The 72,089-nt window shown below is 39.3% G+C and overlaps 1 protein-coding gene and 1 long non-coding RNA gene across 6 annotated transcripts; one reads left to right on the top strand and one right to left on the bottom strand.

The window, feature by feature from the left end:
- The first annotated feature begins 32,608 nt into the window (after positions 1 to 32,608).
- LOC111273260 (uncharacterized) lies at positions 32,609 to 34,502 on the top strand. The gene is made up of 3 exons (XR_002687915.2): positions 32,609 to 33,022; positions 33,229 to 33,331; positions 33,617 to 34,502. It is a non-coding gene; the product is annotated as an uncharacterized LOC111273260 (long non-coding RNA).
- A 3,368-nt stretch (positions 34,503 to 37,870) lies between these two features.
- On the bottom strand, positions 37,871 to 66,500 carry LOC111273266 (nose resistant to fluoxetine protein 6). 5 transcript variants are annotated; one of them, XM_022854973.2, is made up of 20 exons: positions 65,924 to 66,500; positions 56,450 to 56,543; positions 51,714 to 51,831; positions 51,108 to 51,228; positions 50,632 to 50,719; positions 50,044 to 50,147; positions 49,228 to 49,354; positions 48,964 to 49,028; positions 48,548 to 48,641; positions 48,027 to 48,122; positions 47,029 to 47,111; positions 46,313 to 46,425; positions 45,558 to 45,707; positions 43,845 to 43,897; positions 43,074 to 43,254; positions 42,566 to 42,636; positions 42,068 to 42,183; positions 41,333 to 41,475; positions 40,562 to 40,723; positions 37,871 to 39,112 (listed from the first exon to the last, which is right to left on the bottom strand). In XM_022854973.2, exons 1-20 carry the CDS (start codon positions 66,492 to 66,494, stop codon positions 39,110 to 39,112), a joined length of 2,553 nt encoding a protein of 850 aa, XP_022710708.1. In that variant the 5' UTR covers positions 66,495 to 66,500; the 3' UTR covers positions 37,871 to 39,109. The 5 variants fall into 5 exon arrangements, with proteins under 5 accessions (XP_022710708.1, XP_022710705.1, XP_022710718.1 ...); XM_022854976.2 differs by lacking the exon at positions 37,871 to 39,112 and adding an exon at positions 41,611 to 41,707 and having other exon boundaries at positions 40,568 to 40,723; XM_022854970.2 differs by lacking the exon at positions 37,871 to 39,112 and having other exon boundaries at positions 40,083 to 40,723.
- Between the last annotated feature and the right edge of the window lie 5,589 nt (positions 66,501 to 72,089).

The raw sequence follows: 72,089 nt of genomic DNA, 5'->3' as shown, positions 1-72,089 counted from the left end.
ACATTGCCTTGCATTGGTTCTACTATAGACGCTGCAAGCAACCAGGTTTCCACGAGCCCAATGATACGCATAGATGGTTTAGATGCGTGGAAAATGGTAATAGATATCATATGAATCGTCACTTCTTGGTATATTTACGACGTCTGGCAAATCTCTCAAATTAGTGTTTTAATTCAAGAGTATTCGTCTAGCGTATATGATGCGAAATGTTTTTAATGGTTCTATATACTTTCCCTAAGACTGGAATATTGTGGTGTTGACCTGTATATGCGAGGTTTTTGATTGCTACCAGCAAAGGTGAATGAGTAAGACTCGATTATTTGCTACGTTTATGAGTGCTTGAACTGACAGTTATTATTTTGTATTTGGTTTCCACATTTATCGGTGGGCATGAACGTGAAGATTTTAGTGTAGGTCAACAATTCAGCCTATTCTGAATGAATTTTCAGCGAGGCTTTTTCTTTTTTTACTATCTTGCTGACAGAGCTTGTTTCACATGGTGCTTCTGTCGCCTAGCTCATTTGCATCGTGTGTTGTTCATCCGTTATTATCCAGTATGGGGGTGAGAGCGCCTTGAATGGCTGCTTGTCATAAGGTAGTAGAGACCCTTTGCCTCGAACAATCGAAGACTAAAATAGATCAGGCGGCAAAATTGGTGAATTGATTTACGTTTTTTTCACCTCTCTCTGTTAGGCGGCAATTTGACCGAAGTCGTGGTAATAAAGTCAGGTAGCGCTTAAGAAACCTGTACAAAGAAACTAGCGAAGACGGTAGCCGCCCATCAGCCTCCGATTTTCCTGAAGGAAAAAATCACGTAGCCTACAAGAGCACTGCGAAAAAGGTAGAAAAAACAAAATTTCAAGAAATACGAACTGGCAAAAAACGGATTGTGCAAAAGGTAGAAAAAGCGATTAACGGGATTAACATCGTCAAGTCAAAGGAAGACTTTCTAGCGCTATGTGGTGACATCTTCAAAGTACTTGTTTACTCGAAGCCGGAGTCCAACTTTGGTACGATTTACATATAGACTTTTCAATAGCTCGAGAACGTGGACAGCCGGCACATAGCTCGGCCAGCGTTATTAAACAGGATAGACAGGGGATTCACAGAAGACGAGTTCCTGTGAGCTTCAAGGGGTTCCCGGGTGACTGCCCTCAAGAAGCAAGCACCGAAGAAACGTGCGGAAGATGAACTTTTGGAAACTCTTATGAACATGGTTCTTTTGGTGTTCGTCAAAGTTCCACTCGGTAAAACATGTCTGGCGTGCAAAGCCCATAAAGTCTTTATACGTCCTGTAGTGGCACCCTTTTATGGTAGGTATCAAGGGCTGCGTCACATTGTTGCATTATGGAGGAGAGAAACCGCTTGCAAGGAGCGTGGCCAATCCGGCCACATCGCTGACAGTTCTAAGCCAATTGAAAGGGAGCTCGTTCAGACACTTCTTCACCTGCGATGAAATAAAGAAACGGAAAACATAGATAAGACGTAGAAGAACATGGAAGATGGATGAGATAGAGTCCTTCAGAAAATGAGATCTGAACTTCCGAATACAATTAATGTTGACACGGTTGACATACCTTCACTAGCAACCTAACTTGATGGATCGAGAGATCTGGCTGGTTCGTCTGCTTAAAGTAAGCCATATCCCGGTGCAATAAGGACCAACTTCTTTTACTTTATTTAGCATTTTTAATTATTATTTTTATATAAGCAAGTTCTTGGGATAATTTATTTTTAGGTATAGTATCTATGACATACGATACCCTAGACGGTTTAATGATTTCGCTGTGATTGCTTTTAAATCTTTTGAATCAAGGTTAGGCGGACTCAGGAAGTTACAACACTTCGTCTTCAACAGCATTCTTTGCATATAAAGCGCCTAAGTTTGAGATGGTGCCTGAGAGTGAGACGTGTGGTCGGAAAGCTTTAATCAAGCTAGATATGATATCTCTGGGCTCTGTTTTTTGCCTGTGAACGCGACTCAAAAAGACGCGATGGTAAATAAATTTGTGCACTCAAATTATAAGATATTTCTGACAGCCATAAAACACAGTAGAGAGCGGTAACGATTTAGTCGTCTTCGCTCCTCTCTGACTATTTCGTTATTGCTATGCTCAGTCCTCTACGAATTTACGAAATTCTTCGTCACTCTCAAGCTTGCCTCCTGAAAAGCCAGTTCTCACTCAGGTATATGACAGGATTTTTTGTGGACCTACTGATAATCGACTGCAGAACATTAATTTACTCCAGGTCTATGCTGCAGTCGATGTAGGTTCGGTATGACCTATATATATGACCGGTATGAGACTTATATGATGCATGCTTCGCTAAGGTTGAAATTGAACGTTCAGCTTGTGGTTTGAATAAATTTAAATTATCATCTAGTTTACCATAACTTGAGCACAATTTTGAGAAGTTACACAAATGGTACCAGAAATGAGCACTTAGTAATTTAAGGCGGCGGAAATACAGAACGGTTCTGCAGTCTACTAGAGGTACGTTTTTTGCAAGCGCCGATTAGCGATACTATAAAGCCACATTCCTAAACTATATATTGTTATTTTTATCAGAAGTCTTGCAGTAAAAGCAAGCCCAGAATAGTCCTACCAGACAAGTTCAATCTTGACTCTGACCTCAATTTCAATATTTCTAAACTGTAGTAGATGAGTTTAACAGACACTTCGCAACCACTGTTGTTACTCTTCACACTCACGCTGACATTTAAGCACATCTAACATTTATAAAATTTGGACTTTCAATGGGAAAGTGTGTTTCAGGACCATTATAGTTGCATTATGGTTTTACGGTAAGCGACGCACGATTTGCACTTGAAATCGCAGCAAGGATCCTTTAGCCCACAGAGATCAGAGACGCAAGAAGCCACTGGATGTATGAAGCAATGAAACGTAAGGAACCGAATTTTCAGATAGAAACACGGGCAGAAAGATACAGAAAAAAAGCATATATAAAACGATATTAGCAGGGAAATAAAGTACTGGATCTATAGATCTCAAAGCTTAAAATAAGCACTTAAAGAACGAAGTTTGCAAGAAAACAAGTAGACGAAGAACATGAAAAAATATAGAAAGCCAGTACGGGCGTTTATGGCAGATGAAAGTAGAGTTCGACGCACCTCAAGGGCTGCAAAATTCAGTATCAACAAATCAATGACCTGCGTTCGTCGTAACAAAGAGGTCGAAAAAATATTGGGCAGAGCACATGGGGAGAGAGGCAGAGCTAGCTTGCCTTGAAGCTTGTTAGATGTTAAAAACGGGTTCAATATAATAAAATGTGTTGAAAATAAGGTGCAATTATAAAAGACTTAAAGCGAAAGTAATATCTTTATATCTATAAGATAAAAGTCTAGAGGTTAGGGGCCTGAAAAAGAACTTTACAGTAGGAGTCCCTTCGAGGTTGGTTCTAAGACCAACCTTTTGGAACCTGGCTTAAGACCTGGATTAAGGTGCTTAATGTCCCGGATATGCCGGATAACATAAACAGCATGGCCTACAACAATCTAGCGTTAATTAGGACAGCCCGTTTTGAAGAGGCGAAAAAATAGCGAATGAAGCCTTCACAACGACGTTGGACTGGGCGAACGAACGTTCTCATCAGGTGGCCCTGCAGAAAAACGGCTGGTTAGTATACTTAGCGAGAAGGAAAAAGTAATTAGAGTTACTCTAGATGTAAAGAGCATGCAGTTTAATTGATAGGTAAAGTGCCCAGGGGTTGTCCTGGATATTAATTTGATGCACTTACCCCCTAGGCAACTCGCTTTTGGATTGGAGACCTCTTGGAAAATATAGGACACCTTCTAGAATCAATGGTAGAATTGGTAGCGCTATACGCTGCTTCGATATGAGCAACTATCGCGACCAGGAATAGCTCGCGAAATTTTGCGAATGGCAAAAAAGAGCTATGGCAATTAGAATAGCCAAAGCTATCTCCACTGACGTGGTTTTTGTACTTTCTAAGATGCTACCTTAATATCGTCTGGTGGAAGAAGGCAACGATATCTGGTCCTGTCGATAGAGAAAACAGCAAATATGTGGAAATGGCTAGAGAAATAGCCGCAACAGGAACGACAGATGGACAGGGAAGCTGGGCTAAACCCGTTATACCAGAAACGCAAATCTGGTACGATAATAACAGTGGCGATCTCACCTACTACACCATTCAAGTGTTCAGTAAACACGATCGATACCAGACCTACATGATGAAGGTAAGAAATCAGCGTATCACGTGCATCACACTGCATTTGAATCTGAAGTTTTCTAAAAATTGCGCAGAGAAGCACCGCAGGTGGCATTTTGGATCACAGTTAACGACGTTGCAGATCATATACCTGGGTATACAAAAAAAAGATGGTGAAAGAAAGACCTTTCTCAAGACTATCGACCGCCATAAAGCGCCAAAGCCAGAAGAAGAGCAAAGAGAGAAAAGAAAAACCTGCATCTCCCCTTTCCTTTCCGAGGAGTCTGAAGTGCTGTTTCAAGTCCGTTCTAGAACTCAGGGACAGTAATAAAGAATAGAGCGATTTAATGGCTGTTATTGCGTTCTACACTGGTGAAGACCTTTATCTGCAGACAGGTGGGTAGACCCCATACTCGGACTTCATCAAATTGAGTGTAAATGCAAAAAAATAACTCTGTGCGTCTGGATCTCACGTAAATCCATTAGTTCTTACCTCTATAGGAAAATATTGCTCCTCTATCCAAGAAAAAGGCAAAAGTAATCCAGCTGACATCTAGGTCCAATGTTTTTCCAATGTGCCTTTGAAAAGCTAGTGATTAGCAATCTTCGCGTACATTCTGAATTCGGTGTTCGAAACTTTCAGTCGAAGGAACTGGCGTTGGCACATCTTAGACACGAGATTACCGATGCCATTAAAAATAAATAGGGTTGCCTTGGTGTGTTTTTAGACTGTTTCTATTTGTTTATGTCACACGGTATTGCTGCTTTGCTGGAATGTCTCGGGTGCATATCAATCACTATCGATATATTCAGGGAAGATTTAATTCTCGTGCCACACCTGTTCATAATAAGCTTCATTCATTTCATTCAGCTTTGCGTCCCGACGAGTGGCAGGCGCAAAATGATCGATTATGCAGACTGCGTTTTCAAGCTTTTCCGCAAACAGCCCACTGGAATGGCCAATGGCACACAGACTACTCTAAAGCACGTAGAGAAGCTATTGACGCTTTCAAATCAGCTTGTCTAGTTGTTAATGGACTCGCACTTTTTGAGACGCCTTAAGGGGCCATCGATATACAACATGTTACAGCTGGAAAAATTTCGCTGTTACGTTAAGTTAAGGATACGTATTCAAAGGAGCGTGAAATGGCAGCCTCTACTGACCGCTGAAGCAACTAAGTGCTATGCGGCTCAGAAAGACTGATGTTTTTAGTAAAAGTGTTCTTCTTGTTTATGAGGTGCTGATGCTTCGAGGTCCTTGTTATGTACTTCCTGTATGAAAAAATGGCGTTTTGAAAACGTATTGTGGGGCTCAGGTCACCCGGAACGATGGTCTGTGGGCAATGTTTGCAAAAACTGCGATATCTGTATATGACCTTTTCGCCCTGATAAATCATAGATCGCCCTGCTCGCCTTTAATATGTGAAAAGGTGTCGTTTTGTCAGAGAGCTCTTTTCTGCCATAGTTCTCGTCGGCCGGCTTTTCCTTTATTGCCCGCTGCTTCCTTCTCCCAGTTTTGTCGTTCCTTCCTTCGCAAGCCTCAATCAGTCAGCTCAACAAAAGAATTTATAGGAGATATTCTGAAGCATGCAGATCGGACGAATATTGAAAAAAAAAAAAAAGGTTATTAGTAACCTTTTTTTTTTTCCAGATTATTAGTAATCTGGACAACAGTAATAGAGGTTTTATGCAACATGACATTTTTTCATTACTACTCTTTGCGCGAACTTATCCATTGTCAAAATTACAGTCTCGTAAACAAACCACAAGCCTAATCGAACCTCAAATCCATTTAGAGTTAAAAATTTAGGCGAAAGAGGCTCTTTCATTTATAATTTACGGCCGAGGCGTAGATAAGACGCTGTCAGTGAATAGATGACAGAGGATGTCGTGTCGTATTATAATATAAAAAGCATCAGTCATCAGATTAAAGTTATTGACTTATATTAATATTAAAAGTGGTAGTTATTATCTTTGTTACCTACCTAACACTACTAGAGGTCTATTTTCGAGATTATTTTAAAATCAATTGGATGCCTTCAAACGAAAATCAATGGAAGCCTTTTACCGTAAAGGAACTAGAAGCAAATATCTGCTAACATACTCATATAATTAACCACAAGATACTTACATAAACAAATTAAAATCTTAGATAATGGAGTTGATAATAAGACTTTAGTATTGAATGTCCGCGATGGAATCGTGTGTGTTTCATGCCCATTTAGAATCCTATGATTTCCAGATCTGTCCATATCATACCGGTAAGCGAGAAACATATGGAAACACAAAGTGGCTAAAATGAAATGCGACCAGCAGAAATACTATAACGCTAAATCTGGAGTAAAATACTTAATCTAAGAAGGCATAAGGCACCGCCAGATGCTTCTCTACTTACTATGTCGGTCGCATCAACCACTGTGCAATAGCAAAAGATCGGTGGGCTCCCTTCTCTACTGGTCCTATTAACTGTGCTTAACTGCAAGTGTATCCATTAGCAAATACATTTATTGTCTTTTTTTGTACGGTTCCACTTATGTGAAGGACATATATTAAGGTAATTCAATTTCAGTAGAGACATGCAACGGCAGCCACGAAAAACCGATTTGTCCCCTAGAGTACCGATTCCACTCAAAGCCCAAGTCCTACACTTGCTACCGTATATAAATAATATATAATCGATTGTGCGTTGCTTTCGATCTGAACATATTCTCACAGACTTTGCCCCCGACTATATGATATATTTAGTTAAAGACGGATGCAACGGCATTTAGTGCGCCGATTTTGCAGTAAGCTTTAGGTTTGAATCTAAGAGTCCCAAGCTTTTACTTGAAACCTCTAAAATGCTTTCTCTGTGTTACATTAACGCATCAAATATATTTTCATATTATTGTCATTTCGTGATATGTAAAGTGTGGCTACGCTAGCAATGCTTTACAAGCCACGGCACCCATGGCAACGAGACGTTGTACTCATGCACGTCGACGACGAGAAGGGGGCCAGAGCGTTTATATTTAAATAGCGAAAGCAACAAGAAGCAACCGCGCGGGGTCGCACTAGAGCGAGTCTAAGAAAAACCTTACTGTGAAGGTAGCATTCAAAGGGCGCAGACTGTGCTGGTGGGCAGCGATACGGCGCCAAAGTAGAAGTTCGCTACTTCGGTTGTGTTCCTCTTCTTCCGCCTTTTGGTTCCTCTCTATTCTGCGAGTTCTATGAACTTACAAAGAGCAAATGGCAAACGTCCTACTACTTTTTTCTCGATCCACTGAAATATGTTTCCCACATAAGGGTTGGCAATGGGCTCGCTAGAGGCGATAGTGCCCATCGGACTAGATACAGCTACTGGTCTGGAATAAATTTAAATGAACGCCATATTGCGCTGGTCCTACCGTACATAGGAATATACGATATTTTCGCGCCGTTGTTTACTGCTTCTAGAAATACGGGGAGCATAAGATGTCTTCCTGTACATGCAGCGTTTTGAGGGTAGCTCATTTATACATCTAGCTTTGTACATATACAATAAGCAGACTCTACTGTTGTATAAACTGCCAGACAGATCTTGCTCTACGTTTCGCACAACCCATATATTTCTCAGATCTTGGTGGTTTCTTTTGTTTGCGTTGCAGTCAACAACAATTCCGCTTCATAAAACACGTGTAACCTCATCCGTAAAATACTCGCTCCTCCCCTCCTTTTTATCTTGCAGACTTCTTTTGAACGCTATCGTTCGAGTTGCGCTTGATATGCAATCAAAGCAGCTAATGAAAAATGTGTCCATCCTCATTCGTATATTTTACTCAGAGATTTTTATTGAACCTGACGATATTCGACCTAAGTGGAAGCTAGCTCTGCCTTGAAGCTCCTGTCCCATTGAGGGAATTCTTAATAACCGGAGAGGCAGCAGTACTCAATAAACAGGCTGTTATAGAAAAACCGTACGTTTCAAGTCAGCTGCCTAATATCTGTTGAAGCTTTGTCTGATAACACCGTACCTCAATTAAATATTTTTCTTGGATGTTCTTTATTAACTTCGTATTGACGTTTTTCATTATCGAAGTAACCTATGCAGAGAATTGAACGCGTTACACGAGCCGGTGACCCAAATAAATTCAAACGTTAATATTTATAATAACGTCAAATATACGTTTGATGAAAACGATAACCAAAAGCACGGTTAGAAAATGAAAACGTATGTGGTACTCGCTGCTGGGAAGGCTAGATAAGAAGGAAAGTTCAAGCCCTGACTGTCATTAAACTCAAACTATTTTACCCTGTTTTAGCACAAATAAACAACTTTGACGGCGACGCCGATGCTGATTCTGTACCTTAGAACTGCGTAGTAGTTGTTCCTTTATAGTCTCACTGCTATAAAGTGACTCGTGAACTGCCTTCAAAGTTCGATGCGCGAAATAAGACTTCCAAGTTTGCCTTTACGATGATCGTATACGTCACAATTTTCAACGTACCTTTTCAGAGCTTCTTTGTACGTGGCAAGCAAACAACAAAACTATGGTAATCCTTAAATAACTGCTTTTTTACGTCCGCTGCCCAGGCTGTTACGCATTGCTCCAGCTAGCTGGCTCCCAGCACGTAACGAAAAGTGTCTACGTCTGGATTTGAACCTAGACAATCCTTGTAAACTGAGAGACGGAAGTTTCAAACAGTGATATGTGATGGGATGTCGTAAATAAAGAATAGGTTGCTTAAAGTTATGCTATAAGAACGATATTTGGCCCTCTTCGATTCTTTGCCTAGAATCAATAAAGGATTTAAAGTTGTCTTAGTTATATTTAATTGGTACGTTCATACCTCCGAGGCAAAGCCGAGACATTCGATGCAATATAATCTATAACTGAATGGAGTAAAGCTGGAGTATTTGTTCGAGGGAGTGACGTTACCGGATACTCGTAGAATTCGAAACAAGAGGTAAACTTAAATTGAGATGTGTAGTTTTACGATTCCAGTTAGCCTTTTGCTGACTCACAACTGATTTGCTGTATGTGTAAATTGTAAGATGTCGCAGCATTATAGCTATATATTGTTTCCAGTACCGGCTCATTTTTACACTGAAGAATAATCCACGAGCTTTGCTGAGCGCTTATTTTTCTACCTTTATAGAAGCAAATGGATAAAAATACTTGCAATAATAAGATAAAGGCCAGTTAGTAATACTGATGGACACAAAATCTAATAGCATCTTTCGAAATAAAGTCAAAGCAAAGTCTTTCTAGCAATATATGAGCTCAGCACACCTTTTCACTGCTATACGACGATCGATTGCGAAATGCTTAAATGCCAAGGGGCTACCAAAGGCGAAGTTCGATCGAAAGGGTGAGAAGACATTTTTGGTCCCTTATATATATCGAACTCGCCGAACCAAGATATTGAAGCTCTCCAGAGGTTTTAGAAACCCTGACGCTTTGCAATCATAAAATTTACAGATCGAATGAAATATCAAATGGATGCATAAAGCGGCAGCTGGATTAGCAGCTTTAATTAAACTAGCTTGTTTAACGCGTACATAATTGAGGCAAGTATTCCAGGAATATGGAGAGGTTGTGTCTTGCTGTTTATTTACGCAGACCCGAAGATATTATACACGGACCCGAAGTCTTGGAGACGGATCGTGAGGGAAGGCTGTATTTATAACCTTCTGTCAAGTATCATCGTCCGGGCGTAATCCCTTTCCTGAAGGACTGTGAAACGTCAATAAAGGAACAGCATAGGTTACAATGACCGCGTACGGGATGTTTAGAGAAGAAATAGAGGAAACACTAAGTCGTTCCAATCCACCTCTCTGCTTGATTTTTGCAGACTTCAGTATTGCAGAGAAAGCTGGCACAACTGAGCGTGCCTTTGGAAACTTTGGGTCTACTGGTGGTCACCTTTTCGAGTAACTCCGTTACTATCCATGGTGGTGTTGTAGAGAGCACAAATTCCAACAAACGAGAGGATTTTCACAAGGAGATAGGCTCACTCCGTTACTCCGCACGCTTTTCATAAAGAACCTATGTAAATGCGCCTAGAAACGGTACCCTCTCGTGAGTATAATCCTGTCCACGGACTATCTCATGTACAACATTGTAGGCATATTGCACTTGTGAAAGATACTAATAGTTCTGAGCAACTGTATCGCTGAGTTTGCTCTTCCAACTAGCACAAATAAGATGGAAATTATAGAGTCCAGAACAATGGGAAGACCTACCAACAGTGATCCGTTTAGTCTGAGTGGAACGATCCTGAAGTATCCTTTGTATATTTCTTTGCATGGTTCAACTTTAAATTAACGACTGCAGAGGGATTTTTGGTAGGTTACATAAAAGAAAAAGTTAGCAAAACAACAATAGCCACTGTCACAGTCGAAGATCCGTAAAACCTGTTAGCTGAAAGAGTGATAAAATTATTCCATTTGTGGCGTCGACTGCTATGTACAAAAGCCCAGTTCTCAGCCCAGATGTGACGAACTTGCATGCAAGCAATAACCTACAACTACCTAGTGTACCTGTTAACCGACACCTCAAGGTTCGTTGCAGACACGCAAAAATTGTTTAGCTTTCTAGACAGCGAAACGTACAAGACGCTTACACGAATACAAACGTAGAAATTGTAATAAATACATCATAATAAATAATAAATAAATAAATCATTCATTCTTCTTAACCCTATATAAAACCAATGGCAGATGAAAACGAACAAACAGAAGTAATTACCATATCATAATACAGATATCAACGTATAGGTCCCATCACCATAATTAAAGTAAATTAAATCCTTTAGTTGTACGAGTATATATTACATTTTTACTTCGCTTGCAATTTTTTTTACTTAAAATCTATCGACTGGCAGAAAAAATTGGTGCTAATAAAAATAGTATCTTCCATAGAGAAATATGCATTCTAGATTTTGGCTCTCCCTCTAAAACAAGATTTTTCTAAAGCATTTTTTAAAGCTGTCTTATCAAAATATTTGCTATACCAGCCGCTTCGACTTGTTCATCGACAACAACGAACTGGCTCAAAAAACTATTCTAGAACAATTTAATTTTCACTCAACTGCCCCATAGAAAAAATTATGACACCTGTCGTTTTTTGCCCCCTTCCTCACCGAAATACCAACCTGAGGCGTAGGAATGTATTCCATTTTTGCCTAGTGCGTCGAGATATATTAATTGCAAATAAACATTCCCCTTACATATAACATTATGTTAGGTTTCCGTTTTTAAACGATGTTCTTTACTTGAAAACGAACATTTGCGTATAGGAAAATATATAATGTCGATTCCGCTCGTCGTGGGCTTTTAACTAACATCGAGAATAATGTCCACTATGGACTTCCAAACAATCGGCCGTTATGTTATTAGAATCAGAAATTCAACGACACTTGTAGTATAATATAGTCTGTCTCAGCTCCTATAACCGACATATCCAGCGACGGTTTTGCAAATTAAGCCAATTGATATTACGCTCCTCTATGAAGGAAACTGCCTCCTGAAAAGAACTATTCAAAAACAAAGAAAAATCGAATTTTTTTCCTAAATCCTATTTTGTAGAGCTCGAAGCAAGCAACTTCCCAGTATGAACCTTTCATAGATTCTCGACGGTTGTCGAATCAATCGCAAAAAATGATTAATTTACCTAAATTAACACCAAGTTCTGTCGAAAAAAAGACAAACGTCCCAAGGAAAAATATTTATCTAATTGGCCCTATCTTACGCGCAGTTTTTCCGAGGACGACGCTTCAACGACCCACCAAAAATCAGCCCAATCCGTTCTACGGCGTCGAAGCAAACCAGCGAACAGTATTTTTTTGGAAAATAGATGAACTTAAGACTTTTGTTGCTACTTAACACATTTCACCTGACCTGTCTAAAACTAAAAGACTAATTATATCTAAAATAGGAAGTAATGTCGAATTAGTTATTTTCAGGTCTCTTTCATCATTGTGCCTAAATTTGTTTGATCTCACAGTTTTGGGGGCTTTGAAAAAGACTGTTCGGTTTGCTTTGGGTTTTGTTCTATAATGTTCTCTTGTTGAATCAGGTTATTTTTTTTTTGCTGCTAGTGCAGTAATAACGTCGTCAATCATCAAGGCTTGAGTTCCAGTCCTTCCAGTTCCAGGCCATACATATGTTAATTAACGTAGTTGCATGCATATAGGTTTATGAACAAGTGAGTCCCTATTGATTTTATTTGCGAAAGTTATCACTGGAGAAGAGGTTACGAATAAGACATTGTCAGTTTCGTTGCTTCCTTTAACGACACCCTTGACGTTTTGCTAGCTCTACATAAGGCTGTGGCAACACATAATTGACCGTGATTGGATACGGGTTTTTTGAAGGAGACGAGGACGTCTCCCACTGAATTGTCATAGCGTGATTAAATTGGAAACTGACGTCGTTGAAAAGGAATTTCGTCGTCTTCTAAAGGATTGAGAGTAATTCCTGAGAGCAATAATTATGTAGTCCTTGAATATATCGTCACCACAATAAGATTATTGTATAGACCATGAACGACCATCTTTGTACCGTTTCAAACTTTGAAAAGATTTAAGCTTCTTATGAAGACGGTGAATAAACCTTTCTTTGATTGTAGGTTATACAGCGGCCAGTTCAGATACCTCAAGGCTGTCAAAAAATATTCTAGCGGCATGTGTAGCGTCGGCTTCTTTCGTCATTTGATTAAACGAGTGATATTTCCTGAGGCTTTCGGGGAACCGCTCAATACTAGCGTTAATATTTCGGACCACTCCATTCGCAAGGACTAACGTGTTTTTTTTTTTTTTTTTTTTGGTGAAAGTGTCTATTTAATTTTCGAGTAAGGTCGATACATTGTGTGATGAACTCCCGCTTTGATACAATGTTTTCGGACGGTGTAGTTTCGCTGATGCCGTTTGTTTAGGACACATCTTCACCTACGTCCGATAAAAGGTGGAAGTATCAGTATCATTTAGTCACATGGTGGTAGCCTAATTGGCTTTCTATTTACGATTTTTTCATAAAGGCGTTTTTAATATCGGTCACTTCTGCTAGCAGTTGGCGAAAGTTGCTCGAACATACAATTAAGGTTTTTTTTCCAAGAGGTTTATTTTTACTGCAAAAGCCGACAAACAACTTCGAGGTCTTCCTGCCTTATCATGGGATATCCGTTCCAGACGGTGTGCAATCAAATGCCTTCGTACCAAGTACATCTGTCACCTTTGTTCTCCCGCTGCTGATATTGGGGGATTGACAGGCTGAAGTCTTCTAACTTGCAAGAAGAGAGACTCCTAATAAAATCATTTAACTTGACCTGAGTATATGTAACGGGCTTATCATGATGGATCTTAGCAATGAGAAGTCATGATTTTAGGCTTAAACTATCGGTCGGCGGTAATAGTCCTGAACCATTGCACACTTGTAAATGTTCTGTAGTTCTAACGGGTTGGTAACTTCTCTTGTTATAGAAATAATCAGAAATCAGTCCTGCGTTGATTGAAGCATTTGTGCTTTTTTCGCTGTTTTTCAGCCGCCTTGGAGAACGACTCCTTTATAAATGCAGGCTTCTGCATGCTGTATAGCAGCAAGAAAAAACATCTCGTTCATACATCTTTAGCTACTTAAATGAATGTAGGTTCGCGAACATGATGTCTTAAGTAGTAGGTTTCTCCACACTGTAGATTTGCTGTATTCATACGCAAAAGTATATATATTTTACAGTAAATGGGTAGATTTCAACTTTATGAACTTACTTTCATTTTGTTCCATTGACATAAAGCAAAGTTCTCATGAACTCGATGTGGTTGCAAGGAACCATGACCACCGCGAACTTTGTTGGCCTTTCTTTCTTCATTTATAACCAGCTGCACAGATGTACTCCTATGGGTCGGTTTATCTGGGTAGTGCTCATGGAGCGAGAAACGTGACATTCGAACAACATTCTAACGGCTTGCTACAGTGTTATGTATCTACCGTTCCGATATTGTTTGATTTCGTCTACTTTAACGATAGCTTTAAAATGTTTTTTTTTTTTTTTTTCGTCTTTTCGAAATGTATATTTCGTAATATACCTAATTACATATTTCGAAATTGCACGTTGAAGCGTCATTTAAAAACCGTCGGATATCCAGCATTGTATCGAATAATCCAGTGTTATCACTTATATGCGGAGTGTGAGTGCTGTTCATGGAGTGTACACTCGGGCTACGGCTCAGGTATTTGGTATTGACTATCTATCATTCGGGGTAAATTTGTAGTCCTAAAATACATAATTCGAGCTATGAATCACGTATTTTAGGACGAACCTATGAAATTCCAGATTTGCGTCTGGATTCGGGTTTACGGCCTTCATAAATGCGTTATAGTTTTATGATCAAAATTTGTTTTTTCTCAAACTACAGCAGAATATAGATAGATAGATACATGTTAGCTATCTAGGCAATAACGTTGTTGAACTTGTTTACGTAGTAATTTCAAAAATTCTGATTGCTGACCTTCACTAAGGGGCTGATAATCTTAAGTGTGCATTGCACGTCATTGCCAACAAAAGTGACCCATTTTTGTGCGTGCAAATGTATATCGCCGGGTCCTATGGATCGAGTTAAATGTAGGCGACTCAATCTCTGTAGCCATATCTCTTAGGTACTGTTTGACGGAACGGCCTGCTTGCAGTAGAGGGTTAAATTAACCCTTGCTATTTATGACGTGCATAATATCGCAGGGCGATTACTTTGTCGTTTTCTGTTGTGCGTATGTCGCAATGTTTTTTTTTTCTTTAAGAAACGATAGTACATGCCGTAGGCAGCCGAGGGATTGATGTAATTCTGAAACTATTTCCAGTTAGTTAGTCTGTTTCTTTTAGTTATTCTGCTCGCCCGAATCATCTCGTAATCGTGTAATGCGTGATATGTTGCAATGTAACACTTGAGCCTGCCGTATTTTTCTTTTTTCGTCCGATTACTCTCCCGTACGTTCGCTTGGGGTCAGTCGATCAGGATCAATGATGATACGTGACGAAAAGTCATCTTTAGAAATGGATATTTGTATTATCTAATGTAGCTGCTTACGTATTGCTTGTATACGGTACGTTCGGTTGTGTGTCATTTCCCTTATATAAAATAAAAATTTGCGATTTTCTCTTTCGAGAGGCGTGCTTCACAGTAATGGCAAGCTTTGTCCGTGTTGGGTGAGATTTTTTTTGCTTTGCTTTGCTTTGTCCTACCACGCCTATGTCTTTCAGCATCAACGCGACGTGTCCCTTTTTGTCTCTTCTAATATTTTACTTGAAAGTTTATTGTCTTTGGCGATCCGTCCTACGCTGATTATTTGTTTTTCTGCTGTTTCGATGACCTTAGAACTATTCAAAAATTGAGGATGCTCGTAGACAACGTTGTGGAAGATCAACAATATCGATTTATAAATAAACATTCAAAAAAATCTCTAAAAATATCAAATTAGAAGCTCGACATTAGCGAAGTAAGTATTGATCGCATCTTGAGACGTTTCAAATGAGGAAGTTAAATTCCAAGTATGGTACATACGGTGTCAATGAAGATGGTTCGGATACCAAAAAACAATTGCAAATTTTACTTGAAAAATGGGGTTAAGATGCATCATTTTAAGAAAGATCATTTGGAGCGTTAAAGCTACGTTCGGATTAGATCAGACGAACACTTGCTATAGCAGCGTCTATGCGGAACTGCTAATTCACACGTTACGCACTTCAAGCAAATGATGAATTAAACCTTAATTAAATCAATTAAACTTGAAACAATAGGGGGAACTTGGCTTAAAATGACGAATTCTGTTTTAAAGATGGTAGGGCATACGTTACCATAGGGATATATTGACGAATATGACGCTAGAAAACCGATGACTATGCATGACTTCAAAGCGTCCAAGATTGAGCAAGAATACGCTATAGTACTGAACGACATGTTCGAGATAATAACTTACCGCTCTAGCAGAACTGCGGTAATCTCGAACATTTGCTATTGGAAAAATTCTATGTAGACTGTTTTGCGATTTAAATTGATAGTGTGTAAATAAAAACATATGTGTATACGTTTTCTGAGGCACTCTGTATAAACGTATGTAAATATATATATACAGTCAGACGCAACATGTTCTATGCTTAAATGAATTGAGAACTATATATGAGTGAACCTGAATTAGCTTTAGAGTTTCGTTTGAGCCAAACTGAAAGACATAGTAAAACCTTTGCTAGGGTTTGACGGACGATGAAACGGTCGGCTCCGAGTGGGTGATACGTAAAAACGAGCAGTCTCATTTGCGACAAAGAATAGAATATGATTTGCGTGAAGAACGTCCGTGTGTACTAACTAAGGAGTCTGTTGCTTTCTTTTATAACTCTCAATTCGTACCCATTTCATTGGCAATCGATTATTTTTATAATTCATGTAAAAATTGACGAAAACGTGAAGTTCCGCTACACAAATCTGAACTTCGCTTTGTGGGTCAGCTAAGCATCTACCACTGACTACGGCGTTGTTCGTAAGTAACGCTGGTGCAACTCGGAAAGGTGGCGATCTGATGTGCTTTGAAAGCCTTCTCATGTGGGGAGAGCTTTTTGTGGTCACGCTTTTTTTGCTCCGGGCGCCAAACGAGGCAGGCTAGCGCATGTAAAGAGGAATCGTCAGCCAGAGACCCAAAAAAAAGTTGAGAAGCTGTCAGAATCAGAAGGGAATCTGTGCTAATCGGTTATACGTCATACAATACTTGAGGCGGAAGGCGGGCAACGCTTTTTATAGTGGCTGTGAAGCTTATTTCACTATCTCAAAATGCCATCAATCACTGCACTCTATTATATATGTAGATTCAATATAGCGACATATGAAGTCAGGCGTGAGGGCATAGATTTTAATAATAATAGTAAATCTAGTTCGAACAAGAATTTCGTATGTAGTCATTAGCTAGTGTGGAGTGGTCATAAGCGAAATTTTATTTTAAAATCCTTTCTCTTGAACCGACGTCAAGCGCTAGTTTTATAAACCATTCTCAATAAGAATCCTGTATGAAAAAAAAAAATGGCACAAAGAAGTGAATGGTTATTCCTTGTGAGCCGGACTGTATATCCTTGTCCTTGAAATGGGTTAACCCTTCTAGCCACTCATAAGTGCAGATGAAATTTTAAGCCTGAATGGCTTCTTAGGTCGACTGAATATAGACTGCATAAATATAGTAATGTAACACTGAGGCACATTTGTGAACATGAACAATAATAACAAGTATAGTCAATCTTCTATTTTTATTTCTATGTAAAGTTTTGCAAAAAAAAAAAAATTTTTAAAAGTGCCTGCTCGCCAAAGATATACCGTCTTGCATCCTAGACAATATTAGAGCGTTAACCGCCGGCTTCGGCCGCCGCCTGTTTCGGTATTAATCACACTTCCTTCTACCAAAGCTGAAAAAAATGCTAGTGGCATTTGTTAAAGGGGTAACGTAGGGTGGCGGCCAGCTGTTCTCCAATAGCTATAACCTAACAGCTTTTGCCACAACGTAGTGTATCAAGGAACACACGTTGGATCCACGCAATACAGTCTTCACGTGGATGACGTCTATCCTGACGTCCGTAAAGGGTAGGGTGACGTCGTTGTCAAATGTGAAGAACGGTACTGGTGTCTGTTGACAACCCATTAAATTCACACCGTTTTAAAGTGTGCCTTCTAGAAGGCAAAAGTATTTAGTTATCCAGGTTCAGCTTTGCGTCAGACAAAGCTGTTTTTTAGTAACTATATTAGATGGACCCGCGGGCTTTACCCCGCACCTCTTTTATCTTTGACGAATTTACATAATCTGACTCGTTCATTTAGATCGAGTACAAATAAAGAATGATCCTATTCTTATTACCCCGTCCCACCATAGCCGTTGCCTTTGTCTCTACCATAGTTCCCTAAGCCTGTTTTAATATGTTCGCCAGAGGGTTCAGTTAACTACAGATTTGTCTCGTTCGTTAAATATTGCGTTCTCGTATATTCCTACAACGTGTTTTTTCCGCGTTAAATGATCGACTTTGATTCCTACCTTCGGGGGACCTGCATGAATGAAACCGACCTTGATTAAGTTCTCATATAAGATAAGCAGATATATCAGATAAGCACATATAATGATTCAGGACATCTTAATCTTTTTAAAGTCTTTTCCAACGTTTCTTATAAAAGTACGTCACCAAAGCTTAAGGGTTTTTATAATTTCGTCTTTTTATGATCATTAATTTGAATAAAGATGTATATACATATGTTCTACTTGCTGTGTTGACTCCGTTTCCAGGATGTTATTAAAACGCCATTGAAAATTGTTTTCATTTCCATCTAGTTTATCAAGGGCTTTCAATTCAAGTTTCAAGAAATACCTCCTCCACAAAGACCACTATGTAAGGATGCCCATTCTACTATCTCACAAATACCACAATTGCTATTTGCTTTCCCATGCCGAAATGTATATATATATATTTTTAGCTACATAGAGATTTATTGCATTTATACTCAGCAACCGGATTTGTTGATTGGTTCGAGGAACTGGAGTCAACAAAATGGCACATACAGGGTAACGTACTCCCTTCGCGTAATATCAGCATCATCATATTAGCCGGTACAACCTTCGATTAACGCTTAGCAGATATTCACTTAAAGGTAGCATTTCTACATGACGAAACGGATCCCCTCACGGTTTTGTGGCTATATTAATGCTGAAATATCAATTTCAAGTTTAAAAACATTCAACTGCTGTGTCGAACCATCGCCCCTCATCATTTAAACATTTCACCGTCATTTTTGTTAGTAAAAAAAATTTACTTGCGAGCAGATTAAGCGTAGCTCCCTTTGCGACCTCCAGCATGATTCTAGACAACAAGTGTCACTACTATTTCCATTTGAAAGATTATTTTATTCCTCAATAAAAAAAATTAAAATACATTTTAGGTTCACATAGTATTTTCGGCAAAACTACTCAAGGGGGCTAGATAAAAACTAAAGTATAACGTTTACACTTCAAACAAGGTTAGATAATGGTACGGTTGTATCAGGGTAACAGGATTAGAAGTATATCCCGTATGCGCGGTCGGAGATTTCACTGTAGCCGGAGCGAAGAAAGGATATTCTAAATCTGTCTCTACAGTCTGTAGATACTTGGGACACTCCCTATTACTAAAATTCACTGCGGAAGTAATTACAGCCGACCTCTAAATACTTCAATCCTTTGAACATTCAGATATTCATTTTATCAATAGGGTGATTCTTTTATTGGCCACATTGGGATATGCGTTTCGAAACGTTACTCCGTTGAAAAACCTCATCAAATTCACGTGGTAAGCAGTAAAGCATACTTAGTCGTGTTGGCTTTGAGATAGTTTTGGATAAAACTGGAGTTTTCTTAAAGTTTGCCACATATCTGTAAAGCAGTTAGCACATTTTTCGAACTTGAACACGGTCATTACATCCATAAATTTCGTAAAATGATGCAAAATACCTATGGCTGGACAACCCGGACATTTATTTTCGTAGTGGGACCCTAGGAGTTTATTGGTATATTTCGATTACCTTAGTACGAATCATTCTAATCAGCGTATTAAAACATGGAAATAACAAACATCTAACAAAAGCATTTGTTAAATGAATACTGTTATGAAGTGTAAAGCTATATTTACTTAACAAATATTATCGTTTGTTCCGACACTGTTACAGACGTGACCCCCAGGAATTTTGGAACAAAATACTATTTATTTTCACATAAGCGTACTGGATTCTATTCATTCGAGCCTTATCAAAAACTGTTTAATATAGTCCAACTGTTCAATGCAGAAATATCCCAAAAATTTCCGTCATTGTCCTGCAATCTTTGACCGTCCATTGCACAAAACTATCCACCCTCATAAAGCACAACTGCTTACTATATTTTTGGAAAATTTCAAATCTTTTTTTAATTTCTCTATTATGCCAATTTACGTCATTTTTTCACGTATACGAAGTTTGAAAAAGGGTATAGAAGTACTCAAGTAAAACGTCGGCAGTTTCGACCGTAGCCTTTAATCGTTACCGTTGCTGTGTCGAGGATGTCTAAGCTTAACGGCCAGACCCACCCGAGGTGCTACTCCAGACACATCTTAGTCTAAAAAAGAGCACGACTAGATCTCGACGGAGACAATCTTACAGAGAACATAAAAAAATTACGCATATTTAACTCAATTGATTGATTGATTGATGTAAAATGCCTTGTTGGATCTACCCAAGAAAACATCAGGACATAAATGAAAAGAAAAGTGCCCTGTTCATCTCGAGCTTCGAAAACCTTGAAAGATTTCAAATAAAAATTGTGTAGTTTTTTAAATAGGCCGACACCGGTTGAGGAATTCTGTTGTCGACAGGTGTTTAATGCCATGGCGTGTCTCTGTAGATTAAAAAACATTATAATAATAACCTCCATTAAACTATGCTGAAGGAGAATGTGAAGACCAAAACCTATACAGGCCTCGGTTGATGGTAACCCGCCAGACCTGTCGTCATAAGCATTATCTAGAGAGATAAGATATGTATGTGTAAATACATTGTATACATTTTGGTTAAAATTTATGAATATATGAAGTGTAAGGCACAAAATAAATAACTAGCTGAGTCATAAGGAATAATTCTGAACAGCTGTTGCTCATGTGCTGATGTGCATGGGGCATGTGTTGATTGAATGAGAAATTTGGAGATCTATATGAGCAACTAAACTTCGATTAATCGTTAGTCTAATAAGAACTAAAGGGGTAAAGCGAGTTTTCTAGACGTTTGTGAGGCGTCTGTAATTTTTTTTTATTTTCACTTATTTGCATTATAGTCGCCCTACGCCTGTAAAGACTAATAGAAATGACCGATGAGAGGCCGCGTGTCTTACAGTTGACACGAGCAGTATGAACGTATGAAAGATGAAACGGTATAAATAAGAATGAGATTTTTCTACAAAAATCAGTTAACGATATTTGTATTTTGAATCAAGCCCTCATTTTGTTTCAAGCTTTCACAGCAAGCCCCTAATTTTCTTTGTATGTTTTGGTCATTTTGAGGTTAGCTTGGTATGTTATTCTCAAGCACTTACAAGTGCTGATCTTTACTATATAGGGAAAATCACAGTTATTTATCGATGGGAAGACGAATGCAATTAAGTATCATGGCTGTAAATTGTTTTTTCTAATAATCTATAGACAGTGGAATAGCCACGTCCAGATTGGCTAGCGAGCGAGTACTACGCATTCGTGGAACTTAACACTTAAATCTATCTGGTTGCTTTACGTAAACTTAACATCCAATATCTTAACACCCAGCCAGTAGCTAATATTTACTAATTGTTTTAATTCATTTATGATGGGACCCGTGATGAGTGTTCGCATATCTTTAGCACAATGCACAAAAAACGGCCGTACAGAGCTCACACTATGCTACGGATTTGCAACACGATAGCGAAAACAATCCCGCATAGAAAAAACAATGTTGAAATGCTATGTATATGATATAACACCCTTTAATTACGAAGATACTGGTGTACTTTTCAATTCTTGTAGCGTAAATGGTTTTTAATAATATCGGTAAACTAATTTTGACCCATCTAGAGCTAGCTTCCTCTAATATACACAAAGGGCGGCTTCTAAATTGGGACCGGCTTCGACGGACCTTTGCGGAAACGGAGATGCGATTACAGGTTGTTTGTGGCATAGAAGAAAGCTAGTTCCTCCTAAAATACAACGAAATATTCATCGTAAGAAAAACGATGCGTTATTTTTAAAACTCGAGCGAAGATTCACTGTTATCCAGTCTGTTCGTGTTGAACAACACCTTAATGGAACTAAAAGCTTATGTCTTTCGAAACCTATGTCCTTATAGATTTATGTAGTATGATGCATAAGTACCATTAATGAAGTTATTTGTGACTATGAAATGGCCGGTGATCAATTTGGGTCGTAGACCGAAGTTTTCATCGCGGTGGATGGTGGTGATTCGTAGTAATTATGACCATCAAGAATGACACCTATAGCGTATGTAAAACATGTGTTTGAAACATCTGTTTTTGATTTAGCTAGCGTTGAAATCAAGATGTAGAAAGTTTCAATTTAATGGTCATACACGTAAATACGTATGTTGCTCCCATTAGTTTATAGTGATATTTTCAGTTAAAAAAATTGTTTGCTTTTTCTATCTAGCGCTGAGTGAATCCTAATATAATAATAATAGTAGTAGTAGTAGTAGTAGTAGTATTAGCCCCTGAAATAAGTAAGCCGTAGACTTTTTTTGGTATTAGAAATGTATGTGCCTCGATAGGTCGTTTGATTTTTCGATATGAAATGAGCAGTATACGTTCACTTCATCTTATCGCTGACTCACGGCAAACAGATTGGTGGCTGGTGTAATTTCTTCCACATTTTTGGTATTAACGAATAGGTACAGAGGGAAAAATGCAATTACCTTGAGGTCAAAGACAAGGCACGATCGCAGTCTTGTTTGCTTTAAAGACACGTTGGTTTCGACGATGTGGCTTTGATGCTATTTCACAGATCAACTAATTCCTTTACTGCCAGTCGATGAACAGCCATTTCTCTCAGCCGAAAACTTCCGAAAACTTTGAATCTGGGTTTGATTTCTCGTAATGCCCTCTGTTATATACTTGCTAGTCTTTCTGGCCCTGGTAACGATGTTTCGCCCACTAGAGACAGCGTCGAACTTAACAGACTTTCTGCTAAGACACTACTTTTTCTCATCGCACTTTCTTCCGCTTTTGGTTACTAAGACGGACGTCCATCTGGTTAAATCATATACGAGCTATACAACGTTTTGGCCGTACATACGCGCACGGTACACGAAGCACCGTAGGTCAAGCTCACGAACAAGAACTTCTTTATCTAGTCCGTTGGGAAAGATCGACTCCTTTGTGCCCGTCGTACTATTGTCAAAATCTGCTTAACGTTAAAAAAAAACTACCAAACAAATACAGATTGGCAGCTGTCACTTCAGCTTGAGTAAGCTTCAAATTATCGCGCCGTATCTATTCAGCGAGCAAATGAAGTTCCTCATGCCAAAGGTCTTAGGGTAATAAACAAGTGAGAAAGGGAAAATGCTACCGAGAATTATACAAGAAAACTGGTTCTTATATAGAAGTGGGCAGCAAAGCGCCTGATTTAGAAGCGAGAAAGATTTATCTGTTTTATATCGGTATCATTTTCATGGTTGAAAAATAACCTCAATAGCTATGCCTGTCTATCTCTATCTGATAGTATTAGTGGAACATGAAATAGCAAGATAGTGAACCCTCAAACCTTTTCGCAAGCGTAATTGTTCTAATCTCAATCAAAGCATGCATTATTATTTATCGCCTGCCGCCATCTCTAGGGTAAAATACTTGTTTCCTAACTTGAGCGACGGAATACAAAAGCCTAACCCAAACGAAATTTTGGTATCATATTGAGATTTAAACGATTTTCCTATTTGTCAATGATAGTGGTAAATGACAACTTCCAGCTGTCGTTTCTGCGTTGTTGTCACTGCAGCTTTTTGCGACGGCGTGATCTCGAGCGTCTGTTTGAAAATACCGAGTGGCTTACTTTCGCTCACCAGTCAAAATTGTTTAATACCAAGCTTATCATTCATCATCTCCTACTGTAGTTGAGTCCAGCCATTGTCTATGGACCAAAAGCCATTAAAGTGTAGTGGATAACATCTGTGCTAAGGCATCAAACAGACATCATAAGCTCTATTGCATTTGTAGAGCTATTTCAAGGTGGTGCACCGACGGTTCAATTGCATCGAATCACTAATGCGATCGCCAGCGACCGCAATGGAAAGATCGGTCGCTCAAACTATGCGTCAATGGGTTACTGCGGTAATGGGAGAATACAACAAAGCAAGAGGCGCCAAAATTCATCCATTTTCAAATCGATCCCAGTATCTTGTCGTTCACTTCTATAGAGGACTTCCTTTATTTTCAAGCTTTTCGAAAATGTTTTCTTTTTTTTTTTTCTACAATATCTTTAAAGCCAATAATTTACTCTGCTTTTCGTAGAAGACTATCGATGTTCGTGATATTTCGATGGGCTTATTGCAACTAACCCTCTGAAGATGCAGACACCGATATCTAAGCCAATGATCTCAGATTTTGACGATTTCGAAAATGGAAAGAAATGGTCATAACTCTTCATAGAGTACGTCCTGAAATAGAGGATTAGTCTCTTCCATACTTCATATTGGACAACGTAATAATGTAAATGTTGAAGGAATCGTCTCAAACGTCGATTGTTTCTGCGGTGGTGATCTCGTGTAATTGTCTTATGGTTAAAATAAGCGGAGGACGTAAGTCAAAATACGCATTGGCGACAAAAAGGGCTGAACTGATTTTTAGACATGCTTCGCTAGAAAAAACCACCGCGTATGTCTACAGAGCAGCGTATAAATCGTAACATGATTTTTACTAAACAATACCCATTTATGAGGGGCTTTTCGTATTTGTCCAAGATTTGTTATGAGTTAGAAGGTCCGGCTCAATTCTCCATGGAAGAATTTAACAAAAAACGTTTACGTCCCAATTAGACACATCCCCTCTTGCCATCCTACATCCGCGCATTAAGTGATACGAACAACTTAACAGGCTTAGAGCTCTGTTCTCCCAACGTAGCTCTAAAATCGTCCAACGTCCGTTCGTCTTTGACTTCAGAAGCAATCACCGCTATCTTCATCTACCCAAACTAAAATAACGAAATCCGTCATTTTTGTAAATCACTGAACTTTCGTCCTGCGTCTATTCAGTAAGAAGCAAAAGATAGTACTTTTATTTTGCCACCTTAATCAGTAACGTAATCTCTACCCTAAAGGATAGGGATTATTGCAATATTAAAATATGTATGTACGCGTACCAATATAATGTCTTTACCTTGTAATATCTGTAGTTATATATGCACCTCTAATGAAAGTAGGAGCCGTATCGGTAAGTTGTTTCTGAAGAGGCTTTCTGAATCTCAGGAAGAATCTAAATTGATTTAAAGTTAAAATTGGCAACGTCGTGCTAACCTTGAGATTCTACAAAGTGTCTGATGAAAACTTTGTGCACTGAGCATCGACATGGAATGGTACATCGAATAAGAAACTGGAATTTAGATGGTTTGTGTATTTGAATGTAAACGTAATTGGGTGTTAATCACTCATAACACGTAGTGTACACTATACACAGAGCCGTCGTTAATCCTAGTCTCGTGCGCTGCTAGGGACCCGTAAGGTTTGCTGAGATCGTTCTTGGAGATAAATGCACGCAGTTTATAAGTGGCTCGAAGCCCCCCCGGCAACAACATATATAGGCTATTAGAGATCTTTTGGTAGCGTTTGCCGTTGTTCACCCGTACTAATTATCGGCTCATAATTTGTCAGCCTGTAATACAGATTGTTCTATATGTACTTTGATAACCTCCAGTAATAACTACAATATTATTTATGAAACAGGTAATGTTGTCTTACGCTATCGTGGCAGATGGGTCTGCATACAGGCATTCGCATCCTGGTTGCTTGGGCAAGTACAAGCCCAGGTCATCGGTGGTTTAGGGCATTGCACAGACTACGCTACCCTTTTATTCCATTTGACCCTACCGTTCCGCTCCTACGTTTTAGTTTTCCGCTCTTTGTTTCGGGCACTGTATCTTTTCCAAATCGTTCTGAGATAAAACAACCACCCTATAGCATCTGCTTTTCTCCATAAAAACGCAACAATATATCTGTATGTAGAATTCTATATGCGTGTAAACATATGTGGCATGGGCGTCGTGTACATCTGCACATGTGTATGCATTTTAAGTAATGAACCTGAATAAAACACGCTTCGGCGCATATCTATATGAGAAAGGAGTTTATTAGACGCAACGAGAACGTAAGCAGAAGCAACGCGGAAAGGAAGGAACTGTTCGAAATTGCCGATTGGCTACTGCTTGCCGTACTCGCTGCGTTGAGGCAGAATTCAAAAATGATCTCAACTCAAAAAATGGGATGTCTTAGGGGTACAGATTATGTACCCCCTCAGGTACCCTCTTGCATGTTCTTTTTGGCGCATTCAAATCAAAACTATTACCTCTGTTACTATGGCTACAAGAAATTACCATACCCCCTAAGGTAAATATACTTTTCAATTTAGCTATACTGAAGTGTATAGGCTGTATAAATGATCATTGAAATGAGTTTCTTTATTCACACACATTTCCTACTATATATCGTTGGCAGAGCTTGAAGTAGCGGCCCTTGAAATAGCACACATAAGAAATGAAGCAACTTGTGTTACTCGGATATTATACCCCGCAGAAACTATCAGAAAAGTCTCTTTCTTATAAAGCGGCTTTAGTGGCTTGCGGCTCGAATGCTGACCGTGCGCTGAACCTAGGATAACCGGTTAATTGAGAATATGGTTACCTAGAAAGGACGTTCTTGCCCGATGAAAACATCAGTCGACTATACTGAAGTCTTTGCGTTATCTCTGTTTTGACTTTCTCGTAGGTTCCTGCCGTTGGCCCCATGGTAGTCGAAATCAAGCCATATAAATTTTGTTTAAAACTACAAATATTTACATGAATTGGCTCCTTCCTGTATGTTATCGATGTAATAATCTGTGTTTTATTGCCGGAATAATAACATAAGTGCACTTATTATAAGCATATTTCGGTGCCATCATTATGAAGTGCAGTAACCATACGATAGCATTACACGGTGATTGTAGGATGCCCGACAAAAGATGGACATCCGATGCTCAGGCGCAGTCTGGCATTGCCGTATGTGCTTCATACCTACTTCTAAAGCCAGTAGTTAACTGTTTACGGATGCGCTCGACAAACAACCGCTGGATAACAAACAAATTATTCACCTAATCAGCCCGCTGGGTTGGCCAGAAAAAAGTCCACGTTAAACATAAATGGCATGTAACGGGTCTGCTTAATCAAACAATGGTTTAGTGGTTCAGGCCTCTCGGGCTCAGCCTTTAAGGTGTCAACATAACACTCCTATGAAAAAAAACTCTAATAATGCGCGGCTAGGTTTGTACACAGTACGCTCACCAGTGGCCAGACCAAAACGTAGAGAAGGGCCTAGCGCTGACGTGTGTTTTATCAGTTATATCTGACGATAATCTTGTTGTCCAAGGAAGTGAAAAAATTATATATAACAGCCGGGTATGTTCGACCAGTCCTGCCGAACGATTAGTAATAAAGTTTACGCAATGCTTCAATTCGTTCCTTAGCGATTCGCAAACAATGAAATGTAGGATTTAATATCGGATAGGCCAAGCAAGGCTCAAACGGAAATGCCGTCACCACCGAGAAGGAACCCATACTAGCGGCATAGGTTTGCCACTATCGACGTGTCTCCAATCAACCTGTGTACCTCCGAAGTCATACACCTGGGATCGAGAAGCCTCTCGCGCGTTAGGACCTCGTCTAGAAGTAACATGTCCGCGGCCATTCTTGTCTGTCTCGCAGGGGCCTACGCACTGTCCCGTAATGAACGGGTCTGGCAAGACTACAAAATACAGCAAGATTTTGAGAGTGTCCCAATAAACTCTTCATTCAAGGGCGATCTGATGTCCACTAGCATAGTGCCACCCTCCCAAATATTCTAAGATACGCAATTAGCAAAATCAAACCTCGTCACAACAACTCATGACTCGAAGATATATGCAGGAATACTTCGAGCCTAGATGGATGCTTACTTACTGGCCGTAATCCCCCCGGGAATTAGAATAAAGGTGCAAAGAAATCTACCGCGCGACCAAAGTCAGCATGTCAATGCAGAGAAAGCTGCTTACTTTTTCAAATCCGAGAAACATCTGTACCGATATCTGCGACGGTCTTAACCCCTTCTTTGTCCTCTAAGTATCTACGGCTCTTAATTTGGTCAGATACGCTTCCTCGAAGAGCGCTTCAAGAGAATCATTGCCATATAGTGCGGATGGAAGAAGCAGACAGGCCGGATGAAAATGGGAATAGCCGCCCACATCATGGTCAATGAGATGGCAGCAGCGCTCGAGCAACTCAAGGCCAACAAAACGGTAAGTCCAGATCAGATCAGGTACGAACACCTTAAGAAGGCAGCAGTGTTAGCCCTATACTGGGCTGCCTTTTACACCGCTTATCTATCTGACGAAAGGATAGTGGGTGACTGGCAGAAAGCACTCCTTACTGCTTGCTATCTTGATAGGCAAAGGCGACACCTATCAGCACGTCGAAGAGAACTGCTAAAAAAACTGCGGTTAGAAAGCACTTTAAGCCATACGCTTCGTGCGTCTCTCCGCTCTTCTGGATACTCCAGACATAATCCGGCATAAAACGATTTCCGTAGCGAAAGCCAAAAATGATTGTTTGCTAAATCCGACTTGCCAGGATAAGATCCGTTAGAAGTACAAGGGCCACGAGACAATTGATCTATTCGTTGATTTATGTTCATCCGCATCCAAAACAGTCTTCGACAGGCTATTGAAAGACTAAATTTCGTTCAAGGTCGTCGAGACAGGAATTTCTTAAAAACTCATCAAGATAATTGTTTCTATTCTTTTGCAAAAATTCGTTAACATACGGAACGGTTTGGTGGAACCTGACCACTTCTAACAGGCGACTGGAGAGCTCAAGACAACAACCTCCTGCCTTTTGCTGGTTGTGCCTTTCGCCCTTAAATACGTAAAGCAATTCTGCTACTTAGGTTTAAGCTTAGCTTGTTTCAGGACTTACAACAACGAGCATCCAAGACAACCCGTCAGAAAAACCTTGGTAACCAGCGCTACCATAGAGAAACCATCACTCTTTAAATACGGTGATACGCCTTTTCAATACCAAGTTCCCACCAGTGGTTTTCTACTACATCCCACCCCTCTGAAAAAAACCTCAAAGCAACCCAACCGTGTATGTCAGGCCACGAGGAAGCCATTTTTCTTGAGAAAACACTGGGCCTGTAGGATATATATTTTGCCGAACTGCTTCTTGTACCTCCTAGCGAATACGCTGCCATTTGTGGAGGATTTCCAATGCCAGCTTTCCTTACCAAAAACACCTATCTACCTGGAATTCATTTTCTACCACTGGCGCTATGCCATAAAGAAGGAACTGACACACGATAGTTCGGTACGCAACACATAGCCTTCACCATATTATATATACCAGCTAACTATATCGTAAGCCGAGCGAAAGCTACATCTATATCCGCTGCGGAGGCTCTTATGAATGATACCACACAGGCTCACCCAAAAGACTACTTGCTTGGATAGCGTCACGTAGATAAAAACAGAGCAGATGTAGTGTCCTATGTCATGTATTATACGTTAAATTTTATTTTATTTATCATTTTATAAAATTGCAGATGATTTGTATGCAAAGTAGCTGACAAATATAAAAATAAGTGATGATGAATGTATTTCTTGCGAGAATTAAAATTGTACCACCAAGCGTTACTACCAAAAAAAAAATAACGGCACGGATTTTATATCCAAAACCAGCAGTAGCATTACATGAGGCAGCGCGTTCCCGATGCCTAGCATATATACACCTCGGATATGTCCTTAAAATTGAAGGAAAAACGTAAGTAAGTGTCTCATATTTGACGTCCGGTGACAGGGCTAAGCGTACTTTCTGATGACTGGTCTTCAGCATGAGATGTCTATGCTTGGTTTTGAACCTTTGTATTTCGAGTTTCACATCCGTTATCGCTGTTAGGTATTCCATCAGACACCCGCCTCCCAAGCTAAATTAAGGTTAGTAAAGATAATTTCGTTACGACTATATTACAAGCACGATTGCACGCATGCAAACAGTTAATAAATAAACCATAATGCCTTCTATCAGCGTGAACCTTTTCACTACAGCCGATATTTTGTGCCTGTCTTTGCCAAAAGAAACAGGGCGGATTCTATTGCAGGACACCGGCAACAGAGCTTGCAGTGCAAAATGCATAAAAAATTACATCTTCTTTTTTGTTTTTTCCGGATTCCGGGATAGCGGTCTCTAAGATTTCGAATCAACAGCAATATCCCTCCAATACGCCCCCCGTAGCTGGCTGTTTGAATCACACATGTGTTGTACCCTCACCGTGTTTGGAACATTTTAAGCAGCCTCAGAAAATCGGTTCGAAAAGCTCGCTAAAAACATCCTTAAAAAATAACAAATATGTGAGAAGCCCTTACCTAGAAAGTATAATACATCTAAAAGAAGGCCTTGGGAGGCAAATAAAGGACAACAAAACAAACCGAACCAACGGCTGCAATGGATAACGCTTGAGGTGGATCTCACAGGTTCCGTAACAACATCTGAACCAGTAAAAGCTCATTAGAGAAGCCATACACTAAAGTAATGCTTACGCAGTTTCCTGTGTGTTCCCTCTTCGGGGGGCTAGGAAAAAAGTTGGCTAGTGGATATGAGCGTAATTAGCTTAAGCCTCCATACAACGTACGTTAATGTATTCTTCTGCGTCCCTGAAAAAAAGGATAATTGCTCCAATTAGTATGAATTAAATCAATTCAATTATATTTTAATCATATTGGGTCTTAAATTGATCTCCTATTTCCGACCACAAACATATTCCCCTCATATTCTCTATACCGAAGTACACTTACCATGCCTAACGTTCCTACATTTTTATCGGTAGTGAACACAGCACGATGGTCTGGGTTAATCAAATTTATAATGATAAGTGGACCGCCTGTATCTATCGAGAATTATATTGTTTATACATAGACGATGACCCTAATTAATTATGTAGTAATAATTTAGTTAGTGGTGATTGGTGATTCTTAATGTAATCGTGAAAGACATGCCTACCAAATGCTTCAAGTTATGTGTGTTCAAGTTTAATGTGATGACTAACCAGACATCGTTTTAAGGACACTGCCCATTGCCAGCTTCACTCCGCAAGCTCTGGTGGCCGCGGTTTAGTCGTGCGGTCTGACTGCCTAAGCTCCCTATGGCAATCGTACTTGTTTCCAGCGAAATCCTTATCCCCTGCCTTAAGCTTCGTTTAATACGCAATCGAACCCTCACGATTTGATTACCACTAAGCATATCCTATAGTGACAAATTGCCTTCTCTTCAGGGAATGAGGTCGGATGTTGTTTAAAAGATCATTTACAAATATTTAAGCTTGGCCGAGTATTAAAGTTGAGACTTAGTCGTACTAGCGCTATGACACTTAGACTTTGGATGTCAAACATATTCCAGAGATCCACACACAAAGCCCGATGGGATTTTTAATAAAATTTGATTTTTTTTCCAATAAAAACAGCTCGAGTATTTTTTTTGATTCGACTAAATGACTTAAACAGGATATGCATGTGTTCAGGACGTGAGGCTAGAAGTTGGATGCATGGATATTTGTGCTGAGTGGTCCGGTGCCGAGAATTTATGTTTTCGACGTCGATACTTTCTGTTTCAGTGGATTATACTGAAGTGGAGGGAACCAATCGAACTTCAGGTCGGTGCCTCACGAACTAGTCGTACTATTGATAGCGCGAATTCGCATCTTCTGAAATCTACAAAAAGACTGCTGGCTGTAAAAACAATTACCTCGGTATCACCACCAGCCTTTATCCTACTCGACCCGACTCGGGCTGAAGGAAGTTCTAGCAAACTCGATGACTACCAGTGCTTGCATAAGGAAACATAGTTGAGCGGCCGCGTTTATTTACTTAGAAGAAGAGTGTTCCCGATAACTTTTGAGAGCTTCACTCGGCTGCCTGGTGATAACCTTCCAATGCAGACTCCTTCTTTTGGAGTAAACTTGACGGATGAGGAAGTCATAGGTTAAACGCAATAAGCGGTTTCCAAGTCGCTGGTTAAACTTCAATGTGACATAATTGTGTTGGCTATCGTCATTTTCTACCACGAAAAAGAAAGCTTGCCTAAGATCAGGGATACAATTTTGTTTTGGCCATACTTTTTGGCGCTGCTATTGAAAGTATCAGGCGAAAATTAACATTGTATCTTGGTCTAATCAATGCGTGTACAAATCTATACGTATAATGAAAGACAAATTCAATGTAAGCAATAGTGATTTCCGTATTCAGTCGTGGAAATGCGTACAGGTATTACTAACATGGCAGGTAATTTTTCTCGCTGATTTAATTTCTAACAAATTGCTTTGAATCGCCCATGACCATTTGTGGCAGCATATGAGCTGGATAAACATATATTCAAAAAATATGCTACCATGCAGTAGAAATGCTCGGATATATGTTTAACATTAGAAATAACAAATTGAGAGTATGCAGTCGGTATCTCTTGCGTCGATCTGCCTTTCGATTGATAATATCATCTTCCTAAAGTTACCAAAATAAAACGTTGGTCAATATTCTTTGTTTATATATATATATATATATATATATATATATATATATATATACGGAAAGAAAGCTTCCGCGCTCGTTTATTAAGAGAGACATTTCCAAAGCACCGCACCTTTTTTGATCTAGTAAGTAATTATGTCATGTATCCTCTATAAATCCAAAGAATGTAAAATGGTTAAGGACGGTCGTGTGGCTGAAACACGTCTTTTTAGGCCATCCTTTCACGCTTAAGTAGTAGGATTCGGAGTAGACCCAGTAACAGGACAATAACGAGATGGTTGTTTCTCTTCACACTCATGGTGAGCTGTAATAATGCTCTATGCGGTCGTGCCGCATTTAGATTACCCTGTATGTAGACAATGTTCGACTAAACAAGCCAAAGTGGTACACGTAAATGACTTGTGTATGGATAAATAAACAAGTCAGATCATTTAGCTTCATATTTATGTTACATATCCGTCTAAATGCATTTGATATTTCGTTGTTTTAGAGCATTTCGACCAACTTTTATCTTCAGGTCTTCAGGTAAGTGTTCTAATTCGACCGCTCAACTCCAATGAAAGTGTTCAAGATTTGCACTTACCAACACTTTCAAACGGCCCAAACCTGTACTCGACAAAATCATTTAAACAGTAGAAGCATGGTGTTTATGAAAAGTTTACGCGCAAAAACAAATGCGTCCAAATAAAAAAGCCTGAACTGCCCGTTACCTTCGCATTTCTTTTTTACAGCTTAGTGTCGGAGGGTCTCGGAGCTTGTGTCTACATTGACTGCGGATCGTGTTATTAAATCTGACTAAAAAACACGCGCTACTCGCTCGCTAATCGTGGTCTAGTAATTTCTATCCATTTACTTGGTGCCATCCCATGCAGATAATGTCTTCGATCTAATCTAAAAAGATATAGTGATAATATATATTATTATTATAATTTTAGACGCTCTAACTGACATTGATACTTCCAGATGATATATAAGAAGACGTCTATTTGTTAGCATTCTATTGTTGTGGCATGATTGTGTGCTGCGTTGCTAGATCAGTCGACTGAGTCGCGATGTTTGTTTTCGTCTCTAAAACAGTTTGCTCTTTTCTCTGTCTGATTCCCCGGTGCATTGTTCCAGGTGAACACCTAAATGTTTGGTAAGATAGAAACGAAAGATGCCCTTTCGATCCGCGGTGAACCCGTCGAGGAGTCTGCTTGGAGGACCTTGTTCGCGAACGTTAATGGCTGCACACGCCAGCTGTGACACTACTGACTTCCCCTTGCCCCATTAGTTACGTTGGCCCAACTGACCCCGCGCGGTCGCTAGTTGCGCCATCTGCAAATGCATCAACGGATCAGGGAACGGAAAAGCTTGGCACAGCGCAGGTGACGGAGTCAAGGGGAACAGCGGAAAACGACTGGTAGAAGCAGCACAATAAACAACGGCAGGACGATACACGTCAACGCAACATCCTACAACGACGACTACTGGCTCACTGAACGACGAAAGAAAGAAGCACATACGAGATAAGCGTGAAAAATGTCCCTGTGTGTCATGTGCCCCAGCAGACAAGAAGGCCGTGCCTGTTTCGCCTGGAACTCGCAGCCGTGTGTATCTCCCGCTAAACGATAAAAGGATCCTAGTAGCGTGGGCGATGGCAGCAGCAGTAGCAGCGACTAAAGCATGAACAATCGCAGGCAACAAGCATTGTTTAGTTAATAACTGGGATCGCTGAAGTCAGAGAACAACGGCAGCGTCCGGCTTACGTTCCTGCTGGTCGCTATAGCTGTGCGCGTATTCGCACGTACCGTCGGATTTACAAGACATAAACAGTGGATCACTGTGATGCTGGTGTTGATAGTTGTGAGGCGATGAGGAAGAACAATATATGAGACAGGCATAAGACAAAAGATGAACTCCACAGGGCTATCACTTGGGGAGGGTATACGTTAAAGGGTTATGTCGATGATCGAAGATTAAATCTTCTAAAAGCTTTAACGCTATTTTGAGCTCATTGTAAAAAGCAACGCTAATCATCTTATGAACCAATATGAATTATTTACAGGTTGGCCAGACCAGATATGTGGTTCAAATTTTCTATAATTTTCGACTTAAGAAAAAATTTTTTCTTCTTGCTAACGTTTTTTGTCACTTCGGCCTCTGCTAGCTGCTACTGCGCAGATGCAGCTTTGGTAGGAAGCCTCAAATTGCTGAGATTCTATTTGACCTTTCTAGTTCGAGTCTTTTCTATACAGGTCGCGCCCGGTAGAAAAATTGTGCGAGATAGAATGTACGGTTAATTGCGATCTCGTGCATTTCTTACATGCGTTGGTGCAAAGCGTTCAGTGATGCAAGGTACCCAGCTGTTCCAGAATCGCCGATCAAGTCTTAGTAATTATATGTGTTCCTCTATTTGGCACATTTTTTCCTCAGTTGCACTTTCCATTCTACATATAGTGCACACTTTCTGCTTTTCTATTGTCGTTTCCTAAAAGGTTCATGAATATAGCTACATGGCTTCCTTTTTCGGTCCAAAATGATACAAAAGAGCGGTCCAATACAGTTAGAGTTTCGCTTCGTGGAGAGATAATGCTTTCAACAAAAGAAAATTACTGATATAGTCTGTTGACGGCTTTTGCCAATAGGGAGCGAAATTGTTTGTTGACGTTTTATCACGCTTGAAAGAAGCCCGAAAACATCATATATACGTAGGTTGTGCAGCTTGTCCTACGGCGTCGATTCGAGAGTACTCTGCAGGTAAACTGTTATAGGAAACGGATTATCAAAAATAACTTGGCCTTCGGTTTCGTAACACTTTCAACAATGACAAACGATGTTCTAAGTCTTCTTTCGGGTCGATGTTCTAAGTTTGCTTTTCAGGTAAGTTCCTGAATCGATGTTTTACCACTTTAATGTCTTCGTAATTTGTTATTAAAACGTACAATTTGTTTTTCGGCTTTTCTTCCGCAGCGCAAAAAAAGCAATTCAGCTGCTACTATATAAAAAAAACTGACAATATTCATCTATATAAGCTAGATTTATTTTCTCTGTAAAAGTTCAGCTAGCATTAGTCCGTATCGGCCGGTACGTTTCGATGATGGTTGAACTGTATTCAGCTCAGCATCGGGCCGTAGCAGTATACTAGGCCATTACTAGAATTTATGTCGTCTATGGTCCAAACTTTGACCACCTGTTCGCAGTTGCCCTTAGGCGAACGGCTTTACACGAATTTAGCAACATTAGCGATGCTGAGAACGAAGAGGGAAATGTACGATGTTTACGATTAATTCGTGTCCTTCGGTTCACTAAAAAGGTAGGAAGCGAACTTCGAGATGTGGACATATATATGGTGCTTAGAAAGAATTTTCTTTGCCTATTTTACGTCCAATTAATAATAGTTAGAAAACTTAACCTATCTGTCGAACTTTTTACGTCACTATTTTGTAATTCTGGTTTTTATGGTGTGTGTGTATATATATATATATATGTATCCTCAGTACACAACTCGATCTGCACAAAGGGTTTGTTCCTTGTCTTGTTTACAAATGTGGACTTGAAAAAATTCATTCGGAAACACTGCGCGGCAACGATTTTATTATTAATAATCTAAGTATTATCCTTAACGCTCCTTGTTGCAATCCAGGAGCTTATTCAGCACTCAGACAAAAAAACTGTTGCCCAGACCAGTATAGATAACTTTTTGCAGTGGCTCTTCTAGGCAAGGGAATATAAGGAGCGCCTCGGTTACTTCGTTCAAGTGCCTGGAAAGGCTATTTCGTGTACTAGAGCGCGAGCTACCGTATGCTTAGTCAACAGTTTAGGTCAAGACCTATTTTGTGGATAAGTTAATCACTTTTTGAAGTGATTTGAAAGGTTCATGACTTTTTGACATGCTATACAAACGTATAGTAACGGAATAAGGTGCGAGTGTAAGGTATAGTTGTAAGAAAATTACAGGTATAACAAATATAAGCCGCGATGAAAAACATTCATTTGATTTGAAAGACACGCGTCTTGTCGTTGATGTTTGTCGAAGACGATCGCATCGGTACCCTATAATAAAAGTGTTGGATTGCAAATGTAAACAAATTTCTGGAAAACTAACAATATGTGACCTAACTCGAAGTTTCGACCTTTTACTCTCATGTTCGAACACGGTTTTTCATTGGCTGGTTTTCAAATGAAGACATTCTCGCATAATCGTTGAAGCGCTGCCTTTTGTCATCTGCAGCCAACAGTGAACGTCTCTTTCAAGTGAACTCAAAGGATGGCGCGGCTGACTCTTTCGCATTCAATGTCATGCGCCGCCGTTATTGATGTTCATGAAACCTCATAGCGTGGTAAATGTAGAAAACTCAATCGCAGCTCGAGCGTATGTTATTTTCGGTGCGTTCGGAACGCAATACAAGGGTTTACTGGACGTTTTTCATGTGTGTCATAGCATTTGTGCGACCTACGCGGTCACGAGGTTAGCACTTTTGACCACTGACAAAGGATCGGCTACAGTTTCTATCTCCGCTAATTTATGCCCAACTAGCAATTTGCAACAGGTACGCTAAATGAGTTACAACAACGTTAAGGGCTTCTGTTTTTAGCTGAAGTGTGTGTATATGTCTGTTGTCCTGTGAAATAAATGAGTTGCCGCCTCTTAGGTGCCGACCATTATAAACTCTTGTTCTTCTTGATTCTTTATTGCGTTACGCGCTTGCTTAATCGCTCGAGTTTTTGTTTCGTCCGGACAGATAGTGTGTGTGCGTGTGTGCGTGCAAATTCGAAGAAATCATTGGCCTTTCCAACCGACGACCTAGGTACCTAAGCCACCGCAGAGCGAAATAACACGTAAAGTGGCTCAAGTTGACCTTTAGCATGAACTCACTGTTTAGTTTTAATCTATTTTCATGTAGTACATATATACAAGAGAACAAACGAGTTAAGTCAAATCTTGCAGATAAGTTAGAGGAAGTAGTATGCGATCTTTTCGGGTGGTTGCGCATCACTTGTTAACTTCTCTAACGACAGCGGACAAATTTGTCGCGTTTATGCTGCGTAGCAGAATGGCCATGCTTGAAAACATTTCGTACTGAATTCCTCAACCATAGCAAACTGTTACGGTTATCGATTTATGTGTTCTTTACTCAGGGAAAAGCAGAAGGGAAGCATCAGTACCTCCCTGCCGACGTTGTTGCTTGTGAGAGCAGAATAGACAGACACCAGAGGTATAATACCATATCGTGAAAGTCGACACGCTGGAAGGCGCTTCTCTATTTTGCAAAACAACTGAATTAAAGTTGTAAGTGTTAATTTTACACCGTATTATTAAATAAATATTAAGCGACCACATAATGCAATGCAATCGTTTAAGTGGGTCACACTTTATTAGCCAATCGTGCATAAAGTTATACATACATTTAGTACGCACAAACAGGCCGGGTTACGTGCGTAGTCGCAACTAATCACTGTGTAACACGTGTATAGCTTTCAAGACTGATCTAGGTGCACTTTGATGGAAGACCGATATTCTAACAGTAAACGTTCATGCATGATTCGTTCAGACTCCAGTCTTGTACACCATCTCGCTTATACCATTATCGATCAACCCTGAAAGAGGATCTAGCCTAATCCCCTAGTATCACTTATGGTATCATGGACGGCAGACCGATGAGTACCGTTTATTAATTCCTTTTATTAATACACGCCGATCCATGTATATGTGTTCGAATGCAGAGCTTTGTACCTCATCTCTTTTCAATGTGAAGTGAAAAAAGAACGGAGACGGCTAGACACATGTGTACGTAAGTACTTATAAATTGGTCTGACGGTTGCTCACATTGATGTTAATAGTAGCGGATCACCGGCGGCCTGTTTCTGCTGCCACCTTTCACCTTACCGCTCGACCACACCGCTTATGTTTTGAAAAATTTAGGTTCGGCAACTTTAATTCGCTACCACTTAATGTCTGGCAGAGAGTTTAAGGTAGTGTTATGAAGTAACTCTTTTTTTGTATGGGTTGAAACTTACTAAATGAACTACTTCATTTGAGTTTAATGAGTATCTCTTTCAAGGCTCTATATTATTGTTTCCAGGTAAAGCCATGTAGTTTCGACGCTGTGATCTTTAAAAGCGATGGTGGCCTTCATTTATTTGGTTTATAACAAGGGTGGTGCCATCTAGCTGGAATACACGAGCTTGTGAACGTTGTGATGAATCTTGCGCCTATGTTTAGCTCGCGGAACATCTTAATGGCTTCTGCACAGGCAGCCTCCGCAACCGACCTTTGCCTTCGTATTACTTCGGTATATGAAGGTGTGGGTGCGACCAACAGTGTCGCATGCCAGACAAATGGGTAGTTTTCCTAGTCCGAGGGAGTTAACATCAGAATGTCAGATCTGAGTTTCTACCGTTCTACCGTCCGTCGGCCTCAACTTGATGGCCATCTCGTTTTAAAAAGGCCTTGTACGATGTCTCTAGTCAAGTCCCGACAGCCAGCTAGCCAGCCCACCTCTCTGACATCATTTAGTGGACGGCTAAACGGGAACTAATGTCAGGTAATTTTTCTTTAGTGCACACTAAGCCGCGTCCTGCTGTGTACGTGTGTGTGTGAAGGAATACGGCTTCGTATTTCACCCCCTTTTACTGCAAGGGAGAAGGGCTGACGGTTAGGTACATAACGAAGCATTGGCTTGATAATAACGTGATAATTGTTTATTTTAAAACACACAAGCCGATCTAAACCTGAACCTTACGGAAACGCATGAGTACCGTATGCAAAAACAAGGGCTTTGTGAAAATTCAGCATCTCGTGTCACAATGGAAACGTATCGCACGTGTGATGTCCTATTATGTAGTCGTTTATAAAGTGACAGGAAATAAAGTAAAACCAAGAATACTTCATGTGTGGCGTATTAACAACGCAAGACTACAAAAAAAAAAACATATTTCTTGACAGACACGTAACTTTATACTTAAATTCAAAATAAAAAAATTCAAGGGTCATTATTTGTGGGCGATTATCGTCAAACCCTGATTAGATCTTTCTGAAGACAAGTTTCGGTGAACTGTTTTTGCCACAGCGTAAACGTATCACGGGCAATGATCCCCAAGGAAACTTTACGTTTATACCACTTTAAGAATTGATTTAAACACATTTATATTGGAATTAATTTTTCACTTTTATAGTGTACCATAATAAGCTATTGATTTCATGTGGATATTTAATAGAACAAATTGAAAATATTCGATAAGAATGCCCCTGCAAACGCTTGCGATTCCATTGTACCTGCATGACGTGACTACTCTACTCTGCATCCTTTGCTGTCCTTTGTTTTTTTAATCATTCCTGGGACTAAATTTCGTGAACTGCCATACGGCATTTATGTCAAGAAAATATCCTCAATAAAGATTCTAGTTCACTAAAAAAATAACAATAGATACCGCGTATATCGCTTTATTAATTTTTTTTTCTATCTTTTAACTGCGATCTACGCGGAAACAGTTGTTGATATTAGACATATATATATATATATATATATGTATATATATATATATATATATATATACACATATATAACCATTTATACATTGTATTAAATTAAAAGCGACGCGATTCACGCTGTACATCTACATATATTTCCGGGTTTCTATGACTGACAGGAATAAGTCAACTATACATACATATTACATTCAATCTACAGTTTTCCTAAAGATGGAACAATTAAGACGAAAACGTACTAAAATTTTACATAAACATCGCACGACTAAGAAAATCAAAGTATTTGGAAAAATATAAACATAAAAATAAAAAGAAAGACAGTAATGAGGAATGAAACAAGCGTATTGTCATAAATTTACACGTTATAAATAAGATCGTTTAGACAAACAGACGCTTCTTCTAAATATAAAATACGCTTTGTTTTTAAAGAATTGCAAATTTTAACCATCCTTTATGGTACCAGTCGTTCACACACACTCAGTGTGTCTCGTTGCATGACACGATTTAATGGTGTTGACTGGTAGTGATTGTGCTGTCTATCTATCTAATTTATCTAAAATTTTACAATGTCTTTAACAGTATTATAGACGTACACCCTCTACACGGCTGCCCCCATCTGGTTGTCGCGTTCTCTGTGGTTTTCGTCGCCCCTCAAATGCGAGCTTTTCTAGTCGGGCTACAGGAGCTTCACATACGAGGTACATTAGAAACGCCAAAAGGTATGCCATTGTAACACAGCCGAAAAACTCCATCACCTAAAAAGGTAAGTAGTGAAATCATAATACTATTAAATAACATTATCTTACGATCATCATAAGCCTTTGAATCACATACTAGACTTATGGGCCTTGCTCCCCTTTCGTTTCGTTGTTGCTTTAAAAAATCTGGTTCGGTGACGCCCCATTCAATTTAACATAAACTGTACCTCAAATATAGGTCAACAGTGCCCTGTCGCAGTTTTTTCAGTGCAGTTGCTTGCAACAATTTCATTACTCTCCTTTAGAAATCTTTGAATAGAAAAATCCCGCCATTGATTCCTCAATTTGTTTGATCCATGCTGTACCTAGTCTAACCTGAAGCGCACACTTACACAGTCGGAATTTTACCTCTAAAGTGGGTCCCTCCCGAGTGGCAGTTATCTCATTACACTAGTCGGTGTTATCTTGGTGCCCTCCATGTGTATGTTTACTGTGTAATTACCCTAATGATACTTTAAATCGCAATGAACCTAATATATAATGAGTGTAGACTTTCTACGGCATATTTCACCGAGAAATTAGCATTGCAAACAACAAAAAAAATTAGAATCAGAATTTCATCTTCTAATGACAAACGAATGGTACATTCATTCAATTGATACTTACTAGATGGTAGTGTTGGATTGAAAAACGTTCCCTGAGGATGCCGGCCCGAACGAGATAAAGCGGAGAGTGAATCAGGTACGCTCCATAGGTAAGTCGACTGAGAGGAACTAAAGGACGCCATGAAAGAAACGCGTTCACTGGGCCTTTGCGCAAGAAGAACGAGATAAGGACATTCATTAGCTTTTCAGTTACATAGGAATGAGGCGGGTAACCTACTTCGTATCTATCACAAACTTAAGTGAAAGATTAATTTTATCAGGCCTATCATAAACAGCGACCTTATTATTAACGCAGTAGCAAAAGTTTCAGTCTCAAGAATCCTCCATGCGACTGGGTTTGGTACCAATTTTAAGCTCGAACATCCACTGGGGTCTCCTAAAATGCCCAGATTGAAAAACGTCGGACAAATTCTAAGTATAACTGTAAACCTAAAACAGCTTAAAGACTTGAATGGAGTCTTTCCTAACAACGAGGTAATGGGACGTTGACCAATCTTAAATACATATACATACATTTATGTTAAAAGAATTCAGTTCCCAGCACTAGAACGTAAATAGCAAGTGCAATGCAGAAAGCATCGTATCGTGATTAAATTTTTTTTACATAGGTAAAAAAGGTTTTTTACCGAATATCTATAACATCATAAAGCTTGATTGAAACAAATAGCAAAAATCAGGTGGTTATGAGGCAAAAAAGCTTTTGTAGAATTTACCAATTTATTGATGACATGCGTACCTCCATATCCATTAGCACAAACAAGCGTCAACCAGCACAGCATGACTGACCACATAAACTTTGAATAGCCTGCGTACAAGGCCGAGTCCAGCCCATCCCATGGAGCGCCACTGAACCTATTATACGAAATTTAATTATACGCAACATCTATTTTTTTGCCATAACAAATATATTTTGACAATCAATAGGCTGATAATCAATCGATGATTTTTTTTTTTTTTTTCTTTTATAAATGCCCAAAATGGGGATTAGTTCAGTTGATCGTAGGCTAGTAAATTAGTAAACGAGTAAGTACAAATGAATCTATCATATAAAACGGAACAATTCAATTGAACTACCCAAAAGCAAGAGAAGCACAGGAGTTATGGGGTATATGTGGGTATATCAATAATTGATTGAAGCATTGAGATACCTGTAACAAAGTGACAACTAAAGCTTTATAAAAGCTAATTTCTTTCCGTTAGCTCAGGGACAAAACTATATTTACTAAGAACTTACCATTTGTATGGGACAAATACGACGGCAAGAGCCACTCCGGTAGACGTCACCCATCCGAAGTAGCGCACCGACTAAAACAGATATTTAGACGATATTACAAAGTTAAATATACTATTATAAAGGAAAAATAATAATACTAATACTTGATTTGTGTTATGTGATGTTTGTCAAAATATGTACAAATGTTGATTTAAATGGAAACCGACTAGGAATCAACCACAAATTAATTTGACTTAATAGAAATTATACTGTCTAGTTCAGCATCACTCTAAACTGTATTAGGATTATGTGCGTTAGCAGTATAGTTCGCGTAGACACATAGTCACACTGAGCTTGTGATTGTCGAAGATTACTTTTTTGTTGACTTTGGAATAACTTGCCTAAATCAAATCAACCTTTTACATGATAACGGAGAAGAACAATTTCACGCTAGTCAATGTTATCTTCACTGATACCTTTTTGGCCGGGCCATATGCCCCGCCTAGGAGTCCTCGGAGTTCGGACCCACCTTCTTAATGCTTGTAGTTCTGTAAACCTTGGCGGATTTATGCATTGCCGTTTGAGTCGTTCCGCAACCAGCGAGCTGTTCCTTTACAAAAAGGTAGTATCCCATAAGGACGCCGACTACATATGAGGCAACGTGTGCGTGCGGCTTGTAGTAGATCGCTTTCATCATTGCCATAGTTGCCCTGATGATTTCAGATAAAAAAGGATGTAACGATTTTCGTCCAATCTTTGCTTGCGGTATTCGTGTGATGAACGTCAACAGAGATACTAGAGGATGAAATTAAATACGGTCATGTATCAGCTGTGTAAATCAGGTCATCCGTCTCAGTGCTCTGACCCATACAACGTTAGAGATTAATAAACTAGCAAAGGTCGATTTTGGAGAGCGCATCAAAAAGCTTTTAGGATGCTTTTCTGACGCACCTATTAGTTCTTCGGAGCTGAAATTAGTTTACTTCAAGAGAAACAAATCAGACCTATATACTCAAATACCAACTTTGTCCTATTGCATTAGCTAGCAAAAATATGGAAATCCGGTAATTTTTGACGCTGCAGACGCGCGCATTACTTTCCACAGACCCACGTCGAACCATAAAAAACAGCAAAAGCTAGCTTAGTTATATTGTATAAAGGCCACTAGCAGAATAGGGGGTTTCGTGAGGAACATTTCGAACGGCCGCATCGTGAGCCGAAGACCACTGAAAAAATTCTAAAGATTAACCAACTTAAGATAAAAAAGAAACCTCAAGAAACGTTTTTGTTGCACACTTACGAGATCTGAGGCTGTGTATAAAGTGACACCGGCTGGTAGGAATTCACGTAGGCCTGCAATCAAGATTTTCTGTTTGTCGCAATTCATATCGGTGGGCATGTAAGAGTAAAATTAGAATATATACACAATTTCAAAAACAAAATACAAAGTCTCAAAAAATACAAAACGCATAGGGCACGGTAGGGATTTATCACAAAGAATATATAATAAGCGAAGTGAAGGCGCTAAACAGAGATATGAAGTTAATTACATTTCGTCGTTGCAGATGATTAATGTATGTTTTTAAATGAATAGCAGTTGCCGCCATGAACATAGCGAATAAAGTTAAATTAGACCTATTGAAACACCTGATACTAAGATTAAAAGAGCTGTAATAATCATTTTTAACCATTTAATAAACATTTACCGAGTACCATGTTGGTGCAATGCTTTTTTTTTTTGTTTGGTGCATTACCCATTTTGACTAACTTCAGTTCTTCACGATCCAGCTTGGGATGATTAGCTGTAGTCTTCAAAAAATAGACAGCCTTGTCACTAAACGATTACTTCCTATACGGAAGTAATGTATTAAATTGAGAACATAGATAATGACGTTTTTTCACATGACAAAAACGCAAACCCTCCATTTGAAGTCTAAAAGTTTTGAAGTCTAAAAGTGAATGAATTTATTATGTCTTTGCCATTGCTCTTTGTGAGCTTCTCTTATCAGTCAATCAATTTAGTTAGCTCGTCTTGCCAGAAATTTTCAGGTGTCGTCTTCATGGATTCATCTGTCCAATTTTTGAGACCCTATGTAACGTCAAATGCACTGCTTTGCCAGTTCGAAGCCCATTTGCCAGTAACCAGAATGAGAAAAGAGCCTTCCACTCAAGCTCTTGTAGGGCGCGCTTGACGACTCTGGCCATCTCTACCGAGCCCCAGTCACTACTGATATACATATCAATGCAACTTAGCTATACACAAATTGTAATTGATCGTATCTTTTTCCCAATGCGTAAGAGCGTCCTGCAAAACGCAAACTATGTTATTCATAGGATGAGAATCTGGCTTAGTCTTAAGTTTAGCTTTCCCCCTAAAGCTATTTTTTCCTTCTCTACTTTATATCGAAATGGAGACACCATTTTTAGCCACCCATATGTGCTAGCTTTCAGGTATCATTTCAGAAAACAACAAAAAATCCTGTTTCCTTATGACCTTCACTCAGTTTATGGATTTATAGACAAACATGGATTCAAAATCCCTGCCTGTCGGTAGTCACATGATTGCAGTTCACCTTCTAGACAAATTAGCTAGTTTTTTGTAAGCCGTTTTTTCTTCAAAGGGCTTTTTTAGCCACCGCATAGGACGTATATGGGAGTGGTGCATCCTTCAGTTTCATAATACCATTATTGAACTTCGCAAAGTACCTTTGCTCATGGTATCCACACATGAAATAACTGTCTCAGAAATACAGTAGATGTACAAAAAGTACCAGAAACATTTTTCGTTGGAGCGTAAACTCGAAGTGGAATTCTATTTGCTGCATAATGACATGACGACGGTCACATAGAGCAAGGAACGGAAGCACTTTTGAATGTTCCGTAAAAGTAATCGAACGCTGAAAAAATAGAAATAAAGCGAAGACATAAAAAACCACCATTACTTATGTTCTAGTCTAATACTTGCTTCGGGCAGTGGGTCGATAAAAATGTAGAACGTACTTGGATTCCTTACCTGCAGGAAGACAATTGTTGATGTAACACCGATTAGGGCCGCGGAGATGAAAAGTGCCAGTCGTGGCCTTTTTGCCAACAGTATAGGAATCACACATATAACCATGTATATTTGCCAGTCGACCCCTACGTACCACGTATGCTGTAGGCACTATAATAGCATTCAGGAGGTAGAAGCGATTAAAGCCCTGACCTAACAAGACAAAGGCCCTTAGTTCGAATCCCGACCATGTCGCATCATTGTTTTTGATCGAAACTAGGCCTTGCATCATACTTGTGTTTTCAATATTTTCTAACATTGCGTTTGACCCCCCTGAGCTCTCTTGGCCAACATTCAGCTAATAAATTACATCAGCCTGCTTGATGACTTAATGAAGTTGCGTCACAATTCGCATAAAAGGCATGTTATTGAATTTTATGTGAGCTTTTTAGGATATGTTTTTTATATACGGACATGAGCCTTCATACTATTAATGAATACCAGTTTTTTTTTTCCATAATTGAGCTGTTTTGAAACTGGATATTGCGTACAAATTCAACAAACACTGACCTCGCATTCTTAAAGCATCCGTTGGTACATGTGTTATTATGTATATAGAAAGACAATATATATAGGTCAAGCAAAATAGATGTATGGCTTACACACGCTAATTGCAAAGCAAAACGTGACAAAGATGAATAGAATCAAAGTTGTGTAAAACAGATAAACTACTATAATTTGTCTAACTACTGGAATATGGCGAAAAAAGCCTGTACCATGTCGAAGAAGTCACTCAAGTTGTTGATATGTAGCAAAACCTTCCACCAGTTGCGTTGACAGGTCTCAAAAAATGGTCCGTAGTGCTCAGCTGAAACAGAAGGACATAACACTGTGCTCCGTCAGTACGTCTATAGACCTTTTTGTTTCTTCATGGTTTTAGCTATTGACCGTAGAAATAGAAGATTTTCCATAGGCAAGATATAGCCTCAACATACGCTTGTCCTTTCAACTTGAAAGTAATCATAGCATAGAATTAGCACAACTTTAAATGGAAACGTATTCAAAAGTACAATATAGAGAAGGTGAGGCGAAAGCTTTAGCACGATTTAAAAAAGCCTCTGAAAAAGTATTCTACCAGTTGAAGATATCTTCGTTGCACGTTTGTTGAAATTGCAAGAGACACGCAAGCTATTGAAATAGCGAACGAATGATACATTTATTTGAAAAACGCACCCTAATACCAATTGTGTATTTCGACAATGTCTGAAATATAATATTAATAAAAAACATACGTCTGCTATAACTGAGGCCATGTAACGTGGCCAGCGCTCCGCTAATATGTTATTTATTGCAATAATTTGCGTATCTGCTGCTACTCTACCAGATATGAAATGAAGATTCTGCAACTGGAAAGAGACTTTTCTTCAAACCACCCAGAAATTAACGTAATCCTGTAATGTTCCGATGCCCAAACTGAATTTAGGTCACTAACCCTGCAAAGGTCCATCGAACATCAATGGAACAAGCAACCAGCATCCAAGGACGAACATTAGCGGCGCCGTTACCCGTATATATCTTGGTGTTTATAAAAACAGACATAAATATTTTCAAACAGATTATGTCAGAAACATGATCACTCACGTTTTGTAACCATGAAGACCAAAAGTGTAACCAGAAAATGATCTAACCCTACAGAGGACTAAACAATAGATAATATCTAAAATAGAATGCTAAATCTAGCCAACTTTATCAATACAATTTAACTACATTTTAACATACACAGAAATAACTTTAATAGATTTCGCGTTTTTTTTTTTTGTCCCTAATACGCAGTAAAAATATTGCAGCGTGCTACCTCTAATTTTCAGTCAGTCTCTTGCCGGTCTGCGTCGTTCTTTGAAGACCCAGCAACATACGAACGACATTTCCGTGTAAAAGGACTCAAGTCCATTTCGATCAAAATAAGAACATTTTCTTCCTTTTAATTAAAATGTTTGATCTTAAAATTTCTATTGGACCTGCATTTTTATATTGAATTGAGCGCTTTTGTAATAGTTTTGTAGTATTAAAACATGTAGCCACTTCGCGTAAAAAGCCCTATCCTTTGCGCATGTATGCCTTCTTTTAGTCCACTTTGAAAGTGCTAATATCATGCTTTTTAAGACAGATTGTTAGGGGATTCCCGAAACATTACGATACAAATAGATGTATATTCTTTCTCGAACATAACTCGTTAAACAAACTGAATAAGTAACGGCATCAATACGAATAGGGGCATATATATATATATATATATATATATATGTTTTTTGTTGTTATATGTATATATAGATATATATGCCTTGAGAACTTAAGGACTACGAAACTGAAGTTCGTTATCAAGCTAGAGTTGAAGACACACTCCTTTATTCCTCAACATACATCTCATACTATTTACTCATTGTTTGCTTAGGCCATATTTATCAAGTTACGCAATATGCCACAAAGTACCTCCGTAATAGAAGAATAACAATTTTATGATGAAGTGACAGTTTCGCCCCCTTTTTTTGCTCGAACTGCAAATAGTTGTAGGCCAGCAGGAGACCACTATGAAATAGAGATAATTTTGTGCACTTAATTAGTTCGTCGTTACGTTAGGAATTATTCATAGAAAATGCATCGATAGAACTAGGTTAGGAATGACTTACACGTAAGGAATCGTACGTTGTTTGTTTTTCAGACGACCTTCATTTTTTTGCTAACACTCAAAACGCTATGTTACGATCAAAACATATCACATCGTTTCCATTGACAACATTTTGTAAATTAACAATTTTAGATGGCTTAAATGATAGGAAACATAAAATTTTCCAGAAAATTAGCACCGTTGCAACTTTATGTGTGAGACAAGCCCCAAATATTAGCGGCCTCCTTTTCAAAGTAATCTTTGCAAAAGCAAACAAAAAATTCCTGCGGACGTACTCGAGACGGAGTCTCATAAATCTTTAGCGGAGTTTCGAAAATGAACTTACCTCATATACAAAAAAGTTTGTACGGCAGGATATGCGTTACCAACGAGACACCAAAACCAACTGCGGCCGAACTCCATCGCGCGACCCAGTTCGCCTTAACACGTGGCAACACATCATGTTATGAACAATGAAGTTACTATGAACTTAAGCTTGAAAAGCCTGCACCACCCACTGGTTACATAGATTTATATTGACACCGCTACGGTTTAGACGACTTTCCGGTATCGTAATAGCGTTAACACAATTTTTGACCTCAAATGTATACTGCGAAACTCTACTTCTGCCCGTTGCGCTAGACACTGATTGTACAATTGTGGATATGCAGCTATCCGTAACTTATAAAGATATAAAATATTATAGTAGTACTTAGACAATGACGGTATAATGACGTTATTGAAAACTAGATAAGGGCTTACCGGTGGCAGAGGGCTCGATCGTAAGATAACCATGACCGAGGATAATCCAACAGGAACTAATGAACCTGATATTTTTGGTAATATTAGAACACTTTGATAAAATATAGAGAAATTAAGGCTATATAATAATAGGCTCTAGTATAAATTACGCCGTGACGTAAAATAATATATCGATACGAAGATAAATGGGCAAACAAGTGGATTATTTGCATTTATCAGAGCGTTGATTAGTCGCTCTATATCCGATTAAGGCTATAGCAGTACCTTACGCCATGGAAGAAAGCTAGCTTCTTTTGACTCGTACTCATATCCTCATTGCCGGGAACATGCAGAAGTCGTTCCGTGTTTGATATTGCCGAAAAGGTCTCGATGTAGAATCCCGTAGCGCCGGCTGAAATGAAGTCGCTTACGTTGCGCCTAGTAACAATTCAATTCGAACAACTCACTACGCGCTCGTTACTACCCGCATCGTATTAAAAGGGGCAAATGCCATTCTTCCATACAAGATAATCGTAAGGATATATATACATAAAGGTTTTGTTTGACATAACTCCGGATGATCAAATCAACACCTTTATTATCGTTGTGTACTTCGATTAACCGCTAACTTTTTAAAAATAGCAGGAATGGTTGGGGTGGGTCTATTGGCAAGTTTCCAAGCCCAACAAGAAAAGAGCCCGTATTAGAACAGCATCGTTCAGCCAAAGAAAAAAAGTATACTTCCACAATGTGTGAGGTGGTACAGCGTGAGATCAAATTGATGAAGACAGGGACAAAATGTTATGAGAACTTGTACATGGCGTGTCAGATAAGGACGTGCGCAACGCTGACCTATATTTAGGAGCGTAGAATGAGATTCAAAAAGTTATATATATATATATATATATATATATATATATACAAGTAGATTAAAACATCGGTGCCACCGAAAAGAGAATCGGTGCCGAAAAAGAAGGAAGAAAGAAGAAAAACAGACAGGCTCCACCTAGAAAGAGATTAGATCATTATTGGTGAAGCGCTAGCGTTGATAAACAGTTGCCCTTTTGGTACTGCGTTCAAGGGGCCGAGTAAAGACTATACCTGAGATACTTTGGGCGAGGCTGGACTTTTGTCCAGCCTTTCTTAAATAAACATCCAACGCGCTAGCCACGATCACAAAGGACACCAGAAGACTAAATGAGCACCTGTAACACCGATGTTTTCCCAGCGAACATTATATAGGTATCGTAAAATGCATTATTTCTTATATAAGTAAAGCATTTTTACAAACTTTGTTCGGCAAATGTTGCTTCAACATCTGACGATACGTTAAAAAATGTATCTTTACATTAAACATCCACGATTCAATTGATTATACGTTGCCTGATCATTGTTCCTCGTGACCGGGTCGAATGAGTCTTCAAATGCTGCACATCGATCTTCTCATCTTTTGTCTGAGGCTGCCGCCTCCGCGTTGTTTCCAGAGCGTATTTCGAAAAATAGAATTATGACAAAGATCGCGGTAGTGTAAACACTGGCAGAGATATTTTTTATACAATAAAGTAGTGACTTTTCCTTCTTGCTGGTTAGTTTGTAACGGAAAACACGTATGTGATGGCTTAGACTATATTCGAGTTACGGCTGCATACGAATCTGATACAGGACAAAAGTGAATATTGACTTACTTACATTAGAACCTTCTCATACGTTTTTAACTTAGGCTTGTCCTTAACAACACAGCCCCGAAGGCTTCCTGTGAGGCCGAAGTCATTTGCAACTGCAAGAAAAATGAAATCCATCATGAATATTTGAGAGGCTTACATCTTACCTATTTGACAATATATTCCCAACACGAGATAACGTATTCGTTTTCCTCTAGAGTTCCAAATGTAATCGTAGTACCTATATAAAAAGGCTACAAACGCACTCGTTCGACTTTTGGCTTTATCATGCCCATATATAGTGTAAAAAAAACAAGCCCACATGAGCTCATCTGTTTTAGAACTCATAGTTAAATTTCCAATGACTTCAGGCGTTTATTATTCAAAATCTCAAACCACGGTGGTGTGCATCGATAGTGACACTTATCTTAAAAATTATTATTTAGGAACTTGTTTAACTTTACATATAGAAATGGTGTAATCTAAAGCGCATCTGTATGCTACCTGAATTGACAAGAAGAGACAGATCATCGGAGGGACAGGTTGAAGGTACACAGACCCCGATACGAAGTCCATGTGACACGTCTTGATTTGATTCCAGGAACACCTGCAAATCCAGCGTCACCTGATTCCACGAAGTTACGGCATAAATTTGTGTTACCAAACTGCTTCCAAATTATACATCATTGTTATTAATTGGTACACATTCGCCTAAGTATACAGATTTACACGGAAGTACACAGACAGTCAATGGGCGTGTGTTGTTTTTCCTTCGAAAATATATATTTAGGAAGTACCACGTATTTCTAAGAAAAGTATACCTTAAATAACAGGTGAATGTAAACATAGCCATATCAATCGGGTATCACCCATGTTTAATCATTTGTAAGTTTCAGCTGGTGGAATGTTCTGAGGTTAAAGGTTGGTTAATAGCCCATATCTTTCTACAACATTAATCAAATGAAACTAGATATACCTCTTATCATTACAGCCTCTACTATTAGGTACATGTTGAAAAAGTAATCAGCAGTAGAGACTTATACTCTTTCAGTTAACAAGCTGGCCAATCAATTATCAGAGACGACATTGCAAAATTCTATAGGCACTTACTTCATCCGGATCGTCAGGAGCAAACTTTTCCGCAAATCTTTTCATCGAAGCCAGATCAGTCGGTTTCAGAAACAATGAACAATATTGACCACGAAACAACTCCAATCCGCTGACATCCCTGAAAATCATGGAACCTATTCAACTTTAACATCAAAAAGCCGACATAGTCAATAGTATGTCACAAAAATAGAGGAAATTTGAATAATCTTGTCGCAACGACTATTCAGGATGAACACAACGGCTCCTACATTTATTGTTTGTGATTTCTATCTACCTATTATCTACCGACTAAGACGATTTTTGTTAAAAAAAAAAAAAAGAAGAGTGAGAACGCCTGCGTATGTAGGTGACGAATAATGAAATATCGTATGTTATTCTCATTTATTTAGGCAACGAATGCGACTAAAGATCCCCCTCTTTTTCTATTCCGTTATTTTCACTAGGCAAAACGTGGCTCATTCTCTAACTAAATTTCATAAACGTTGTAAAAAAATTAAAAAATCCCCTTAGACTATATTAAATATCCTGAAAACAACCCAAATTACGCCTTAGGCTGAATGTATTAGCGGTCGACTAAAATTCTGTAATGTGTAAAATGCTCTAGTAACAGTTTTCCCATACCCTTTTCAAATATAGACTACCCTGTACTTCGTCGTAGTCGATAATGCAACATTTGCTAGGCGCTTTACCAAACGTTTCATATCAACGACATAACCTATTGCTGTTGTCACCATTTTGCTAGCTACCGCTCGACTGGGGTTTCATTTTTCGAGAGACAACTGGACCTTGTTGAACCAGTTCAGTGCGTGCGCTTAGTTTCTTAGCAGGATAACAGATGTAATTCGAACCGATACTAGAATCTATATATGATTTATATAGTGCACAAAGGAATTATCTAGAAAACGAGCAACCCCAATCTAAGCAGTTATCGCTTCTCCATCTTGTAGGAAAAATAATCTCTCTGCTATATGAAGTATACCTCTTGGTACCTTGTCCATCGGTATCGCCGCTGACTGTAGCGTATCTAGTTGAAATAAAGTCCTTTGACTTACACATTTACCAACCATGAAGCTATCCAATCGAGAAATCGGCTCAAAATTAAGCTGCCGCCTCAAAGGTCCGCTGAGATAAATGACGAGGTTCAGCAAATCTTTGCTTCCCTCGAACGAAGTCTAAAAAGATTATAACTAATCCGTACGCCTGGTCCGACATTTCAAAAACCTGCTGTCCTGATAGGTCCTTAAGGCAAATGCAAAACAATAGTTCCAGATTAAGCGAAAAACCTATCATTTATCCTTGGGAAGTAGTGTTCTTATTATAGACAGGACCTGCAAGGACGCTGACACGGATCAAATATAGAATATAGCATGTGTCCTATATAAAAATTGAATGAATAACTAGATCGAATGAATAAATCAAAAAGAACTAAGCGGATAATACCGTAGTGAGGTCGAATGCATCTTGCAACAAGAACCACTCACCCATAAGCAAAATGATTTGATAGCATATTTATTTTTTTGCGAAAATTCCAATGTCAATTAAGGTCTTATAAGAAATGGTGGTTTAAAAACAAGGATTAGCCGAAATGTGGTTTCTATACCCCTAACTCAGTGCCAGTCCTATACGATCACCTGTATCCTACAATTCCATCAGGAAATGCTCATTGCAAAGTTGTTGGCACGTATTATCTTTGAATATGAAATGGTCAAATTAAGCCAAACATTAATCACACATAATAATGGGTTCCCCTAAATAACTTGTATTGATAACGTACGTTAGAGAATCGCAAGGGACGTTCGATGCCGTAAACTCTGTACGACATTTTTTTATTTTATGGTGCTTTCTAAGATTTTAAGAAAAGAAAACATACAGGGGCAAAATCTGCCAGAGAAACATTTCGAACAATTTAACAATTTGGGAATGGGCGTCTAGCAGTGCGTCCGTTCAAGATGTGCGTATACCTTGCAATAACATACCTGGGTTCCTCTTATTGCTATCTAGATTTTGATGAAATATAGGCTCGTTTAATAGGATATCGAATACGTTCCAGAACGCCCATTTATTATCCTTTTGGCCCATCCAGCAACTGCTTACCAGAACAAAATGGTAAAAAAAGGTAATATATTTGGACATTAAAGACTTACGATGATATAGGCAGAGGACGCAGTTGATAGTATTTTTCTTGTTATATTTCGACGGTGCAGACTATTGGGGAAGTGATAGCAGGCATTGAATAATATGGGCATAGGTGGTCTAGTTTTCACTAAAAACCCATGGAAATCCTCACCATACTTCTACATACAAATCTGCCAGAAGTAAGAGCATTAAGTCCAAATGTACACTTGAAGCTTCCTTATAGGTCTACATTGCTTGCATTTCTGGTGTTTAATGCACGGACTTGACTTACCCACAATTCCCATTTAAAAACAGCTGTTGTCGTATTATCGGAAACACGATGCTTCAGAACATACGCACGCTACGCTGTGCGTACGTACGTATAGTGTAGGACAACTCAAATGCTGTAGTTTTTCGTGCAGTAGTTTTTGCAGAAGAAAGTCGACACCCCAATCCCATATTCACCGGCTCTGGTCCCCTGCAACGATTCCTATTCCTCAAGGTAAGGAAATGTCACACGGACAAGCTTTTCGACACGACGGAAGAAATTATAGAAAAATCGCTGAAGAACTGGGAAAAACGGTGGTATAAATAAACAGATTAAGACGAAAACATGAATTGGTATAATTAAGTTAATATTCATTAATTTTATCGGCTTATTATTTTTAGGAAAAATCTGAGTCTTGCAGAATAATGCTAAAAAAGCGCTACCGAGGCGGATTCTTATGGCGGGTACAGCTGTAAAAACCACACAGCTTTTAACGGCGACGTAGTTCCCTTCGCTCCTGGAAAGCGAACTTGCTGTCGTAACCGCCAACAAACTGTTGGCCTTTTGCAGGCCAACTGCTCTTACTACTTAGTGTCAAAACAGCCTACGAGCGTATTCAATTAATTAGATCAACGAAATCGTGCACCGCATAATTATTAAGTAATTAGCTATTATACTACGTAATTGCGTACATGCGGAAGTTTGGGCAAACTCGTAGCGATCAGTTTCCATCGTTGCAAGCCAGCAATCCGGTAAAATTTATAGCATATCGTTCATCAGGTGCCGAACTTAATATCCACCGGATTGCATTGCCATCAACGATCAGAGGCTGTGACTTGAAGTCGGATGTCGAAGACTTTTAGGTAGTCGCTGGCTATCCTTCGAATATACAAATGATGTCTTCGCCGAGTTAAGCGCATTCTAACTGACGAATTTCTTAAGAGAGTAGCAGGAAGAAAAAACTCTCTTTTTTTTTTTTTAAAAAAACTGCCAGCAACCAACGATCAGCAAATTAGACAACGAGCTGATTTAGCATGGGACGAGAGCCCAAATGGGCAGACCACACGATATGTACATGATCAATGCTTGTCTCGCTTTTGTAAAGCAAAATTTATTAGATGCCATTATCAGCAATCATATTTGATCTCTATCTAGTCTCGACATTTACCTTCAGCATCGGCGTTAACCGTTCGATCAAACAGCTGGCTGTCAGCACAACACGAATTTAGATCACAATATGTTTCAAAGCTTATGTGCCAAATACGTGATCCACTAAGTTATCATGGCGACAATGTGATACGGTCTAAACAAGTACTATTTACCCGAGGCCTGCCAGCTTATCCTCTGCAAAATCAGTGATCCATTTCGTTAGAGAGACAAATATTCAATTTTCTTTTGGAGGCTCATGTCAATACAGGGTCTGTTTATCGTCACACAGCTTATAGAACATTGAGGAGATCTGGCAGCTGGAAAGAACTGTCATTGACAGCGCAGCAGACCAAACAGGGCCAAAAAAAATACAAGGGATCAATCAAGTCGTCGTGTTAACATTTCAAAACTTGTTAATTTGTCTGTAACCGAAAGCGTACAGTCATCGGATTGTCGACGTACGGATAAGTCAAAACATTAAGTGTTACTTATTTCACGTATAACACCTCGTTTTTCACTCTAATCCGTAATTCCACAGTCCCTATCAGAATATATAAGGAAACCATTTGCTGTTTGGTACGATCAGAAATGTATCTCTAAAGTTTTCATAGGACTTGTTTAGGGATCCTAATGTTTCACATAGAAGAAAATCTGTTGGAAAAGATATGTTTTAATGGGTGTTACAATGGATGGTAAAACTTCAGTCGTTTTGATTGACTTAAGCTTAAGAGTAGCTATAGTCATTCGCGAACAAAACGGATAATGCCAATGCCAAGGTACAATAACTATAGGTTGCATGTTGTACAGGTACGACCCTTAGTCCTATAGCCAATGAGGATGGTAATGGCAAATAACTAGCTGATACGACTTAAAGGGTTTGTCACTTTTAAGGGTAATACATTGTACTTTAGACGACAACTTTCCCACGCACTACCTACTAGCTTCAGCCGAAAGATAAGAACTTGAACGTAATCGATAACGAGATTGCTAAATCGTATAAAATAGTTGAAGGTTGTTGCGTATTAGAAAGAATAAAGGCCACTGTGATTTGTTCATTGCTCACTCTGTGCTGTTTTCGTTAGGGTAGTCTCTTCCATTTGTTGTCCGAAGCAGTCAGATCTGTGCCAACGAGAAAAGTTGAAAACGTTAAAACCTAATCAATGATGAGTTAGTACACTTGATAAAGTAACTCATTGTGACCTACCTGGCTATCGTTTTAAGGCATTGGTTAAACTGTCCTAGGTCAGCGATAGTTCCCGATGCCAGACCCGAAGGCGGACGACCCGTTGCGTCTAGCACTGAAAGCATGTGAAATAAACATAGTTTATTTTTGACATGGCACTTAGCTAAACGAATCGAAAATACCTCTCTAATTAATACGCGCAAAATAAGGCTCGAATATTGCAAAACTAAGACAACTACCTACACACACACATATATATGTATATATACTTTTTTTCCTCTACAATTCAGGACCGGAACCGTATTAAGTTGTATTTTAACAATATTCCAGGCACGCACAACGGAAGTCCTGAAAAAGGTAATGTTGAGAGATATTTTGTGATTTGAAAGGCCAAGTCCTGCGTGAAAATTATTTAACTAAATCGACTGCAGTCATGTTCCCGTAGCATATTTATTTTTCAAAAATCAGATTAGACACTCTTTTTAAGTAAAAGAATTACTATGTAAGGTCACTCAAGTTAAATAACGATGGCCTTTTGCATTCAACGCAGTCATCATTGATTCGTGACACATTTAAGTTAAATAGACATTGTTAAAATCACTGAAGCGTCTCATTTTAGACAAGACACACGAATTGTTACACAGCGTTATAAGGCAAGCCGATCAAACGAACGGTTGAAATGAAATCTGGTAATTACACGTTTATATTATAATATCCGTAATCAATTAGCTGTTAAATTCGTTTATTGTTTGATACCGTATTACAAACTCTTTATTTGTTTTTGCAAGGATAAGCGATCACAGTTGGGTAGTGGTCTTGCGCTTCTCGCACGCGTAGGCGGTCCCCGCGACCACTTCCACTTCCGCTTCCGCTTCTCCGTCAACTTTTGTGTAAGCCTTCGTCGCTTCCTTTTGATAGCACCCCTAAAACAATATTCATTGTATGATTTGTGTTTAAGGGGGCAGGTCACTGATTTGATGCACTCAGCAGAGCGAAATATGCCGAAATTACGCACGCCTGTGGGCAGGCAAAGTTCCATGTAGCGTACATATGGGTGTAATTGTTGTACGTCTCACAGGTCATACATTTATGATATAATTAAAGACAATCGAGCAATGGCTCACAATCATAACGCTCAACTGTATTATGTAGTCTGTAACACAACTACCCTTCGTACCGAAATGACCATCAGCGTCATTATTATCTCACTCAAGGTGATATATCTGGATAAGCGGTTCAGATAAAAAGAAAAAACAAAAAAGCTGGTCTTAAACTAAGTCAGCTGTGTTTTGCTTGGTCTTACTGCAGGCCAGTCACTTTATATATGCCATTTTTATGGGTTGCAATCAAATACCTAAATATTGAAATACATAGGAAATTTGTCTTCCTCTTTCTTTCAAACGCTGCGAACAGGAGCCGGTCTAATATATGATAATTAGCTCACGGGACAGTTTTTGACAAGTATTAGCATGAGAACACGAAAGCTACACAATAATAATCTGCCATTTTAAAAAGACTGCATACATTGCTATTAACTTACTTAAAAATTCCGAATTCTACAAAATATCTGCAAAGGTTCAAGTTAGCTTAATTGACTTTGAATTTCCACACCGAAATATTCTGCATACGATTGAATTGAAATCTTTGACATATTGTAGTAATGCATCTACCAGCATCCCAACGAACACTAGTGAAAACCTATTTCAGCATTTGCTAAAATGAAAATGGTACTTTTAAATTTGGTTTTAAAATAGCTATTATGTAGAGCTTCCACGCCGGTAAAATTTTAAGTTGTGTGGTTCTTATAAACTAATAGTAAAAACTCGTCGTAGGGTTTCAGAAACGTATTTCTGATGGTCTCGATTCTAAAAATATTTTTTTATTAATACAAGTAATAATCTGATGTTTACGAGATAAACGTCAGATTAATACTATCTGATGGCACTTATCAACCCTCATCTGTAAAGGCTGAGGTAACCAGTCAACAAAAAGTGTTTTCCCTATGAAAAAAAAACGCAAAATTTTCTGTGGAAACAAAACTCAAGATGTTCTCATTGTGGCTAGCTATGCTAAGTTATACCGGTGGAGATGATGTCAAATCGCTGGACAGATGATGTTGTTACAAGGGGGGTTACTCGAATCTCCCATAATTTCGAAATAACGGAACCCGACGGTGAACAAGAGATGATACGTCTATTATTGAAGCCTACTCATAGCAACCATCTGGTAAAAAATGTATGGTTTTAGTCTCTTCTGTGACACGCACTCTTAACAGTCTATATTTACGCGCGTTTTCTGGCGCACTTATATTTGCTCTTAAAAGATCACTCAAAACGAACATCAGATGGTAACAAATTGATTGCCAATAACTTCGCTAACACAGATGAAATGTTTTAATAGAACGTGTGACAAATATAGATAATTTCTGACTCCCATAAATTGTTTTCTAAATTATGAGTCATTGTGTAGTGATACTATTAATCTAATTAGCCAGTGCCCAAATAAGTACCTATATTTATATGTAAAATAACGTATCGATCAGATACGAAAAAAGTCTGCATTTTCACAAAAAACAAATAGATTTCCTTTAAATTACATTCAGCATTTTAGCCATACTTGGAAACGTACTGGCCGTTTCTATATCGAGATGGCGTTAAAGGCGTCTACCTTAAGTAGGACGGGTCGCAGCGATGTCACTTGACAGGTAAGATTTGGCAGTGGAAGATATGGTGCCATTGTTCGAACGCCATTATTCAGACATAGGATAGAATGCCTTGAAAGATTTCTATAAAAAATCATGCCATTTTACAATTTTACCACGATAATGGCACGAACGCTGACTATTTATGATCAAGACGCATTGTCGGTGGTTCTGTTACTTTCGCTATGGAAATTTCTATGTACAAGTTGGTTTTCGTAGTGGTCGACCAAGTACGGAAGAAGTTGATGAAATTGTTGCGGAAGTTGAGCAACACCAACATACGAATAGCCATCATATTGCCAATGAAGTTAGACATCCATTACCAAATACTTTTAAACCATTTGAAAAAAGCGCCTATAAAAAATAGGTTCGATATTTTGGGCGCCACGCGAAAAGACGCACAGGAATTTAGTCTATCGTGTTTCCGTCTGCGAAACTTTACATAAACACAGCGAAATTGAGTTTTTTCCAAAGCGGTTAATCACGGATAGTGAAACATAAATCACCCACAATGTGAATGTACAAGTATAACAAAAAACATTAGAGATAATATGTGGTCTAACCTAGACTGACGCCAGAGGACGTGATGCCCTAAGCTGTTGTTGAGATTAAAAAGAAATCGGGCATTATAAGTAGTTGCCGTCTTACAGAACGATTGGTTCGCGCCTCGACTGTCAACAACTGACAAGCGAACTATAGCTTACTGGAGAAAAAAAATTAGATGTTGTCTTCTACCATGACCGTGCCACGCAACAGTCATCTTTGGCTACCCGGAAAAAATGGAGAAAAGTTAAATGGAGAAACATCCCCCGCATAGCCGAAACCCTGTCTTCTATTTTTGTTTCTGCAGAAATTCATGAATGGCGTTCGTTTGGCTAAAATGGGGTGATACAGATGTCACACGTCAGAACGTTTTGTCTAGAAACCGTAGAAGATCGTACTAATAAATGAGGATATTACCAGAAAAATTGAAGAGAATCATCGGTCGCACATTTGTCGTATCTAAAAATCTAAAAAATATACCTCCAACGTGGGCCAATATATATGTTCACACATCAGAAAATAGCTGGTATATACTGAGGCTTTGGTTTTTTTTTTTATACGATGGTTAAAGTGAGCGCCTTTAGATAGGACAACATATATAATGCCTTGCAACAAATTTGCAATTGTTGCTGATGTTCCTGTCAGCGAAACATTTAGAAATCACGTACACGATTAAACTTTTGAATGGGTTAAAAAATAACCTATAACTGCAAAGCCGAAACGGTGTCCTAGAAGAAATCAGCAAATACAAACAATTAACACAACCCGATATATGGGCTGGATTTGGTCCCTGCAACAAATCTCTGCATGGAACAATATAGGTCTCAAGACGATGGGCTTCATATGCATATGATGTTCTCGTGCCATTCGTTTCAAAGGAATGTGTGGAACGGAAGCAGCCACGTTTTAACTAGCACGTTTTCCAGTGGGCAAAAAATCAGTGTTGATCAAAATGTAAAGCTAGGGATGACTGCGTAAGCGTTCACTGTCCAAAATCATTGACTCTAGCCGTAGGTAGGTGAGCCACTTACTAAATTATTACTCCTTCGCATGGCCTGGCGTACTTTTGTTGCTAATTAACCTAACGCATGGGAGAATCAGCAAAGATGCGGTATCGAAGTTCAATTGATAGACGGTTTACAATCGGCACCTGCAGAAAGGCTGTTTTCTAAAACTATTGTCACAGCTTTCGGTATAAAATTCCAGATAAATAATTTTGTACAACCGTTGTACAATATGTTGCCATAGCGGGCATTCGTAACCAGAGAACGTGCGGTGGCACAACCAGAGGGCCTTACAATTTAAAGGGTACAGCAAAGAAACACGCTTTCAAGCTTTTCGATTCCAACGATATAAGTCACGCCACAGAAAACCGGTAGGCGATCACGGGCATGTTGCGCACGCAGTATCCCGTATGGTCAGCTAGCTCGTGGTTTTAGCTCTTGTTCCATTGCATCTACTAGCTTTTTTGAGCGCAACGATGCAACGATTGAGCTGAAGCTCGTAGCGATCTCTTATGAAACCCATACGGAGTGAACATTTACTGGCTTTCTACGAATGCAGAACGTCCGGTAAGCCTGAGGCCTTTCGATGAGAGAGCCTCACACCCCATATAAATCAGCATTTTTATATAATCCTACTACAGACTGGAAAATTAATTTCATACAAGATTAATTAGTATTCATGCGGAGTCCTTTGCTCAAAAAAAAGAACCTGGTTTAGCTGATTCGATACAATCTCTATATTATAAAACCGAAAAAGAAACAGCAACTCGCTTTTACAGAAATCAAAGCTCGCTCATAAACTAGGGTCTGCTTTTGTTAGAGCCACGTATTTATTTCTATAGCACTGGTTGCGTCAGTGAAAAAACATGTCGACGTAAGTTAAATGCGGATTAAACGCATACGTTTCCACCGGATCAGAACGGAGCACATATGATGGCAGGTTACATAGCTTATTCCGTGTGCGAAAATGAAGATCAGACACGGGCTGATGCTTGTCGTGATAATGATGATGGTGAGGAACAGGGTAGGACGAAGTCGTGGCTAATAAGTGAGCCAGTTATCACGCCGGTGGGTATCGGCGGGGGGCGAGGGGGCACAAGGATGGTCGACATTGGTGTCGCTAAAAGTCAGTAATCTGTTGCTACTGCCGCTGGTGTGTCCAGCTATTCGATCGAGTCACCCCCAATGTGACGCTGAAGGCCAACCGTGAGGGTCTCTTACCCAAAGCGTTCGCGACGCGGCAAACACTGTCACATGAAACGCTTGGCCGCTTTACGTGGGAAATCAAACGATACCGGCTTGTGTCAAACTACAATGACTCTGCCATGCCGAAGGCGGGTAGCTGTAGTGTGTACGATATCCACCAGAAGGCACTTTCGTCATTCGAATATTCTCAATTGCTTGACTAAACTATAATGGAAATGGATCCATTAGCACACATCGTTTTATTTGAGCACGAGTTGATTGTCTTATAGATGCGTACTCCTGTGTACTGAAGTTAGCTGGATGTTTACGAATTCTCAACTCAAGGCTCATCCATTATTTGCTTTGATCGTTATATCTCGATAATTTGATTGCTGGTGAACATTATTAGCGTCTACAGATAGAGTGCTTCTAATTTCAATTTTGTAGTTTTTCGTTGGTGCAACACTTTACTTCGACTGTTACCTCTTTGTTATCTGTCAGAAGAAAAAGGCGCATACTGACCAATTTATAGTGCAAAAGCATCCCTCAATACTTAATGACGTAATACAATTTCTGTTCTGCCGAGCTGTTTTTTCGTTAGAAGGTTGTATCTTCCCTTGTGATAGTAGTGGTGGTGGCCTGGGGGTGATCTGCAGAGATGGTCCAAACTTCTAACACGATTTTACAAGCATGTCAGTTGCGCACGGCCACCGTCGGCGCACCATTTTGTAACGGTTATTTCAGCGTTCCCTTTCGACAAGGAAAAGGCCAAATTCTCTAGCATTCATAAAATGGCGTATAGCACAGTGTGTATAGAAAAATGAAAAGTCCTGTTGAAATACAACATTTTGATTACTTCATGAAGCTCTCGTAAATATGTAAAAAGGAAATTTAGATTCCTTCAGTATGTTGAAATCTAGAATATTACATATAAACAAGCAGCAGAAGGACGAGCAGGTAACCCTGTATAACGTTGACGGTTCGACGTACCAGTATGTTAGTCCAAATCTTTGTCCTGCTCCAGGTGGCTGTAGTTCTGGCGCATCTGATTTGACCTCGTAATGCTGCTGTTGCTCGCAAATACGAACCCCAACAAATTCTCTCCAACGAATCTGACAAGTTACCTCTGATCGAATTTGAATCACCTCTCTAACAGACGACGTTTAGTTTGGAGTAACGCCTTATAGCAAATCGGTAAGCTACTAAAGTTTGGAAAAGTCATTTCGGCGCCGAATAAGACATTCGTAGGACAAAACAGCCGTAGTAATATACTATTATGCTGAGCTCGCTACTAGGAACTATAACGTCATTGCGCCCGCAAAGAGCAGTCGATCTTTTCGAATTTACTCAAATTTTACGCCGAACTTTACAGTTCGAAGGGTGTCGATCCGCAAAACGCCGATCACCATTAGCACCTAACAGGGTAACTGGGCTCACTTGAGCCCAGTGGTATCCTTACCAATACGGTCTAACGTTCAGCCAACTCCAATGAAGCACCAGCAAAAAATCGAACCCTTTACATACGAACGTCGTATTACTGATGGCTACCATTTTTTTTTAATGAAATTAACGTAAATAGATGAACACTTGTGGCAAACAAATCCGTCTTCATGTGAAAACAGACAACCTTCTTTGGAATTTTTTTATTATACCGATCTCAGATATCGTTGAGTTGGCTTGAAATGATTCTTCAGCGGTATTCCGCCGCTGGATAGGAACTCTAACGGATTATTATGTTTCTTATTGAGGATAGGTCTAGTCGTATAACGGAAGATTTCACGCAAAAAACAGAAGTATCACATGAGCTATACGTACACATCGATTATATCAGTTAAAATGAATAACTAAGTTGAAGTCATTATGGCGATGACGAAAATTTCTTTATGATTTAACGTTTACCGATATCTGAAAAAGGATCTGAATTAAAACATTTTGATGCTTTCAGACGTGTTTACAGTTCCTTTGAATAGTATCAACTTTAATACGGTTGGCGTCAACTACAGCTTTAAGTTATAATATTGAATTTGTAAATTATCATTACAATAGTTAACCTTCCTTCAGAAAATTAGCATCTAAAAATAGTCAATAGGTTCGCATAAGCCTAAAGTCGGTAAACGTGCACGAATCCCTCCGACGATGCGGTGGCAACACCTTTGCCGGCCAGCGCTATTCACATACAGAGTACTGGATTCGGATCATGGCACAGATACATTTATCTCTTGCTGGATGTCATCAGCCGTCTGATCCAAAGATTATGCAATTCTGAGCGTACAACATGCATCATCTAGGTGATGACATAGACACTGACTGGTCCTGGACCTTAAGCACACGAATCGACCAAAATGTATTTCAAAGCACACGTACAGAACAAAGGAACATACAGAGCAAGTGACTCTTGTCCGCAACTCTTGCTAAAGCCAATGAGGTAAATTACAACAAGCATGGCAAGAAAAACAAATTCCAAGTGTTCAATCTGTGAACGTCAGCGAAGGCTGGGCCAACTCTGATGAGGCAGGCGTCTCCGCTAACGTAAAAAAAAAGTCATACATCTTTGCTTCCCATACAAGTACCTCGCTGCTTTTGACTCACAGTAAGCGATATCATTGATTACTATGATGTTACATTAGTCGCGACTGGAATCATTTATGTCCTTCACGTGTATAATAATATATATTTCTCGAAAGTTTGCTACAAAACAGCAGATACGTAGACCAATTAAGTTATGTAGGTAACTACAAATGTCGTTGCAAACCAGAGATATAAACGAGAGTGTACAGAAAATGTCTGTCTCACCTCCTAAACTCGTTTTATAATAGTAATCAATGGTTTGAACGATAGATTATTTGGAGAATATTTATATATAAATCAATGCTCATTTGATCATAAATTAGTGTCAGAGACAACGATATCTATCTTATATAGATGCATGGAAACGTGTCCTTTTCAATTAGATGAAGAATGAGATTTGTCTGAGACGGATTATCTGAGGGCCGCCAAGATCTTAAAACGTAGACCCTGCACTTTTCTATTGCATATTTGCGTCCAGTGGCAAATAGGAACGCTCATTTTCACATATATTTCAAGTATACTTTATTTATTAACAGCAGCCTGTAATGAATCCCTTTAGTCAGTCCACAATCAGAGGTAGCGGTGAGGTTGCGCTCCTTGACTGATAAGCTCTGTTCAATTCAGATTACACAACGCAACGGCCAGTGCCCAAATTTAGCTATAGGCGTGAATATGTATTAAAAAAAAAACGAACATGTGCATGTCAAGGATTGCAAAATTGGGCATTTTTCTCACACCTGGATCCATAAGCTTGTCATCAACCACTGTAACAAAGTATCGAGGCGAAAATGTTATGTAGAAGTTTAGTCTATTTAAGTTAGTCGCTAATCGACCTATCGGCGGCAGCAGCAAAGCGTTGACTAGGCTACGGCTTGAGAAAATCTTTTCAGGAAAATAGGCAGTGGTACACGGTATTCTTATATATGGCTATATCGACATTAGCCGAGCGCCTCTGAGTGAAAAATAAATTATGGGCTATTATAGGATTTGCTTCTGTTTGCAGTCTTCGATCGAGCGACTATTTAATAATTATTATAGTAAATGAAATAAACATTCAGTTTGAGATACGTAAGACGTGACTGCCTATACACCTGTCTTATTTTAAAGCCGCATTAAAACTGGGCAGTGCGTGAATGCTCTCGTAAAAAGTCCACCTTCAACGATATTATTTCCTGTCGTACCAATGAAGTGTGCAGCAATAAGTGTGAATCCATTGAAGTCATATTTTTCTTCAGGACAATTACGTCAGGGGCAAATATGCGCTGTACGCAATGATGTAGATCATACCCCTTTCACGATATTTGATTTTAAGAATATTTTAGTAATTTATAATTTACGTGCCACTGTACGGGGTAACGGCTCGAAATGACCCGAAAATAACTGTAGCAATAGAAAACAAATAGCATTATTGTTATTTCTATTATGAAAATCTCTCAACGAGCATAACCGTTATAATCAAAATGACTTAGTTTACGATCACAAGCATAGACTTACTCTTCAGAGCCCACGGTTTCATTGTTCGTAATGCAACAACCCATCGTAGCAACGCCTGGGTGCAATTTTCGTCTATTCGGTCGAGAGCATTTAAGGTTAGTCTACTACCTGTCACCTTTTCCATTAGTAAGTCCATAAGGGAGCCTAATTTAGACTCAAAATCTACTCTTGTTTTATTCTCTGCAGGGTTCCCAATCAGATATCCAGAGCGAGCGTGCGTTATTTCTCTGTTTTCACTGTTGACACCACTTCGACCCTTATCGTGACTGTCACTCACAATCACTTCTCTATTCTGTGCCGAATAGAATCCAGTGTTGAACGTATTCCCTGACACTTCCCATTCACCGCTTTTGCTTTGTCCTGTTGAAGTTTTGTCCAGAACTTTGTCACCTGTACGCGCCTTCGCTTCGTCGCTGTTGTCGCCTGCCACTGGTTCGTTCGCGTTTTGTCCGACATGAGCTTCCCCCACATCTCCAGTGCGCGCGTTATCCTGTGAAGCTTCTGCACCGCACCTAGAGATTGACACTAAGGCCGCGCAAAGGAGCGCAACCAGAAGTGAGCGCTGGCGCATCTTCGCCGGTCGGCCCCTACACATAGAATAGTCCAGCGCTACCGGACGCATGCGGTGTCCCCCTATAGGGTGAACTGCCGCAATTGCTGGCGGCATAACGGTAAACAGCCCTTGCACCTTTTTGCCCCTCTGCTGTGCAGGCTTGTCGTCGGATTGGTCTTCTTAACTGATTGGCTCACAGCATCATTACCATCCGTAAGCAGTAGACACAGCACGGCTGTGCCACGAGGCTACCAACAGTGTTACGGGTCGCCAGAACGCCTGATCGTTGACCGGCTCAGATAGCTACAGCAGACGTATCGCCGCCATGATCTTACGCAACGCGCAGAAGCGCAAGTTATCATCAACACGTACACAAGACGACCGTGGTCATTACTTATACCGACTTTACAAAGGCAGCAGAAGTCCGTCATTGGATAAAGATGAACAAGAAGATACAGAAAGCAGAAAAGTGATTGACAAAAAGGCGCTCATAATAGTGTTTTTATTCCAGATGGCTCAGATGTTGAAATGGCGCTGTGTAACCAACTGTTGGCCGCGTGTCTGATAAGCATACACCATTGTTGTGTTATGACAGGTGAAAAGTTAAAGTTTAAGTTAACAGCAGTAATCGCGGCAAAGAAGGTGCTGGATGCAGAAACTTTGCGTTAAAAAACCTAGTTTACCTTCAGTACCTGTCGCGGCCGCATTAAACTACCAAAAGCAATGATCATGGAAATGTTCGCCGCTGATGACTGACTAATCGTCAAGTAAAAACGAAGTCCTTTAATGATTGTTCCCCTTGGAAAAACCCCGAAGCGAGTATTATTAAATAAGATGTATTGTGCCAACGAGACGTAACGTCATATTGAGCAGTTAAGTACGCGATAATACGCATCATCAACAACGCCATGTAAATGAAATGGACAATAACTCAACGCTCCAAAGATTTCGTAGTCCGCCGATCATAAAACATTGTACCGAATGGATTCCGGTACGACGATGAATCTAAAATATACTTTTTATATATTTTTTTCATTGTTTTGGACATCGGGCAAAAGAATATAGCGTAGTTGGATCTCTTTGGCTTTGTCTTTAATTTCATACGTAGAAAATCATTCAAAGTCGGGCTTTCAATAAACCGGTTGACTAGTACGTGCGAGCAGTCCACCGCACGTAGCTGTTATACCGAAAGAAAAGAAAGCTGCCTTTCCCGTTACGCAACATTGCCAGCGCAGATAGAGGATCACACCTGGTATCACGGCTTCCTCTGTAAACTCGTTTACATAGAAACACGATTCAGAGTTCAAGTTTGCCACGGTGCAAGTAACACTGGTTCGATCATCATAGAGTCGTTCATAATATACGAGTAAGCATGTGACAAAGTCAGAACAGATATTTTGTTATCCGTCAGGACCCAATATAAAAACAGTTTCTCAATCGATACCCAAAATGCTCACTGCAATCAAACAACAACAACAACAAAATCGGACCTCAACGATGCTACCTACGCACGATTTGGCCATGCAGACCACACTCGGGATCATTGCCAACTGATATATATATATATACGCGTTTATACGTATTGTATGTCCATTGGCTAGTTCGTGTGTCAGCTTAGTCATGACACAGCTATGATAGAGCTGGCGTATGCTACATGCAGCGATATGTTCCTGTGCCTGGATACATGGCTATCATACCATTGGGCTAGCATACCTTGAACTTGATTTTCCCTAAGCGTTGGGTCAACATAACTACATTGATTACATTAGCAGCGAGATGAAAGGGGGTCAAATAAAAAAAATAGAACCCCTTTTACCATAACTTCTGTCAAACTTGTTCTGATTCGCAGATATTGGAAAGCAGCTAACAGTGTTCCATGCAGTTATTATAATATGTTGCTGTGGACGTTATTACTCGGTAAGGAAGAGTCGTTGTTTTTCTCTCTGTGTTATCAGCAGTAATGATGAATTGGGACATGTGTAAAACTTTTCGCTCCGGTGACCCAATTCAATACACATGGCCCACATAATGTATTCAACACATGTATATACATTTGTTGCTGCCATGCCTAATACAATGGGCAAAATTTCTTTCAATGAAAGCTATAAAGTTCCACGAGGTGACTCAGTTATAAGAACTTAGAAGGTCTAATAGATTTGCTCAACGTAATCTTGGCTTCGGGGTGGGTTGAGCTTTGAACGATTCACAGCTACGGATCTCAATGTTTTTAGCTCTTATTATTTGTATCTCGCGTTTGCCACAAGTTCGAGCCTTTGTGAGGTCATTTTTTTTTATCACTATACAATTTGAGTCCTTGACCCTTTGAATGAAACGAAACGTTCAACAGCGTAATTCAGCAATAAACTGCAATAAAGTAATATTATTTTCAGTCCATTCATTGTTGTTCCAAGTGCAAGCTCACAATAATCGGAGATATGCATTATCCACTATGCCATCAAGCACTATATACAGATATATATATATATATATATATTGATAATAACTTTCTGATTGCTTCTTTGTGCAGGATCTAATCAATTGCAAGTAAATCAAGATTAATTTTTGAGAATACAAAGATGCAGAAGCAATTGTAAATCGGGAAAGTTCCATCCCACCAATGTTATCCGTAAAAATGATCCAGTTCGGAACATTAATCCGGCTAACTACACCTATTCGACAGCTGAAAGTCCGCATGTTACTTAGGAATATCATCAAGGTCTAGCGGGAACTACGGTGCGGCGCGCCATAGTGACCAAGGGATTAACTGGACCAATGACTGGTACTACCAGGCTTTCGGGAGGACTTTGGTGAAGGTGGCGATATTATTCCTAATATGACTTACGCTCTGTGGCCGTCACAGAAGAGCATAGCTTATGATCATAAGACGGGTTGACCGAAGAGATCGCATAAAATAGCCTGTCTATTTTTCAATCTTCACGGATACCTAATCATGTTCAGCAAACGTTTCGTAAACTCCACAAAAGATACTGAAAAGATATGCGTCGAATAAATGTTGTTCAACAGGCTCAATAGTTCCACAGTGGATGCATCAGCACAAATCTATCTTTATCAAGTCGACCGGCAAGGATAAAAAAGGCCACACAAAACCCCTGAAAATGAACGGGGTCGTTTCGTTGCGATCCACGAAGTAAATTATCTCTTTGCTGATAGGTAAACTGCATTTTCGCATGGCTTACGTTTGCTTAGCAGCAGACGTTTAACGGTACCTCGTAGATTTCAGATCGATCTTTTGTTAGGATTTAAACACGTCGGGTAGTGTGTATAGTAGGTTTCGACTAAGAAGGTCGATTTTTTAATTGTTTTGTATCGATGCATACGATAGCTTGCACAAACGCTTGCACATATGCTTGTACAAACATATTCTATACACAGTTTTCGACGATCGTTTACGTAATATAGTTCTGCATTTTCACCAATTATACAGGAAGCATCAATAATAAACTGTATGGTAGTCGCCAACCCAAGTGTCATTTTCCTTTATTTGCATCATGTCCTTGCTGCTTCTGTTCCGAAGTCGGAAGTTATCGAACGATTTAATTATGCCTTCCGTTCGAAGCATCTGCTTTGTGGAGCTGCCCGTCCAATCACTGTTGTGAACGGCAACAAAATCTCAACCCAACAGAGAGCTAGCTTTTCGTGCAAACTAAGTAGAGTAGGAATCTATGGTATTAGCTGGTTGCCCACCAGGCAGACTGAAAAAGAAAAAAATAAGAGCTTCAAATGTCTAATATATATATATATTTTTTAATTTTCACTTATGGTAACCGCCAGTCATTTACCTAAGGCGAAAACGTGCGTAGTTCAATCGGTTCCTCGAAGATCGACACCTTTATACACGCAAGTTGTACTTGAATAATAACGCATTTTATATAATAGACACAAACAGTAAAATTGGATGAGCAGACTAGGGTTCCGCTCTTAGTAATAATCAGTGTGAGGCTCTCAATGACCCAGTCAACACGTTGCTATAGTAGGTGATTATCTGAAGATGATTCTGGTGATTTGCTCGCACAGTAGGAACAGCCAAAAATGTAAAAAAGTTGAAAACCTGATATTGACTAACGAAGCAGAATTGGTGATATGTTTGTCGTAAATAAATAATGTTTATTACCGTTTAATCTATGATATCTTCAGCACTACGGGATTTGTCAGCTGTTAACGTTAGCCAATGCATGCCGTATGGTCGTGGCCTATTCGGGCATCGCAAGCCCATATATCGCAATTCTTGCCATTCCTGCAACATTCAACAGCCTCGTTCATTGTATATGCAGAAGCTGCGAGATTTTTTTCGAAATTATCATATGGACGATAACAAATTCGAAAAAGTGACTCATGCTTATCACTTTTCAATGGGGAAGATTAGTTATGTAATGTTAAGTAATGTTATGTTTTTGTTTAGTTGAGCACCTATCGAGTTCTACCTGCCGTTGGTAGAACTCGAATCATGGGCCTCTTCAGAGAAGTCCTGGCATTTGCAGTCGGGGTTTAAAAACAGGGCTCTAGAATAGCTCTTTAAAGGTACCCTTTCTATCTTTGTTTACATATAGTGCGATCCGGGTTGACCGTTCTAGATCTCTAGTCATGCCCTGAAAACCTACCAGCAGTCCAGCGCTTTTTTTTGATTTATTTTTTTCTAGAAAACACCTTGAAAATTCATGTAAACTGATTAATTAGCACCTTTGTTATTTTAGTTAATAGATTTCAGATTTTATGATGCTGGCAGAATACAGCTCGCTAACAAGTCAGCTCAACAAGCTCGCCCTTTTGATTTTCTATTTTTTCTACTATACACTAGTAAATAAACCGTCAGTGCTCCATTATCTATTGTTATCTTATACTCTAAAATTTGTTGGAACTTCACCACTTCAGAGTGGTGAAAAAATCGCGTTTTAACATTAAAATACTTCCTTAAGCCGACCTCTATAAGTTGAATTTTTACAATGTCCAATTGAGGGCATGAAAAGGCGCTGTACTGCCGTCGTACTTAGAGCTTCGAAATGCAGTGCGGCGCTAGTGACGGCAGTGCGGCGCTAGTGACGGCAGTGCGGCGCTAGTGCTGCCGGTGATACAATTAATAATACGAGCGCTAAAATTATGATTGAGAAATGATGTTATCCTTCTAGAAACGCAGTGTGTCACAAATAAGCTGATTTTTTTTCTGCTGTTGACCCATAACATAACTTTATTCTGAAATTTTTCGATCAATCCAAATAGTGTTCACTGTGAAAATGCATAAAACTTCTTCATTGCCAATAGAATGCTATTTCAAATGTCGAGTTGGTGGGGCAAATAGTGCACTGTTAAAAATATAGCATGTCATATAGTATGTTGTTTTAGAAGCGTTTTAATCCAATGTCTAAGCTGAACAAAATTTGATATAGAGAATATTCTCGTAGAATGTGAAAGCGGCACTGAACGCGTTGGTCTTCTCCTATGGCGCGCCTTCTCTCCCTTCTGCATTTGCCAGGCGCAGCGGCCAGCTGGGCAGTGCTTTGTCCTGCTGCCTATCAACGACGAATAGTTGTATCTTCAATAATCGTAGTGCTGGCAATAGTGGCTCGTCGTTCTTTGATACGCAGTATGCGCTTATGA

This window comes from Varroa jacobsoni, unplaced genomic scaffold, assembly GCF_002532875.2.
Source record: "Varroa jacobsoni isolate VJ856 unplaced genomic scaffold, vjacob_1.0 scaffold_195, whole genome shotgun sequence".
Classification (NCBI taxonomy): domain Eukaryota; kingdom Metazoa; phylum Arthropoda; class Arachnida; order Mesostigmata; family Varroidae; genus Varroa; species Varroa jacobsoni.
This window is presented reverse-complemented; position numbering and strand designations above follow the sequence as displayed.

Coding starts and splice junctions, on each gene's coding strand:
- LOC111273266 (XM_022854970.2), bottom strand. CDS start 66,494: ATGCGCCAGCGCTCACTTCTGGTTGCGCTCCTTTGCGCGGCCTTAGTG. Junction 50,720..51,107: donor GTCTCTTCTTGTCAATTCAG/GTAGCATACAGA, acceptor TTTTTCTTGCAG/TTGCAAATGACTTCGGCCTC. Junction 40,724..41,332: donor CAATCCAACACTACCATCTA/GTAAGTATCAAT, acceptor TTACCTTTTTAG/GTGATGGAGTTTTTCGGCTG.